Source organism: Leptodactylus fuscus, chromosome 2 (genome assembly GCF_031893055.1).
Source record: "Leptodactylus fuscus isolate aLepFus1 chromosome 2, aLepFus1.hap2, whole genome shotgun sequence".
Classification (NCBI taxonomy): Eukaryota; Metazoa; Chordata; class Amphibia; order Anura; family Leptodactylidae; genus Leptodactylus; species Leptodactylus fuscus.
Window position 1 is genome coordinate 114,632,945 of NC_134266.1, and position 70,974 is coordinate 114,703,918.

Below are 70,974 nucleotides of genomic sequence, written 5' to 3' on the forward strand. Positions count from 1 at the left end.
GCTAATCTTATTTTAAACCCCCATCCCGTTTTAAAATAAAAAAATAAAAACATATATGTAAATCATACCTTAGCATGCACACTGGGCGGTCGTGCACGATCCGACGTCATCTTCTAGCACGCCTTCCTCTTCTTTCGGCGGCGACCTCCGTCCTCCGTCCTGGCTCTTCCCCTGCTTCACTGTCGTCTTTTTCTGGTGGTTCAAATCCGATTGGTTCATATCAGGTGCGTGCACAGTAGCGCTCCCTCCGGAGCTACTAGTGCATGCTCCAGCGCCATTTTTCTCAATGGCAATGCGCACGCGCCAGATTTGAGCCAATTGGATTTGAGCCGCCGGAAAAAAACAATGATAAGCCTGGGAAAAGCCAGGACCACAGGTGAAAATGAGGTGATTTAAGGCGGGTTTTCAATACATAGGCATTTATAATTTCCTTTAGAACTAAAGTGGTCCCTAAAAAATTAGTTTGGAAATCGCTGTTACACTTGTAAGCCTTCTAGCGTCATACAGTCCTATGAAAAAGTTTGGGCACCCCTATTAATCTTAATCATTTTTAGTTCTAAATATTTTGGTGTTTGCAGCAGCCATTTCAGTTTGATATATCTAATAACTGATGGACACAGTAATATTTCAGGATTGAAATGAGGTTTATTGTACTAACAGAAAATGTGCTGTATGCATTAAACCAAAATTTGACCAGTGCAAAAGTATGGGCACCTCAACAGAAAAGTGACATTAATATTTAGTACATCCTCCTTTTGCAAAGATAACAGTCTCTAGTAGCTTCCTGTAGCTTTTAATCAGTTCTTGGATCCTGGATGAAGGTATTTTGGACCATTCCTCTTTACAAAACAATTCAAGTTCAGTTAAGTTTGATGGTCGCCGAGCATGGACAGCCCGCTCTCAAATGATCTAAAAACAAAGATTGTTCAACATAGTTGTTCAGGGGAAGGATACAAAAAGTTGTCTCAGAGATTTAACCTGTCAGTTTCCACTGTGAGGAACATAGTAAGAAAATGGAAGACCACAGGGACAGTTCTTGTTAAGCCCAGAAGTGGCAGGCCATGAAAAATATCAGAAAGGCAGAGAAGAAGGATGGTGAGAACAGTCAAGGACAATCCACAGACCACCTCCAAAGAGCTGCAGCATCATCTTGCTGCAGATGGTGTCACTGTGCATCAGTCAACAATACAGCACACTTTGCACAAGGAGAAACTGTATGGGAGAGTGATGAGAAAGAAGCTGTTTCTGCAAGCACACCACAAACAGAGTCGCCTGAGGTATGCAAAAGCACATTTGGACAAGCCAGCTTCATTTTGAAAGAAGGTCCTGTGGACTGACGAAACAAAGATTAAGATGTTTGGTCATACAAAAAGGTGTTATGCACGGCGTCCAAAAAAAAACAGCATTCCAAGAAAAACACTTGCTACCAACTGTAAAATTTGTTGGAGGTTCCATCATGCTTTGGCGCTGTGTGGCCAATGCCAGCACCGGGATTCTTGTTAAAGTTGAGGGTCGCATGGATTCCACTCAGCATCAGCAGTTTCTTGGGAATAATGTTCAAGAATCAGTGGCGAAGTTGAAGTTACGACGGGGATGGATATTTCAACAAGACAATGATCCAAAACACCACTCCAAATCAACTCAGGCATTCATGCAGAGGAACAATTACAATTTTCTGGACTTTTGCAGTTCAATACAGGAGCCGGCCGGCGGCCATTTTGGGGTAGCCGCTCTTGCAGTTCAATACAGGAGCTGGCCAGCAGCCATTTTGGGGTGGCCTCTCTATGCTCATGTATAGAACTACAAGAGCAAGAGAAACCAGAAGAGGCGGAGTTGCTGCAGAACAAGGAGGCGGCGCAGGAAAGAGCTCTCGGGCAGCAATGGGGACGCGCTCATCGGTGTTTCAGCGCTGGGGCCCGCCCTCATTGCTGCGGAGAGCTCATTTGCATACCGGTTAAAACCGGTATTTCTACGGAACGGCGTGGCGGAGACCACGTCTAAAGGTAGGAGACGAATAGCCTTTCTTAAGGCTATTCCGACGTGTTCATTAGAAAAAAAAGTAGTTTAATGGTAGAATCCCTTTAAAAGCTACAGGAAGCGACTAGAGGCTGTTATCTTTGCAAAAGGAGGATCTACTAAATATTAATGTCACTTTTCTGTTGAGGTGCCCATACTTTTGCACCGGTCAAATTTTGGTATAATGCATATTGCACATTTTCTGTTAGTACAATAAACCTCATTTCAATCCTGAAATATTACTGTGTCCATCAGTTAATAGATATATCAAACTGAAATGGCTGTTGCAAACACCAAAATATTTAGAACTAAAAATGATTAAGATTAATAGGGGTGCCCAAACTTTTTCATAGGACTGTAAATAAAGTAAAGGATGCTTAAAATATGATGCCGATATACAGGGGCGGATCCAGGGCCGGGCGAGCCGGGCCCCGCGGCCCGGCCCTAACAAAATGGTCCCGGTCAGCTCGAAAGTCGGGCAAGTGCCGGGGCCCACAGAGCCTCTGGGGGCCCCCCGGCACTTGCCTGTCACGATTTCAGCTCATCGGAGGTCCGTCCGCCGATGAGCTGGAATACATACACGATCAGTGGCAGAGGCAGCTGCCACAGGGCCCGGCTACCTCTGCTACCCCCGCTCTTATCACAGACAAACTGTTTTAACTGTGCTAAGAGCGGGGGAAAGCTGAAATGACCTTGTGTGACATCATCCGTCACATGACTGGGTGGGCGTGTCTATAGCCCGTACAGTCCTGGAAAGAGAAGGAGAGATCTGCTGCGAGGTAATGAAGGGGAGGGGGAAGGGAGGGGGAAGGGAGGGGGAAAGGAGGGGGAAGGGAGGGGGAAGGGAGGGGGAAAGGAGGGGGAAGGGAGGGGGGAGATGCAGGAAGGAGAGTGTCTGTCTGTGTGTAAGTGTGTGTGAGTGTGTATGTGTGTGAGTGTGTATGTATGTGTGGTAGGAGTAAACATTAACCTAGGGGCAGAGATGGAGAAGAGGACATGAAAATGTGGGTAGAGATGAGGGGTGCATGAAACTGGGGGCAGATGGAGGGAGGGTATGAAATGTCATGTGACATCAGTGTGTTATTAAAGATGGCCAACACCACCAAAGACTGCAGCGGAGCTGGAGACAGGTAAGTAACTTTTTTTTTTATGTCTGTATCTCCCCTCGGTCTCCGATTATTATACTCTGGGGTCTGAAAATACCCCAGAGTATAATAATTGTTCGTGGGTGTTCATTATCGGGCATAATCCCGTGTGCAGGGGCCACAATGGGGTATAATACTGTGTGCAGGAGCCACTATGGGACATAATTGAGCGTGCAGGAATGCGGCGTTTGTGTGTGTGTGTGGGGGAGGTAGTCGGTCGAGATCTTCGGTGTCGGTCAGGAAGGGGGGGGGGGCCATGTCAAAAGTTCGCCACGGGGCCCCGCCATTCCTACGGACGCCGATGAGCTGAATACATAGGCGTTTAAAGCAGGAGGTGTCACAGCTCAGCTCCTGTTTTAACGCTGAGCTCCGGCATTTGTAGTTGCGATGTGATGATGTCACATCGCGCCTACAATATGTGTATGAGGGAGAGAGCTGCGGGGGAATGAGGGAAGGTGAGTGTGTGTGTGAGAACAGTATGACGCTGGGGCAGATGAACGGAGGGAGAACGGCATGATACTGGGGCAGATAGAGGGGGGGAGAACAGCATGACATTGGGGCAGATGAAGGGGGAGAACGGCATGACACTGGGACAGAGACGGGGGGGGACATGAAACTGTGGGCAGATAAAGGGGGAGAATGGCATGAAACTGGGGACAGAGATAGAGGGGGGGGGACATGAAACTAGGGGTAGATGAAGGGTGTATATGAAAATGGGGAGAGATGGAGGGGGGACATATAATTTACGGGTGACTGTAGGAGGATTATACTGTGTGGAATCACATGAAAAATGAATGAGAATGGGCGGAGTCAACATAAAAGTGGGCGGGGCCTAATTTGCTGTGGCGCGCTGCGCGTAGGGCCCCGCCAAAGTCAATTGCCCAGGGCCCCGCAAACCCTGGATCCGCCACTGCCGATATAAAGCAGAGATATGGTAGATAATATTTATTAATGTTTTTGTGTGGTATGACTGAAAAGCAGAGCATTTCACATTTTGAAAAAATTGTGATTTTTTTTCTATTTCTATTTTTTTCAGAAATAAATACAAAAAAACCTATCATTGTTTACCACTAACATGAAGTACAATGTGTCGCAAAAAAGAAAAACAATCTCAAAATCCCTTGTGTATTTTAAAGTGTTTCAAAGTTATTGCCAAATAAAGTGACACATGGTAGTTTTAAAATAAATAAGGCCTGGTACTTAGGGTAAGATCATACAGGTTTTGTGGAACGGAACCTGAGGCCACCTAAAACCGGGTAGCCGCGACTGAAAGCTGGTGCACTGCACCGACGTCCAGCCGCGCACTCTGCTCCGGATTAGGCAGAAAGAATGGGCCGAATCGCGAGGCAGAAGAAACGGCTCCCAGAAAAAAGACCTGAGCAGCTCCCATTTATTTCAATGAAAGCCGTCTTTTTGGTCAGGGTTTTGAGGCGAATACTGCTTTTGCACGTACTTTTGAAAATGCAATTTTTCCCTGCTATGTCTACATGAGATTAAACAAAATTGCATTCACTTTGCTGGCACTGTAAACCCAGAGTCTTTATCTGCTGCAGCCAAATCCACCATTAAATCCACATGTCTTACTGTGGATTTTGCACTTGGCAATGCAAAAGGTTGAGCGCTCAGTCAATACACTTCAGTATAAGAATTACAAATTTTGCAGAAGATTTGTGCCATGTTTGAATTCATGATTACTTTCACACTGTGATATTTTGGACTGTATTTTGCAAGCCAAAGCAAATAAAACAAACATTGGTTCTACCTGAAAGATGTAAGGCCACAGCCAAAAAGCGTGTTTTTTCTGCAGTGTTTTTCACAGAATCTCTACAGAGTTTTCCTGCCTCTCTGTCTCTATTACAGTATAACTATATGGAAATCACTAGTGTTTCTGACGTTGTAATTGACATGCTGCGATTTTCAAAAACGCAGAGGATTGAATTAGCCAAAATCCCATTCACTTTTTAGATATTGTAAAACGTAGCAGTTTTTTCTGTGGCGTTTCTGTTGCAGCCAATTCGCAACATGGGGCCCTGGCCAACTTATGACATAACAACTAGAGATGAGCGAACACTAAAATGTTCGAGGTTCGAAATTCGATTCGAACAGCCGCTCACTGTTCGAGTGTTCGAATGGGTTTCGAACCCCATTATAGTCTATGGGGAACATAAACTCGTTAAGGGGGAAACCCAAATTCGTGTCTGGAGGGTCACCAAGTCCACTATGACACCCCAGGAAATGATACCAACACCCTGGAATGACACTGGGACAGCAGCGGAAGCATGTCTGGGGGCATAAAAGTCACTTTATTTCATGGAAATCCCTGTCAGTTTGCGATTTTCGCAAGCTAACTTTTCCCCATAGAAATGCATTGGCCAGTGCTGATTGGCCAGAGTACGGAACTCGACCAATCAGCGCTGGCTCTGCTGGAGGAGGCGGAGTCTAAGATAGCTCCACACCAGTCTCCATTCAGGTCCGACCTTAGACTCCGCCTCCTCCGGCAGAGCCAGCGCTGATTGGCCGAAGGCTGGCCAATGCATTCCTATGCGAATGCAGACTTAGCAGTGCTGAGTCAGTTTTGCTCAACTACACATCTGATGCACACTCGGCACTGCTACATCAGATGTAGCAATCTGATGTAGCAGAGCCGAGGGTGCACTAGAACCCCTGTGCAAACTCAGTTCACGCTAATAGAATGCATTGGCCAGCGCTGATTGGCCAATGCATTCTATTAGCCCGATGAAGTAGAGCTGAATGTGTGTGCTAAGCACACACATTCAGCACTGCTTCATCAAGCCAATACAATGCATTAGCCAGTGCTGATTGGCCAGAGTACGGAATTCGGCCAATCAGCGCTGGCTCTGCTGGAGGAGGCGGAGTCTAAGATCGCTCCACACCAGTCTCCATTCAGGTCCGACCTTAGACTCCGCCTCCTCCGGCAGAGCCAGCGCTGATTGGCCGAAGGCTGGCCAATGCATTCCTATGCGAATGCAGACTTAGCAGTGCTGAGTCAGTTTTGCTCAACTACACATCTGATGCACACTCGGCACTGCTACATCAGATGTAGCAATCTGATGTAGCAGAGCCGAGGGTGCACTAGAACCCCTGTGCAAACTCAGTTCACGCTAATAGAATGCATTGGCCAGCGCTGATTGGCCAATGCATTCTATTAGCCCGATGAAGTAGAGCTGAATGTGTGTGCTAAGCACACACATTCAGCACTGCTTCATCAAGCCAATACAATGCATTAGCCAGTGCTGATTGGCCAGAGTACGGAATTCGGCCAATCAGCGCTGGCTCTGCTGGAGGAGGCGGAGTCTAAGATCGCTCCACACCAGTCTCCATTCAGGTCCGACCTTAGACTCCGCCTCCTCCGGCAGAGCCAGCGCTGATTGGCCGAAGGCTGGCCAATGCATTCCTATGCGAATGCAGACTTAGCAGTGCTGAGTCAGTTTTGCTCAACTACACATCTGATGCACACTCGGCACTGCTACATCAGATGTAGCAATCTGATGTAGCAGAGCCGAGGGTGCACTAGAACCCCTGTGCAAACTCAGTTCACGCTAATAGAATGCATTGGCCAGCGCTGATTGGCCAATGCATTCTATTAGCCCGATGAAGTAGAGCTGAATGTGTGTGCTAAGCACACACATTCAGCACTGCTTCATCAAGCCAATACAATGCATTAGCCAGTGCTGATTGGCCAGAGTACGGAATTCGGCCAATCAGCGCTGGCCAATGCATTCTATTAGCCCGATGAAGTAGAGCTGAATGTGTGTGCTAAGCACACACATTCAGCACTGCTTCATCAAGCCAATACAATGCATTAGCCAGTGCTGATTGGCCAGAGTACGGAATTCGGCCAATCAGCGCTGGCCAATGCATTCTATTAGCCCGATGAAGTAGAGCTGAATGTGTGTGCTAAGCACACACATTCAGCACTGCTTCATCAAGCCAATACAATGCATTAGCCAGTGCTGATTGGCCAGAGTACGGAATTCGGCCAATCAGCGCTGGCTCTGCCGGAGGAGGCGGAGTCTAAGGTCGGACCTGAATGGAGACTGGTGTGGAGCGATCTTAGACTCCGCCTCCTCCAGCAGAGCCAGCGCTGATTGGTCGAGTTCCGTACTCTGGCCAATCAGCGCTGGCCAATGCATTCTATTAGCCCGATGAAGTAGAGCTGAATGTGTGTGCTTAGCACACACATTCAGCTCTACTTCATCAGGCTAATAGAATACATTGGCCAATCAGCGCTGGCCAATGCATTCTATTAGCTTGATGAAGCAGAGTGTGCACAAGGGTTCAAGCGCACCCTCGGCTCTGATGTAGCAGAGCTGAGGGTGCACAAGGGTTCAAGTGCACCCTCGGCTCTCCTACATCAGAGCCGAGGGTGCGCTTGAACCCTTGTGCAGCCTCGGCTCTGCTACATCAGAGCCGAGGGTGCGCTTGAACCCTTGTGCACACTCTGCTTCATCAAGCTAATAGAATGCATTGGCCAGCACTGATTGGCCAGAGTACGGAATTCGGCCAATCAGCGCTGGCCAATGCATCCCTATGGGAAAAAGTTTATCTCACAAAAATCACAATTACACACCCGATAGAGCCCCAAAAAGTTATTTTTAATAACATTCCCCCCTAAATAAAGGTTATCCCTAGCTATCCCTGCCTGTACAGCTATCCCTGTCTCATAGTCACAAAGTTCACATTCTCATATGACCCGGATTTGAAATCCACTATTCGTCTAAAATGGAGGTCACCTGATTTCGGCAGCCAATGACTTTTTCCAATTTTTTTCAATGCCCCCAGTGTCGTAGTTCCTGTCCCACCTCCCCTGCGCTGTTATTGGTGCAAAAAAGGCGCCAGGGAAGGTGGGAGGGGAATCGAATTTTGGCGCACTTTACCACGTGGTGTTCGATTCGATTCGAACATGGCGAACACCCTGATATCCGATCGAACATGTGTTCGATAGAACACTGTTCGCTCATCTCTAATAACAACGCCTTTTGTCAGTCTACTTTCTACTCTAAGACAATTGTTTTCCAATATTTACTTAGTCTTATGCATTTATCACCTATATGTAGCAATTGCTTAGTATTTATGGGGCATGATTTGTAAAGCCTGTACACAAACACACTGGAAAGCTAATGAATTTAACAAAAATCATCCTTTTAGCTGTCATCAGTATTTGACTCTTTAATGAGAAGAGGGAGGATGAACCCTAATGGCTGCAGGTTATGTACTCCTAGAGCAACTAGTGTACACAATGTAACCAGCACCTCCATACTCTGTTATAGCTATAGGAGGAGACACAAATGGTGAATAGAGATGAGCGAACAGTGTTCTATCGAACACATGTTCGATCGGATATCAGGGTGTTCGCCATGTTCGAATCGAATCGAACACCACGTGGTAAAGTGCGCCAAAATTCGATTCCCCTCCCACCTTCCCTGGCGCCTTTTTTGCACCAATAACAGCGCAGGGGAGGTGGGACAGGAACTACGACACTGGGGGCATTGAAAAAAATTGGAAAAAGTCATTGGCTGCCGAAATCAGGTGACCTCCATTTTAGACGAATAGTGGATTTCAAATCCGGGTCATATGAGAATGTGAACTTTGTGACTATGAGACAGGGATAGCTGTACAGGCAGGGATAGCTAGGGATAACCTTTATTTAGGGGGGAATGTTATTAAAAATAACTTTTTGGGGCTCTATCGGGTGTGTAATTGTGATTTTTGTGAGATAAACTTTTTCCCATAGGGATGCATTGGCCAGCGCTGATTGGCCGAATTCCGTACTCTGGCCAATCAGTGCTGGCCAATGCATTCTATTAGCTTGATGAAGCAGAGTGTGCACAAGGGTTCAAGCGCACCCTCGGCTCTGATGTAGCAGAGCTGAGGGTGCACAAGGGTTCAAGCGCACCCTCGGCTCTGATGTAGGAGAGCCGAGGGTGCACTTGAACCCTTGTGCACCCTCAGCTCTGCTACATCAGAGCCGAGGGTGCGCTTGAACCCTTGTGCACACTCTGCTTCATCAAGCTAATAGAATGCATTGGCCAGCGCTGATTGGCCAATGTATTCTATTAGCCTGATGAAGTAGAGCTGAATGTGTGTGCTAAGCACACACATTCAGCTCTACTTCATCGGGCTAATAGAATGCATTGGCCAGCGCTGATTGGCCAGAGTACGGAACTCGACCAATCAGCGCTGGCTCTGCTGGAGGAGGCGGAGTCTAAGATCGCTCCACACCAGTCTCCATTCAGGTCCGACCTTAGACTCCGCCTCCTCCGGCAGAGCCAGCGCTGATTGGCCGAATTCCGTACTCTGGCCAATCAGCACTGGCTAATGCATTGTATTGGCTTGATGAAGCAGTGCTGAATGTGTGTGCTTAGCACACACATTCAGCTCTACTTCATCGGGCTAATAGAATGCATTGGCCAGCGCTGATTGGCCGAATTCCGTACTCTGGCCAATCAGCACTGGCTAATGCATTGTATTGGCTTGATGAAGCAGTGCTGAATGTGTGTGCTTAGCACACACATTCAGCTCTACTTCATCGGGCTAATAGAATGCATTGGCCAGCGCTGATTGGCCGAATTCCGTACTCTGGCCAATCAGCACTGGCTAATGCATTGTATTGGCTTGATGAAGCAGTGCTGAATGTGTGTGCTTAGCACACACATTCAGCTCTACTTCATCGGGCTAATAGAATGCATTGGCCAATCAGCGCTGGCCAATGCATTCTATTAGCGTGAACTGAGTTTGCACAGGGGTTCTAGTGCACCCTCGGCTCTGCTACATCAGATTGCTACATCTGATGTAGCAGTGCCGAGTGTGCATCAGATGTGTAGTTGAGCAAAACTGACTCAGCACTGCTAAGTCTGCATTCGCATAGGAATGCATTGGCCAGCCTTCGGCCAATCAGCGCTGGCTCTGCCGGAGGAGGCGGAGTCTAAGGTCGGACCTGAATGGAGACTGGTGTGGAGCGATCTTAGACTCCGCCTCCTCCAGCAGAGCCAGCGCTGATTGGCCGAATTCCGTACTCTGGCCAATCAGCACTGGCTAATGCATTGTATTGGCTTGATGAAGCAGTGCTGAATGTGTGTGCTTAGCACACACATTCAGCTCTACTTCATCGGGCTAATAGAATGCATTGGCCAATCAGCGCTGGCCAATGCATTCTATTAGCGTGAACTGAGTTTGCACAGGGGTTCTAGTGCACCCTCGGCTCTGCTACATCAGATTGCTACATCTGATGTAGCAGTGCCGAGTGTGCATCAGATGTGTAGTTGAGCAAAACTGACTCAGCACTGCTAAGTCTGCATTCGCATAGGAATGCATTGGCCAGCCTTCGGCCAATCAGCGCTGGCTCTGCCGGAGGAGGCGGAGTCTAAGGTCGGACCTGAATGGAGACTGGTGTGGAGCGATCTTAGACTCCGCCTCCTCCAGCAGAGCCAGCGCTGATTGGCCGAATTCCGTACTCTGGCCAATCAGCACTGGCTAATGCATTGTATTGGCTTGATGAAGCAGTGCTGAATGTGTGTGCTTAGCACACACATTCAGCTCTACTTCATCGGGCTAATAGAATGCATTGGCCAATCAGCGCTGGCCAATGCATTCTATTAGCGTGAACTGAGTTTGCACAGGGGTTCTAGTGCACCCTCGGCTCTGCTACATCAGATTGCTACATCTGATGTAGCAGTGCCGAGTGTGCATCAGATGTGTAGTTGAGCAAAACTGACTCAGCACTGCTAAGTCTGCATTCGCATAGGAATGCATTGGCCAGCCTTCGGCCAATCAGCGCTGGCTCTGCCGGAGGAGGCGGAGTCTAAGGTCGGACCTGAATGGAGACTGGTGTGGAGCGATCTTAGACTCCGCCTCCTCCAGCAGAGCCAGCGCTGATTGGCCGAATTCCGTACTCTGGCCAATCAGCACTGGCTAATGCATTGTATTGGCTTGATGAAGCAGTGCTGAATGTGTGTGCTTAGCACACACATTCAGCTCTACTTCATCGGGCTAATAGAATGCATTGGCCAATCAGCGCTGGCCAATGCATTCTATTAGCGTGAACTGAGTTTGCACAGGGGTTCTAGTGCACCCTCGGCTCTGCTACATCAGATTGCTACATCTGATGTAGCAGTGCCGAGTGTGCATCAGATGTGTAGTTGAGCAAAACTGACTCAGCACTGCTAAGTCTGCATTCGCATAGGAATGCATTGGCCAGCCTTCGGCCAATCAGCGCTGGCTCTGCCGGAGGAGGCGGAGTCTAAGGTCGGACCTGAATGGAGACTGGTGTGGAGCTATCTTAGACTCCGCCTCCTCCAGCAGAGCCAGCGCTGATTGGTCGAGTTCCGTACTCTGGCCAATCAGCACTGGCCAATGCATTTCTATGGGGAAAAGTTAGCTTGCGAAAATCGCAAACTGACAGGGATTTCCATGAAATAAAGTGACTTTTATGCCCCCAGACATGCTTCCGCTGCTGTCCCAGTGTCATTCCAGGGTGTTGGTATCATTTCCTGGGGTGTCATAGTGGACTTGGTGACCCTCCAGACACGAATTTGGGTTTCCCCCTTAACGAGTTTATGTTCCCCATAGACTATAATGGGGTTCGAAACCCATTCGAACACTCGAACAGTGAGCGGCTGTTCGAATCGAATTTCGAACCTCGAACATTTTAGTGTTCGCTCATCTCTAATGGTGAACACAGCGGAGTGAAGGCATTATGGTGACACAGAAGGTATAAATACAACATTGGGGGCGCCCCCAGTGCTGTTTGAGTGCTGGGGCCCGCCCCCCATACTGCCAGAGAACTCATTTGCATACAGACGAAAACTGGGATTTCTACGGAAAGGCGGCGCGGAGAAGACATCTAAAGGTAGGAGAAGAATAGGCTTTCTTAAGGCTATTCTCATGCATGATCGACAAAAAAAATGTGATTTTAGTGATAGAATCCCTTTAAACATTTAAACAATCAAAAGTTAAAGTGTTACCCAGAATTCATAAGATGAATGTTTTAGCCGTGAAACTCAGTCCATCTATTGGCTGAATTTACCGGCCTGAACCGTATGCCAGGAGAGGGAACCCTGTTATCATGCTGCTAGGAGTCCCTGCCTTCCAGTGCATACTGTCCAGTACATGTCCATTTTTAATGACCGTATTGCATCTGTTCCATTTTTCCCTTTTTTGAGCACCAGCCGTTTTGCATCAGTTGTTAAATGTCAGAGAAAGAAAACTGAAACCTTTTGCTGGTCTTTTTTTTTTTTTAAAGGACATATAATGGATTTAAATACGTTTAACATCAGTTTAAAACGGAATCCACTGATTTCTATAGAATCCCCCATGTCTGTAAAAACAAAGATAGTTTATGCCGTTTTTTATGACAGCCGCAAAAATTTAGATTTTCTGGAACCATTTTTGACATTAAGAAATATTGCAATAAACCTTAATAACAATTTTTGACTCCTTTCAGTGATATCCTGTCACAAATGCTTCCAGAAAATCTTAAATTGTTCCAAAGTTTAGTTGGAAACATTTTTGCAGTGTTAAAGATTTTCTCCAACCATCTTAGTGGTGACACTGTGTTGCCAATTATTACAATCATGAATGCAGGAACTTTCTATGATCTGGAACCCAGCCATGGTTTCTCTATTGCGGACCTGCTATCTTCTCATTCAAGCATTGTCTCTGCAGTGTGTGAATTCTCTATGTGTCAGGGCTGCAGCAACACACTTGGGATTTACTGTCCTACTATCCCAGAGCTGGCACTCACATGTCTAAGGATGCTGAACTCATTTTGATATGCTTATTGGGAAACACTACTAAAGTACCTGAGACGGGGATAGGGGTGGCTGTGGGGCAGCGTTGGGCCATCCTACAACTTTTCTACCTGGCCTGTAAGTTAATAGTAGCCAACTGACGGGATGAACATACTCCCAATATATCTGAATTGAAAGCTAAAGTAAACACTACTCTTCGAATGGAGAAACGAGTTTACCTCAAAAGAGGTGCATACAAGAAATTTGAGGACCTGTGGACCCCATGGATGGATACTCTAGGCCTGGCAAACAGGAGTCTCCATAAGGATAGAGACCAATTACGATCTGGATACCTTATAAGGGACTCGAATGCTCCAGACGCTGGACCTCTTCGATGTAGCTCCACCCTGCCATATTGCACTATTCTTATTTTGATTACTCCTTTTATAACTGTGTCCCTTGGTATTCCAGCATGGGACCTGCTCTCCAGCGCTTTCCCCTGATGTTGGGGAGGCAACCAACCTTATTGGCTCCTGCATAACTTCTGCGCTATCTCTGGTTACAAGTCTACTCCTATTGATCTACAACCACTTTCCATTACTTCATTCCTATTCTTGACGGACAGGAAAGGGACTGTGTGTGTGTGTGGGGTGTGGGGTGGGGGTGGGGGGGTATCGGGATTTGGGGAATGTGGGGTTGCGTTTGTTTTCTTTTTTGTGTTTGAAAAATCTTTAAAATAAAACCTGAAAAAAATAAAAATCTATTAATTAATTAATTATTTTTTTAAAATATAAAGTTACACATCAGTACAAACTACATACAGGTCACCTGACATAACAATGCAATTAATACAGCACAGTTGTATAATCAATGTCCTGATGCTGCAAATTACAATGAATTTGTAGGACACCAAGCCCCATCCATCTACGCTGCACTCCCACTTACTCTGTTAAAACATCGTAAAGGTCGTGTTGCTTCCATTTTACCAATAGGGAACCGCTGGGGTTTACACAACGGTTTTAGAAATCACAGCGTGTTTGCTGCAGTTTTTTTTCCCCCGCAGTGTGTGGACGAGATTCGTTAGAATCTCATCCACTTTGCAGACCACAATAGACCTCACACTAAAAAGTGCAGTGTAGCAACACATTTATTGATCATCAGAATGGCATCAGAATATACAAGCAACAAATTTCAACAACATAGTTGTAGTAGAATGTAGCCTGTAGAGTAAATAGTTTTTGGTCAGTATAGGCCTTCTTCAGACTCTCAGTATTCCTCAGTGGCCCATATGTATAGGAATCTGAATAGATAAACCGTTGGCAGTGGCGTTAATGGTGACAAAATGTACCGGAATGTTGTTGTGGAAGAAGCGCCATGATGCCTTTTTTTCCCGCTGTGATTTTTTGCTGCAGGACGCCCCGAGGGGCTTTAGCCTTAGGCTGGTTGTATGATTAATTTTTTTCTGCCATTTTCCTATGGACTTCTGTATAACTAAAAAAAATACCACATAAAAACACCTGTAGAAGTGCTGGAATTTTTACAATTTGTTTTCACCAGGGTAAAAAAAACTAAGTACAAGTCTTATAAACATATATAATACATACTTGGATATAATACACCAACTGAACAGGAATTTATCTGATCCTTTTTAAGTGTGAGAAAATTGTCAGTATCTCTTACATTTACTCTTGATTCATTGAAGGAGCACAGCTGGCCTGGTGGCTTTAGTGCAGGATCTGGGAACAAGGATTGTCAGAAAGTGACCTGAAATGCTTAGGATCCATAAGGGCCCCATATGAAAAGGTTGTTATAACAAGAGAGTGATGTAGAGCCACTCTACAGCAGCAGCTGTGGACCCCCTGAGCCTTTGTACAAATGGAGTGTGAACTGGTGCTATTATTATGCAGATTGTCCTATTATCACCTCCTTTACAGACAATCCAGTCACTGCCCCTTCCCGCAAAGCAGCCTGACACACTGACATAACCAGAATGAGCTATGCTTCATGAGTTCTGCTGCTTCCAGAGCAACCCACACAGAATAGGAGCTATGGGAAATGAATGCTGCCACTTGTAGGTTGACTTATATAAAAGAGAACCATCAAAATAGGCTGTCCATCTCCAGGCGGGTGACAGAAGGGGCTGAGGGTACAATCCTCCACATGATGTTGACACAGATGTGATAAGTATCAGTAGTATGCACAATTAAATCTGTCCCTCCCAAGATGAGATAGAAAAGAGCATAGTCCAAGGCATTCAGAGATATTAGCAGACCAAGGGCAAAGATCACAATAGTTAACCCTATGGCCCTCTGTGAACCAAGAGGCCTAGTCGACTCCACAGTGCCATCAGAACTGTGCAACAAAACAAGATCCATACTATAGTCTCAAACCTCTTGTTGGCCTGGTCCGAGTCAGGTTCACATCACATCTGGTTTCACGCACAGCATTTTGCTGGAAAATGTCACAATTTTCATTGGATGTGAGTGTTGTTTTTGACAAAAAAAAACAACAAAAAAACGTTACAGTCATATGTTGCTTTTAGTCTGTGGTGTTTTTATTACTTTTTTTGTTGTTCTTTAGTGGAATTTTATCAAAAACCAGCATACTCTGGGTATATGTAACTTTCTATAGAATTATTAAAGACTCCATAAACAAAAGCAGGTTACAAAAGCAATTAAAAAAAAAATGCCACCAAAAATGAATCTTTTATAAAACCATGGTGGACTTTACAAGTGTTTAACGGGGTGGAATGCCTAGTTGGTGGGGTTGAGCAAGTGCCATTCCTTTAAAACTCTTTGGTGCTATCAGAGATAGCCAAGAACTGCACTTGGGCATCTTCGGTGGTCCTGTGACTTTGAATGCTCAGCCACCACAGCATTCGAACGGAGCACATGGCACCTCCTATCTTGTCATTGTGCGGTAACCATATTTAGATTTGTACTCAATTAAAAGTGAAATGTTTCTGCAAATACAAGTAATTAAAGGGATTGTCCCATTTTATACCAATATTGAGAGACAAATGTTATTGTTTGTATACTGAAAAGCTATACAATTTTCCAATATACTCTCTGATTACGTCCAGTGGATAAAAATCAGTCCATGGTCATGTGATTATACAGTCCATGGTCATGTGATGAACACACAGGTCGTTACCAGACAGGGCTCTGATTACTGAGCTGTGACTGTAACGAGCTATGCACCTGTGTGTCGTCACATGACCATGGCCTGCTTATCCACTGGTTATGTCTGTTGGCTGTCACTGATTGGTTGCCAATGGATCCAGAAAATAATGCAGGAACTTTTTATTATTATTATTATTATTATTCATTCATTCATATAACACCATTAATTCCATGGTGCTTTACATTTGATGATTTATATACAGTACACAAAGTATGCAAAACAAATATAATACTAACGGTGACCAACTGGCACAGGGGGTTAGGGGGCCCTGCCTGCAAGGGCTTACAGTTTATGAACTGGGACCTGTCAGAAACCCAGCCATGCTTTCTTTATTGTGGCCAGGTTATCAGACAGGAACAGTGTGCAAAAAGATAATATGGCCACAATAAGAAAATCATGGTTCGGGTTTCAGAGGGTAGAAAGTTCCTGCCTTCATGGTTGTGTACATTGGCAATCGGTCAAGACAACAGACTGTCACCACTAAGATAGTTAGAGAAAATCTTTAAAACTCTGCTAAATTTTGAATTCTTTATATTTGCAATAATGTTTAACTTTTAGCTGTCTACAAATCTAAATATGGTTATGTTCATGGGAATACCCCTGTAGGTAATACTTACTCTGAGCTGCATTCACAATTCTATAGGCTTCAATAATGAAAGTCACAGTTGCCTCTTCATTTCTGTAAAATGGCACCACCTTCTCAAACTGCTTACTGTGTTTTAATAAACAGAGACATTCCGTTTTGCACTTGGATGTGCCAGCAGGGGGGTGCAGAGTCTTACACTACTAAGCAGGAAGGTGTCCATTTTACAGAAATGCAGAGGGGTTGGGAATTGTAGAAAAACAAAACACCAAAAAAGGATTATTTTTACTATTCATTTTGCATTAATTTTGAAATCTTTGGTGTAAACCTGAGCATTGCTTTAATAACCAGAGAATACTGAAACATTTCATTTCTGCGGCCTGTAGAAATGTGAAAGCAGCTAGCGGAAAATTCTGTTAGGCTGTATTCACACAGAGTAACGCCAGGCGTTTTTTGTGTGTTTTTTGCACATAGCGCCGCGTTTACGCCGCGTTAACGCCGCGCTACTTAGCGGTGGCGTTGCCCGGCGTTAACGCGGCGTTAACGCGGCGCTACGCGGCGTAAACGCGGCGCTATGTGCAAAAAACACACAAAAAACGCCTGCCGTTACTCTGTGTGAATACAGCCTAAGGGTGCATTCAGACTACGTAACGCCGGGCGTGTATGAGAGCCGTACACGCTGGCATTACGGCAGACTGCCGAACACTTCCCATTCACTTCAATGGGAGCGCTCGTAAACGCCGCTGTTACGAGCGCTCCCATTGAAGTGAATGGGAAGTGTTCGGCAGTCTGCCGTAATGCCAGCGTGTACGGCTCTCATACACGCCCGGCGTTACGTAGTCTGAATGCACCCTAAGTGGAAAAAAAAAGCTAGCGGTACCCATTGAAGTCAAATCGGAGGCTTTTTTTCAGCGCTGAAAATTCATTGCCAAATAAAGCGCCGTTTTCCTCCTTGTGAATGGACCCTAAAGGCCTCATGAACAATGGGTGCTAATATATGTGTGAAATACAGAAAATGGATTATGAAAGAATACTGTTAGTGTACAGTGCTGTGGAATTTCCATTATTTTCCAGGAATGACCATGTACTGCCATGTTTCAGTAAGGACATTAGCTCAGTAAATGGTATGGTAGGTAGATTTGTGGTGCTAATCATAAAGAAATTACACTATATATATTTACTGTTATTAATTACCTCTTTTGCCCCATAACTGTCCCCAGATGGTGTCCAGCTGCCAGTCTTGGGCCGTGAGAAAGATCACTTAACCCACAAAGTTTCTGCAGGAAGAACTGTGCTCTGTGTCCCTCAAGGTGACATCAGGCTGCAGGAAACAGCTGTCACCAACAGCAGCATGGGAATTTGACCCGTGTGTTTGCTATCTGTACAGAAAACTATGGTAGAGATGATGAATTTTTCTATACAGCAGATTGTTCAGGGTGACTTATGATGTCTGTATCCATTTGTATCACTTCACTGAATGATGACTATTATGGTCCATGTACAAAATAGGGGATGCCCAGTCCCTGTGCTGATGGAGAGGTGGCTGCACCTGTGTCATTATACTCCATTGAATTATATGGAAAAAATGGAAAAACGATGGAGATACGGCTATTTTTGTATCTCCTAAACACTTAAATGAAGAGTGGCCAGACACTATTGTTATCCGTAGAGACCCCAGTGGTTGGACTTAACCAATTTAGACTTTCAGGGCAAATCCTCCAAAGACATACTGATAGGGAATGTAGACTGTGATGGCTGCAGAATATGATGGCGCTATACAAGTAAGCATAAATAAAAATAAATAACAAATAGTAATTTCTTCCAGTAGATAGAAATAGAAAATTTAGGCTTTGTTATCTATTTCCACTGTTATCCAATTTTTGTTCACTGGAGTCTAGCTTTGTTTTCGTCAGACTGCAATGACACCGGAACTGGTGTCTTCTGTTATAAACCATCTGTGCTAAGAAATACTTTGTTATGAAATCCAACATATTAGTTGGTGCACCAGGATAGTATTTGGCTGCAACTTGTTTGACTGTTTTCCTGTTCATTTGAACAATTCTTAACATTCTCCTTTGATGACCTACATCGCCATGTTGTTTACGTCCACAGGATCCCTTTTGGAAGTATGTTTTCGCTTGATCATGCCATTCTTAGCGCACTCCCTGCATGGTTGCTTGAGAAAACCCCACAGAGTTAGAGGTTTATTAAATACTGGAGCTGGTTAGTCTAGCACTGATGACCATGCCTAGTCTGAGGTTTAGTATAGAAGGAAATGGGACGGCACTCCATGTAATTATCTGTATTTGGTTTGTGTTTATTACAGGAAGTCACATCACATAAGGAACTGTATATTTAGTTATATGCAACAGCCACGCACCCTTAGAGTCTGCCTTCCCATAACTGGTTTCATCCATGTGAGCTCCTACACATCAAATCAAATCAGCTTTATTGGCACTTCCGAATAGGTATTCGGCATTGCCAAAGCTAGCAAAGTGTGTGTGTGGGGAGTTGGGGGGAATGGTGGGTATGGGGGGGTGGGGGGGTTGATTTGGGGTATAACAGTCTGTGGAGTCTCATCTTCCTCTTAGTTGGTGGCCGCTATATGGGGAGGTGGGGTGGGTGGTTTGGGGTATAACGGTCCGTGGAGTCTCATCTTCCTCTTGTTTGGTGACAGCTGGACACGTATTGGGCAGCGATCTCCACAGTGGTCTCTTCTTCTCCCAGTAGGATGTAGAATTTCCTCTACTCGTCTGCAGATATGAAGTCTGGGATGTGGGCAGAGAGTCTTTGGAAATAGACGGCCCTCACAGCTGAGTATTTGGTGCAGTGTAGCAGGAAGTGGGTCTCGTCTTCTAGGGCCCCCTGGTCACAGTGCTGGCTCAGTCTGTTCTCCCGTGGCTTGTACGTCTGCCTGTGTCACCCCGTTTCCATCTCCAGGTTGTGGGCGCTCAGTCTGTATCGGCTCAGGGTCTGTCTGTGTTTGGGGTGGCGTATTCTCTCCAGGTAGGTGGCCATGGTGTAGTCTCTTTGCAATGACTAGTACACGGTGAGTTTCTTGGAGTTATTTATTGCGCTTCTCCTTTCCTCGATGTACCACTCTTTGTCTCTCTCAATTACTCCTTTTATAAGAAAAAATATCTTTGTACCGTGTTAGCCAGTGGATATGAAATGAAAGAAAATTTTTTGAGAGAAGTCCTCAGTAGTTGATACCTTTTTTAATGGCTAACATAACAAGTTTTTTGATGACACATCAAGCTTTCGAGACTCTATAGAGGTCTCTTCATCAGAATAGTATAACACATTTTCTGAAGTTAGGCATATATATATATATATATATATATATATACACAGAGGAGTGGGGTGTATATATATATATATATATATATATGCCTAACTTCAGAAATTGTGTTATACTATCCTGATGAAGAGACCTCTATAGAGTCTCGAAAGCTCGATATGTCATCAAAAAACTTTTTATGTTAGCCATTAAAAAAGGTATCAACTACTGAGGACTTCTCTCAAAAATTTCTTTCATTTTACTCCTTTTATTTGAGCCTTGTTCAGGACATGTTGGGGGTTTTGGCTTGGCAGATGGCTGATACTTGGTTGGGGGGGGGGGGGGTATCAGTTTTTCTCGGGGCTCTGTGGCTCAGCCAGGCTTGGTGGTGGTAAGAGCCAGGACTGCTGCCCTGTATGTGAGTCCATAATGATAGCGCCCTCTTCTGCATGGTGAGCCATAGGGGGAGTCTGCCTAGCTCTGCCCGGCATCCCATGTTGGAGGTCATTTGGAGGACATTTTTGACATGAGATCCTACTGTAATCCCACAGCATTTCAATCCCACATACCTGATGAAGGGTTCTACCCAGAAAACTGTACACTTTGATATATCCAATAGTGTAATGTTTCAGGTAGTACTCTTCATCAGGCATCTGGGATTGAAATGCAGTGCTATTGCAGTAGGATGTTACCACATAAATGTGAAGCTCACATAGGGTACGTGGACTTTAGTCTGTTCCCACTGTGATTGAGCACCCATTTGTCAAAGACCAGTCAAGTTCTGTCTGGTACAAACGCTTATAAGCCTAGTTTGAGGTCACTCAGAAAGCAAGATGGCCACTACTCTTAAGTTCTGGAGTGGTTTTATTTTGCCAGGTATATGATAAAATTTTAAAAATGTATTAATAATTTGCTTTCAGGGGCAGCACATACCTGCCTAGAGGCGCATTCCTCCATTTACTAACCCACATAAGTGCCCAAGCATGAGCGGATAATTCTGTCTATGGTGACTGCCACATGTCTCCAGATGACGTTCTCCACAGAATCACCTACGTGGGCAATAACCTCCCATTTTTTTGGACTGTCATCGAGGGACACTTACAGTTCACATTGTGAAGGTTTAAATTTTCTTTGCATTTCTGTATTCTTGAATATGTTTTTTTTTTTAAATATTAACACAAACAGTATCTGAATATAAACCCTTTAAAGTCTAAAATGCACCAAATTATGACACGTTATGTAAGTTGATGTCTTTTCAGCTAAGGAATAGATAGTTAATTTCTGGAACAATATAGTTAAATTCGTCATATTTAATACACATCTATTTTCAAAATGAAAAAGAGGAACATTTAAGGAGCAAAGATGGGAAGAGGGACTTGGGACACTTGGAATATGATATGCATGCTGCAATATGGAACACATAAAAGAATACACACCTCCTAACCATCCCAGATTCTGGGTCCTGTCCCAGTCGGCATGAGGTTTCAACTCATATGCGTCTGAAGGACTGCTCCCTGCTTCCCTATTCTGTCCTTGTCTCTGCTCCAGGAGTAGTAGGCACAATTTTGTGATGTCAAATCGCGCTTGCAGCTCCCTGAATCCTCCGGGAGTCAGGACATAGCTCAGCAGGATGGAGCGAGGTGAACATTAGGGTTTTTTTTATGTTTGTTTGGTACCAGGAGAGGGACACCAGACTGCGGGGGCAGCTGGAGGGTGACATTATACTGTAGGGGTAAGCTGCAGGGAGACATGAAACTGAGGACATCTGGAGGGGGACTTTATACTGTGGGGGTAGATGGAGGGGGCATTAAACTGGGAGCAGCTGAAGGGGTGGCTATAAACATTGGGAATAGCTGGAGGGGGATGATAAGGTGCGAAGATATGGGGGGGGCGGATTAAACTGTGAGGATAGCTGGAGGGGAACATTTGATTTGTAAAGTATTGCGGAATATGTTGGTGCTATATAAATAAAGTTATAATTTTTTTATTACATTAAACTGTGGGAGCAACTGGAGGGAGAATGAGGTTACTGGAGGGGGACATTACACAGTGGACATAGCTGCAGGGAGACATTAATTTGGAGGCATCTGGAGGGAGACATTAAACAGTGGGAGCAAATGGTGGGAGACTTTATACTGTGGAGGCAACTGGTAGGTTACATTAAACTGAGGGCAGTTGGAGGGGGACATTAAAGTCTGGAGGTATCTGAAAAGGGACATTAAACTGTGGGGGTAACTGCAGGGGAACAATAAACTGTGGGCAGCTGGACTTTATACAGTGGTGACACCTGGAGGAAAACATTAAACTATAGAAGCAACTAGAAGGAGATCCCAAACTTTGGGGTTTTCTGGAGGGAAAAATTCAAGAGGTTATCCGGTTTCTAACATTAGATCTGCAGTGGTCCGACACCCATAGATCAGGGATCGTTCACATCTGCGCCCCAGATTTCCGTTATGCAAGTTTCTATTAGCTGCCCAAAACTGGACAGGAGACGGAAAACGGCAGTCAGTTTTCAAACCCATTCATTTGAATGGGTTTGGAAATTGTCCAGCCGTGAGCGCCGGTGAGCGTTTTGTGCGCTCTGGAGCCAAACCGTTTTTTTTAACCGGACACAAAGTTGGACATGCAGGACTTTGTGTCCGGTTAAAAAAAAAAACATTTTTGCCGCGAAGAGCACAAAACGCTCACCGGCGCTCACAGCCCGACAAAGTCTGCCAGGTTTACATCTTCTGTTGGCAGAAGACGGAAACCTGAAAACGTAGATCGAGCGCTGGTGTGAACCCAGCGTCACCAGTATGGAGACAACACAGTTTGTGGTATTGTTTAAATACCGTGAGCCATGCTGCTCACTTGCCATACAAACTGTAGCGGCGAGTGTGGGTACTGCAGTTCTGCTGCATAGATTTCAATGGGACATTCGTATGGTGAGTGAGCAGCTCAGCGCAGGATATTTAAATAAGGGTGAATTCACACTGAGTAAACGCTAGCTTATTCTGAACGTAAAACACGTTCAGAATAAGCGGCGTCTAAAGCAGCTCCATTCATTTCTATGGGAGCGGGGATACGAGCGCTCCCCATAGAAATGAATGGGCTGCTTCTTTCACTCCGTGCAGTCCCATTGAAGTGAATGGGGAGTGCCGGCGTGTACGGCTCAGCATGAGCAGTGCTTGCCGTATACGCCGGCACTCCCCATTCACTTCAATGGGACTGCACGGAGTGAAAGAAGCAGCCCATTCATTTCTATGGGGAGCGCTCGTATCCCCGCTCCCATAGAAATGAATGGAGCTGCTTTAGACGCCACTTATTCTGAACGTGTTTTACGTTCAGAATAAGCTAGCGTTTACTCAGTGTGAATGCACCCTAATACTGGAAACCACTCTGTATCGATGATCGTGGGGGTCCTGGGTGTTGGACCCCACAGATCTAATATTAAAGGCCTATCCTAAGGATAGGCCATCAATACTAGAAAACTGATAACCCCTTTGAACTCTGGCAGTAGCTGGAGGGGGACATTAAACCCAGGGGTTAGCTGGAGGTGACATTAAAATGTGGGGTAGCTGGAGGGGGACATTAAGCTGTTAGGTAGCTGGAGGGGGACATTACACTGTGGGGTAGCTGGAGGGGGACATTAAGCTGTGGGGTAGCTGGAGGGGGACATTACACTGTGGGGTAGCTGGAGGGGGACATTACACTGTGGGGTAGCTGGAGGGGGACATTAAACTGTGGGGTAGCTGGAGGGGGACATTAAACTGTGGGGTAGCTGGAGGGGGACATTACACTGTGGGGTAGCTGGAGGGGGATATTACACTGTGGGGTAGCTGGAGGGGGATATTACACTGTGGGGTAGCTGGAGGGGGATATTACACTGTGGGGTAGCTGGAGGGGGACATTAAGCTGTTAGGTAGCTGGAGGGGGACATTACACTGCGGGGTAGCTGGAGGGGGATATTACACTGCGGGGTAGCTGGAGGGGGATATTACACTGCGGGGTAGCTGGAGGGGGATATTACACTGCGAGGTAGCTGGAGGGGGATATTACACTGCGGGGTAGCTGGAGGGGGACATTACACTGTGGGGTAGCTGGAGGGGGACATTACACTGTGGGGTAGCTGGAGGGGGACATTACACTGTGGGGTAGCTGGAGGGGGATATTACACTGTGGGGTAGCTGAAGGGGGATATTACACTGTGGGGTAGCTGGAGGGGGACATTACACTGTGGGGTAGCTGGAGGGGGACATTACACAGTGGGGTAGCTGGAGGGGGACATTAAGCCGTGGGGTAGCTGGAGGGGGATATTACACTGTGGGGTAGCTGGAGGGGGACATTAAGCTGTGGGGTAGCTGGAGGGGGACATTACACTGTGGGGTAGCTGGAGGGGGACATTACACTGTGGGGTAGCTGGAGGGGGATATTACACTGTGGGGTAGCTGGAGGGGGATATTACACTGTGGGGTAGCTGGAGGGGGGGGGGACATTACACTGTGGGGTAGCTGGAGGGGGATATTACACTGTGGGGTAGCTGGAGGGGGATATTACACTGTGGGGTAGCTGGAGGGGGGGACATTACACTGTGGGGTAGCTGGAGGGGGATATTACACTGTGGGGTAGCTGGAGGGGGACATTAAGCTGTGGGGTAGCTGGAGGGGGACATTAAGCTGTGGGGTAGCTGGAGGGGGATATTACACTGTGGGGTAGCTAGAGGGGGACATTAAGCTGTGGGGTAGCTGGAGGGGGACATTAAGCTGTGGGGTAGCTGGAGGGGGATATTACACTGTGGGGTAGCTGGAGGGGGATATTACACTGTGGGGTAGCTGGAGGGGGATATTACACTGTGGGGTAGCTGGAGGGGGATATTACACTGTGGGGTAGCTGGAGGGGGATATTACACTGTGGGGTAGCTGGAGGGGGACATTAAGCTGTGGGGTAGCTGGAGGGGGATATTACACTGTGGGGTAGCTGGAGGGGGATATTACACTGTGGGGTAGCTGGAGGGGGATATTACACTGTGGGGTAGCTGGAGGGGGATATTACACTGTGGGGTAGCTGGAGGGGGATATTACACTGTGGGGTAGCTGGAGGGGGATATTACACTGTGGGGTAGCTGGAGGGGGACATTAAGCTGTGGGGTAGCTGGAGGGGGATATTACACTGTGGGGTAGCTGGAGGGGGATATTACACTGTGGGGTAGCTGGAGGGGGATATTACACTGTGGGGTAGCTGGAGGGGGATATTACACTGTGGGGTAGCTGGAGGGGGATATTACACTGTGGGGTAGCTGGAGGGGGATATTACACTGTGGGGTACCTGGAGGGGGACATTAAACTGTGGGGTAGCTGGAGATGTGAAGGCTGGGAGGTATGCATAGAAGAATGCTTTATCTGAATTTTCACCTATGTGTTTGCATTATATTAATACAGATCAATGCATACCAGAGGGTACCACAGATTTGTCAGGACATGGAATGAGGTCACAGTTTACTGTTGGAGCCATTTTTATTTTGGGGGGGGGGTCGTCTGACAAGCTGTGAACTTTACCTCCTACACATTACTAGGACACAGTGAGCAGATGCATACGCCTCATACATGTTAATAGTAGGAGCAGGCTGTGTATTTCCTAGCATATGCCCTGAGCTATACGTACAGAGCGGCATTCTCCACTTTCTCACATACTCACTCCTACTCTATAACCCCTCATTGCCCCATATAAAGATCTCTTTGTGGGGTCTGGAGCAGGCGGGGGGCGGGGCCTGAGTGCAGCTGCAGCCGGGCAGGGAGGGGGGGAGCAGGCCAGCAGACAGACTGACGCCGGCCTCAGCATTGTTCACTGTCCCTCCCAGCACCTGGGCTCAGCAGGGAGGGGAGAGCCTGCAAGGGAGAAACCCTGCCAACATTAACCATTTGTGCTGCCTGCATGCAGGAATGCCATTACACAAACACTAATTGTGGCTCATTAGGCTGGAGACCTAGCTCCAGCTGTTGTCATATACAACTACATAAGGGGGTGTAGATGACTACCTATAGAAGAAATACTCTATATACTCACTTATAATAGCTAGCACAGCATTGCAGAAGTCAGGAAAGATTTAATTCATTGAATTGGTTATTCAGGGATTCCCAGAGAGTGCCACCCATCTTTTCTAGAGATCAGAACGCCAAATAAGTATACAATAATTCAGACATCTAAAATATAGTGATAGGCGTTTTAATACCTAGTTCTTGTCATCCTAATACCAAAAACAGAATTTGGCTAAGACCCCACATAGTTAGCTGCAGAAAAAAACACAGAAAAAAAAACTGCAGCATTTTACACGCAGCGGATATGCTGCGATTTTCAAAACCGTCACGGTTTTGATAATCGCAGCAAGTTAATTATACCTACGGAAATGCCGGCGGCTTCCCTGTAGTTATAATTGAAACAGAAAGTCCGCAGAGGAAATCTCTGTGAAAAACGCACAGAGAAAAACTGTGATGCGTTTCCACTGTGTTTTTTCCCGCAGTGCTTGTTTGCTGAGGGCTGCTACATGGGGGCCTTAGCCTAAACTGTATTCCCCTTTCCAGTAAAAGTATATGTATGACAGGATAGGTTTTAGGGGTGTCATTCCCTGTCCCAAGACTCTCACTGTAAATGAAGTATTCATAATTCATATAGTATCAATGGGAGAACATGACATATGATGACGGTAGGACGGAGAGTGAGTCAGGCAGACTACTTCTTCAAGGGAAACCTTTACATTTGTGAGGTTGTCCAAGAAAAAAAATGTTTTTCAAGTGCCATGTGCTGTAATGTAGTACAGTAAAGCAGGCCTGGATACTATACAATATCTAATTGTACAGGGCAATGCCTTCAAGCTATTGACCTTTGAGCCAAATGCATCCAATGAGAAAAGGCTTTATTAGTATCCAACATAGTAAAAGGCCCCCACAGTCTTCACTGCAGGCTATCACAGACCATATGACCATACCATGATGGGATGAAGGAGCTGTTCATGTATAAACAATGAGTTGTGAAGAAGCCTCATCCTCTGCACAGCTGGCCTTTACACTGGTGCCTGTACCACCAAATAAAAGGATTTCACTTTTTACAAATGGTACTGTCCATAGTACACTTAGTATCTCATCTCGCACGAAAGACCTCCAAGGGTAAAGTGCAAGTAGTCCAGTTGCTTAATAGGTACTATTTACACAAGCATTATGAGAGTGTACTTTCATGACTAGCCATATCTTTTGTTTAGCAGGTAAATGATGTTAACTTTCAGGTTGGCTAATACTACATAGTGATGTGCAGTGGTGCAAGACAGTAGCCATTTCAGCCCTTCAGGCTGATAGCATGTAAAGTTGCTCAGACTACAATGTTTTGGTTGGAACCTTTGTGTGTTATATGGTGAATTAGGTTATGTTCCTATTTGTATTAATATTAGGAGACTTTATTGCATTTATACCATTATTGTCTGTCAAAGTGACAGCTGTCATAATGGATGCCTCATCATAGTCCAAATGTAAAGCACCATGGAATTAATGGTGCTATATAAATAAACAACAATAATAATAATAGTCATTAATGCCCATAAGGGTCTGATTGTCTCAAATAAGTCCTATAAAACTCCTTTAGGCTTTGGCCCTATGTAGTGGGCCACAGTAAAAAAAGCGCTGCGGGAAAAACTTGGGTGGCAAAATCCACACGTTTCCTCTGCAAACTTTCTGCTTCAATTATACTTATAGAGAAACCATTGGCATTTCCGTAGGTATAATTGACATGCTACAATTTCCTAAACCATGAAGGTTTTGGAAATTGCAGCATGTACGTAGAGCATATTTGCCCACAATGTGTGGATGAGATTCGCTAGAATCCAGTCCACTTTGCAGGGACTGTGTAAAGCCGGGGCCCCATGGGACGTAAACATCAGAATTTGCCCGCGGTAGAAACGCCGAGGGAAAAATCACGGTGTTTTACAGTCAGGGCAAAGTGGATGGGATTCTAGTAAATCCCATGCCCACTTTGCGGTGAAAACTGTGGTGCGAACACACCACGATTTCAAAATCCGGTGTGGCTTTGGAAATAGCAGCATGTTTAGTTATATCTATGGAAACAAAACACCTGCGGATTCCCATAGGTATAATTGTTATAGAAAGTCCACAGTGGAAACCTCAGCAAACTTTCTGTCTAAAGCGCTGCAGAAAGAACCGCAATGCGTTGCTGCTGTGGTTTTTCCTGCAGCATTTTTTAGCTGCAGGACACCCCATGCGGCCTTACCGCAAAGTGGGCATGGGAATTGTAAGAATCCCATCCACTTTGCAATTACTGTAAAACGCTGTGGGCAAATCATGGCGTTTCTGGCCCATGGGGCCCCGACCTCACAGTACTAGCAAAATGAATGAAATTTCCTTATTCTCGTCCACCCATTACAGAAAAATATCCCATCTTAATTTTAAATGTAGAATAGCAAACATTTTCTCTCTATATATTTAATAGGGGAAGAAAACAAGCTGCCTTTTGCTATCTTGGACCTAGTTCACATCGAATCACCTGCAGCAGAGTTGCTGGCCACTATCCCATAGTGATGTACAGTAGCAGTGTAGTGGATGGGGTTTAAACAAATCCCATCCACACACTACAGAATAAATCTGCAATGCAATTGTTAGTTGTTGCTGGTTTGTTCACATTCACATCCTTTGCTCTATTGAAGAATTACGGCTAAAGGCGACCGCGAAAACCAACAGATATCGGCTGTATTTTTGCTGGACGCTCTGTTCCAGGTATCAGATGGGAAGAGATGTTCTAACCAGCGACCTCCTGCTATTGGTTGATATGGCATGTAGAGAGATGTCCTGATGTGGCCTTCCTTTATCAGCACCATTATAAGCAGATACAACAATATACAATTTATTGACTTATCAGGTTGATAGAACAGGTTTTAGAATATACAAGCCGCCATGTGTTGTAATGACATAAATCTAAGCTCTTGTCAACATTCATCTATTCTAGATTTCTTGTGTTCATAGTATTCTGTCCGTCCCTAAAATCATCCGCCCCATAACCTGCCCATTGTTCCCCTAAGCAGGGGCGGACATATCATTGGTGCAGGGGAAGTTAGGGGGCCACCTAAAGCAGCACTCTACTGTCTATTACATATCATCATGAATAAAGCATTGTTCTAGAGACATAAGGGTGCTGCTCTGTGACATGAGGAGTAACCAGAGCCCCATATACTGATCCTACACCAGCTATGGTCTGTGTCTGCCATTGTCTCAGAGGATGAGATGTCAGCAGGTGCTTGGCAAAGCCTAGAATCGCACATGTCTATAGGTGTGGACAGGTACAGAGACCTCATCATAGAGACAGAAGAGAGGAAAAAAGCCAAAGCAAAATGAAAGCTAATATAAAATGGCGCCTGTATAATAAACTGTCTTTGGCCTTGAACGGGTTAACAGCCATGACGGTTGCTTTCTAAGGTTGCCATGTACAGAGAGGTAAGACACAGCTGTATTGACTTTCTAACACCTTGCTCTGTCCCTATTCCCGCCCTGAGTATATGCAGCTATGCATACAGAGGTGTGTACACTAGCCTGGGAACGGCTCTAGGTGATATGTCGCCTTTAAGCCGCAGCTGTTTGACAGGAGCCACGCCCACCTTTCCCCTTTAGCTGGACGGGCTGTGGTTGCCAGTGGAGACGCGTCCCCAGCTGGAGGGGGACTGGAGGCGTGACGTCACGGCCTGGCGCCAGGCTGTCTGCGAGGGGGATGAGGGGAGGGGGGAGCGCAATGTTCACATACAAACCTGTGTACACACAGGCGGCTATACGGGTACGTGGTGTGTGGCTGTCACTCAACAGAACATACATGTCTAAGGAAGTAGGAGCAGAAGGCATGGCCTGTACATACATATATACACATGTATGTCCTGTATGTGCACTGAGCTCGATGTTATAGACTGGCTGACATTCCACAAGACGGGAATAAATAGCAGCACAGTCACGTTACTCCCCTGTCTGTTTTGCTCATTCAGTTCCCAGCCTCTTCCCTCCCTGGTCACAGGATAATATTCCTGACGCCAGAAAGTCTGGAGGTCAGAAAGGGAGGGGGAGGGGGGCAAGGAAAACGCAGTTTACACTAAAGAGACGGATTAAAGTACAAGGCGATTGTACAACTCGAATCACACACATGGCTGCACACAGTCACTCACTGCTTTCTAAACTCTTACTAATATTCTGCTTTTACTTAGTTCAGATTGTATATAAATATAGGATGTAAATAAATATACTTGTATGTAACTTATACATCCAATTTAATCAGAGCAAATATATATATATATATATATATATATATATATATAGCAACAATTATGTTAAATATAATAGATGTATAGTATAATAAATACATATATAGCAACAATTATGTTAAAAATATACACATACGTTGACACAAAATATTACACATATATATTATACATATACAGTCATGGCCAGAAGTGTTGGAACCCCTGGAATTTTTCCAGCAAATAAAGTATTTCTCCCAGAAAATTATTGCAATTCTACATGTTTTGTTATACACATGTTTATTTCCTTTGTGTATATCAGAATGACAGAAAAAAAAAAACAGAAACAAAATGATATTTCACACAAAACTACAACAATGAGCCAGACAAAATTACTGGTACCATCAACTTAATATTTAGTTATACACCCTTTGGATAAAATACCTGAAATCAATCGCTTCCTATAACCATCAACAAGCTTCTTACACCTCTCAACTGGAATTTTGGACCACTCTTCTTTTTCAAGCTGCCTCAAGTCTCTCATCTTTGAAGACTGCTTTCTCCCAACAGCAGTTTTAAGGTCTCTCCACAGGTGATCAATGGGATTTAGATCCGGACCCATTGCTGGCCATTTCAGAACTCTCCAGTGCTTTGATTTCATCCATTTCTTGGTGCTTTTTGAAGGATGTTTGGGGTTATTGTCTTGCTGGAAGACTTGCTGACATGACTTAGGACGCAAACTCAGATTTCTGACACTGTGCCCTACGTTGCGTCCCAACATATTTTGGTAATGTTCAGATTTTATGATGCCTTGCACACAGACAAGGCACCCAGTGCCAAAGGCGTCAAAACAACCCCAAAACTTCTTTGAACCTCCACCATATTTGACTGTTGCCACTATGTTCTTTTCTTTGTAGGCCTCATTCCATTTTCTGTAAACAGAAGAATGATGTGCAAAAACTCCATCTTGGTCTCATCTGTCAACAAGACGTTTCCCCAGAAGGATTTTTGCTTACTTGCATACATTTTGGCAAACTGCAATCTTTTTAAGATAAGATAATCCTTTAATAGTCCCACCATGGGGAAATTTTATGTTTCTTTGTCAGCAGTGGGGTAATCCTGAGTTTCCTACCATAGTGACCTTTTCTTAGTGTGGTACACACAGATACTCAGAACAGTCATCTTCTCTTCTTTTTATCTGGTTCCAGGTGTGACTTTTATATTGCCCACACCTGTTACTTGCCCCAGGTAAGTGTGAATGAGCATCACAGACTTGAAACAAAATTATTGAGTCACAATTTTGAAAAGGTGACAACTATTTTGTCTGGTTCGTGTTTGGAGTTCTGTATGAAATTATGTCCAATTTGCCTTTTTTTTCCTCTGTTATTTTGTGTGTTCCAATATACAGAAAGGAAATAAACATGTGTATAACACAACATGTGTAATTGCAATAATTTTCTGGGAGAAATACTTTGTTTCCTGGAAAAATTTCAGGGGTGCCAGCACTTACGGCCATGAGTGTAAATCAAGTCTATTAATCCCTTCCCAACCTCCACCTAACTATAGAACAGAGGATATTGGGTCTTTAAAGATGGCAGCCGCTCTGCAGCAGTATTGTACAGTGGAGACCTAGCGCTAATGTGGGCATTGCACTGCGCGGTGGCTCCCAAAAGTAAAAAGCTAACCCCTGAGCACCTTTATCGTTGCAGAGTGGCTCACACATCTATGACTAGCCTCAATAGCTATATAGTGAAAGTCCCATAGACTACAATACGGGGTAGGGGGCTAATGAAATAGAAAAAAAAATGTAAAAGTTTTTCAAAATATAAAAAAACTATAATAATAATAAAAAAAATTCAGATCACTACCCTTTCCCTAAATTTGAAGGGTTGGAAGGCGAGAAGTTAAAAGTAAGTATGAAAAATAAAATAAAAAAAATCGGAAAAAAAATGCCTGCATCAGGAAGGGGTTAAATATACCACTATAGATAAACATAGTCATTTTCTTATGTGTTATGTTTGTTGAAAATATTGCAAATCCAATAGAAATGAGTATAAAAGCCCCCTCCAGAGCCCCCAGCCCTCTCTCTGTGACATTAATGACACTGTCTCCAGTCCCCAGGAATCAGGATAAGCTGTTTGAAAGTGTTCAGCCAGCTGTTATCTCAATATTATGGAGCAGTGGGGTGGAGAGAGGGGGGCTGATTTGCATGGGGAGGAAGGGAGGGGGGCCGTGCCTATATATAGGAAGGGAGTCCATGTGTCTGACAAACACACACTCAAGAACTGGAAGCATCGCACTGTTGACAGCTAGAGCTAAATCCCAAGAGCTTCTGTTCTCTGGAGATCTCTGAAGCATCTGAGCTTTACTCTAAGCACCAAGCAGAAGATCTAGAATCCTCCTAAGAGAAACTAATACCACCACCACCACCATGAAAGCCATCAGCCCCGTGAGATCTATGGCAAGCTGCTACCAGGCTGTGTGCTGCTTGTCTGAACAGAGCCTGAGCATTGCCAGGGCCAGCAGTCACAAAGGATCAGAAGAGCCAATGGGTCTACTCTATGACATGAATGACTGCTACTCCAAGCTTCGTGAGCTGGTTCCTGGGATCCCTCAAGGGAGCAAACTCAGCCAAGTAGAGATCCTACAACATGTCATTGACTACATCTTCGACCTGCAGATAGTGCTGGGTGAAGAGCAAGAACACAACTCCATCCTCTCCTTACAGGTAAATGCTCCTTCTACATGACTACATTAACCTATAGCCTCATCATTAACTAGTATGTATCCTATTGCCTGGGTGTATATAGTATAATGCTAATGATGATATGTGCTTATCTCTTGTTACAGAAATCCGACTTCTCAGAAATGACAACAAAAGGAGATGCCAGCAGCATTTGCCACTGACCATGCCAACTGCCATGGTAAGAATCCGTTTCTTTATGGTGGGTTATACTGTGGGGTTGTAGCTGTCATTGTATAGAGCTCATAATAAGGGCTGGATGGGGTTAATATATTGCATTTATATGGTCTGTATGTAGTGTACTGTATAGTGTGTCTGGCATAAGAATATAGTGAGTAGGTGTATAGTGTGAATGGCATGAGAATATAGTGAGAGTAGGTCTATAGTGTACTGTATAGTGTGAATGGCATGAGAATATAGTGAGTAGGTCTATAGTGTACTGTATAGTGTGAATGGCATGAGAATATAGTGAGTAGGTCTATAGTGTACTGTATAGTGTGAATGGCATGAGAATATACTGAGAGTAGTTCTATAGTGTACTGTATAGTGAGAATGCAGTGAGAGTAGGAAACCGAGGTCTCTTGCCTGTCAGTGAGTAGCTGTGAGATGTTATCAGGCCTAAGGGGAGGCGCTGGCTTCCTCTCAGGCGCCACACTGTCTGCACCCCTCCCTTACTGTGACTCACATTCATATACATGCATATTTCTCTTTCTGCAGGTGTGGGAAATTCATGAGAAGGAAAAAAAAACCTCTTTCTATGAAGCAACAGATTGGAAGATGGAAGAATTTAACTATTGAGGAGCAGCAGTCAAGATGAATTCAATATTTTATCCCACAAAAAGACTGTTCTCACAAACTCCATGATAAGACCAAACTTACAATTCCTCTATCTCCTGATTTATTCCACAGCTAAATGCTGCATCGCTCATAGACCAAATGTCTAAAGTATTATGTGTATTCCTATAGAACCTTCTGTTTTTACATTCCTACTGAATGTGGACCAAAAAGCCATTGTTCCTCCCAGTGTATTGTCATGACCAACTTGAATTTCCATCACTGAAGACAACCTTGATCTGTACCCGTTGCCTTTAAGAGTTGTATATTTTTGTATAATGTATACTTTTTATGCCTTCATCTATTTTGTAAGGACAAAGCAAAAACCTTAATCTGTGGTGTTGACCCCAGAATATCCCTCTCTCTAGTAGAGAATTATGTGTTGGAACTGCACAGTTTCAAAAGTTAGAAAAGAAAACTTTTTATAAAAGTTATTTCTTGTTTGTAAATAATAAACAAAAAATCTTATTTTTAATGATTTGTTTCATTGTGTTGTGTTTGAAGTGAGTGTACACGGTTATATGTATGAACCTATAGTCTCATTTCTGCTATATTTCTATGAATAACTATTTGATCCTGCACATACATCACTGTAATAAGGGAGGCATATGTATTACATAGCAATATTCTAATTTATTTATAGGTCAATAATTTTATAATCCAGTCATGTTGGACATGGATGGTTCATAACAGTATGCCATACCATCCATATTCTTGGTATTGTTCAGCCTCCCTCATTAATAATTCCTTAACTTGCAGGCAGTAGCCTTGTAGCTCCCTCCTGCAACAACCTGGACACCCCGAGTTTATAACATAACAGATGCAGGACGTTATCAACTATACAGAGTCCTGTCCTGCAAGGTCATGCAAAAACCTGGTCATATTAGGTGGTTGAAAATGATGCCATAGGTCAGTTTTTTGGCAGCATGTGAGGACTGTTATCACTAGATGTCCTCCATTTACCCACCAAAGGCAATCTAACCTGGGACTTGCTGTTCTACAACAGATGGAGAAGTAGATAGAAGTACCTGGAGTACAATGAAAGGTGTATTTACAACCATATAATAATAAAACCATATATACTATGCCTAACTATTATCTAATTTATGTTAGCTGTCAATTATTTTATATCCTAAGGCTCAGACCCCATATTATAGAAACACAGCTTTAGTTGTTACAGATTTTACTGCGTTTTTTTTATGCTAAAACCAAGAATGGCTACAAAAGGAATAGGAAATCTATAGGAAGTGCTTAAACTTCTCCCTTCTGCTCAATCCAGATGCAACAAAGTCTACATAAAAAAAAATGCTGCTTTTCCGCAAAGTGGAGCCTTGGCCTAATGTACAGCCATTAAGGATGATGGTGGTCTGATCAATAACACCATGTCCATCACATTGCATGTAAATGGATTCCTGTAAGCCAATTACAGCACATCCATATCTCCTTACCCTGATATATACTGAGTCTAAAGAGCCATGATATAACATTAGTGCCGCTCATCCTATTATCTGCGCTACTAGACGCAGCCTTATATGTATATTAGAAGGAATACAGCAGAGGAGGAATTTGCTGGAACTGTATTATTCTGAACTCCCATAGCATTCCAGGCATTTCTTAGGATTAATCTATTTAGTTTTATATATCCCACATGTTTCTACTCGATATTTAAAGTTTTTGGTTTAAGGCAGTTTTTAGTAGATAACCAACTAAAGAAACTATGTGGTGTGTGGAAAACTACTTTTTACTATATATTAATCATATATATATATATATATATATATATATATATATATATATATATTTATATATGATTAGAGATAATACACTTCATCTTCATGTAGCTAAGGATTGCGGCTGTAAATGGCTGATACCAGAGGAGATCTATAGAACAGAATATGATCAGGAATAGAGAGTCCCTGGAGCTTGCCATGATCAGAGGTGTTATATGCAGAATCCCTAGCTGGATATAGCAATATATGATCTATTTTCGGAATGATCTTATCTATCCATATGCAGTATGATGTAGGCTGCAGATGCAGCACCCAGGGCTCAGTAATGAGGCTGGTGGCTGTGATCCCATTACCAGGCATCTAGCAGTTGTAAGATAATAGGATTCCCCGGCTGTGTGTGTGATGGGGGCGGCGGGGGGCTCAGTGCAGCTGGAATCAGCTGTGATTAGTGCGGGAGGTAGGGGGATGTGTTAGGAATTCTTCACCTGGCATTGTCATTGTTTCAGGACCCGCAGGTGTCTCCTGGCGCCAGCCTGTCTGACTGCTGCCTCTCCCCCCTCTCCCCCTCATCTGTCTCCATTTGCATCTATTCAGTGGCTCGTCCACTCCCTCACTTCCTAAACACAACCTTCCCCCTTCCCTGCTCTGCTGCTGCTGCTGCTATACAGGGCAATGCCTGGTGGACACATGTGCCTGGCATCCTATCTACATGTACAATGGATCCCACACATCCTCTGCACATAGGTGTACTGCTGCCATAAAGTCTTAGTGCTCATTCTAGTCATGCAGATGTTTCCTATACAGCCTTAGACATATACTATATACATATACTGTTCTTGTTTGAGATATATATATATATATATATATATATATATATATATATATATATATACATACATATATATATATAATTTTTTATTTTTTGATTTCACACACTTTTCTTTGTTAACGCTTTGACAAAAAGTTTTCTAATAATTAAAGGATTTTTTTTAATTACATCTGGAGTCCAAACCTTAGCATGGCTGCTGGACATATTGGCCAAAGTATTTGTGTGCCCCCCATTAAGGCTAAGACCCCCATAGCAGAAACTTAGCAGAACAAAAACACAGTTTTATTACAATACCAGCAAAGTGAATGAGATTTCATTAATGTAATCCACACATTATGGAAAAAAGAGCTGCAGAAAAGCGGTCAAAAGCGCTTTTTGAGAACGTTTTCTCTATAGATTGAATAGAGGAAGAAAAAAATGAAAAATGCAGTATCAACGCAATGAAAAGCACTGATGAAAAAAAAAAAAGTTTTTTTTGTCAACAGGTTTTTTTTTCTTCCTACATTGGGTCTTGCTAAAGCCCCATACCACAAGAACGCAGCGTTTTTGCTTCTGTGGAAATGCCATAGCAAAAGACGTATGTGCAAAGTGAATGAGATTTTGGCTAATCCCATCCGCATGTTGCAGAAAAAAAAAAATCAGAAATGTTGCGTTTTTAAAAACTCCCACATTTGTAAACATTGCAGAATGTCAATTATACCCTCAGAAACACATTTTCCCTATAGGTTTACTAAGAGAAAAAAAATTGCAGTTAAAAACTCAACAAAAACGCTATGCGTTTCCACTGCTTTTTTTCCCACAACGTTTTTTTTAACTGTGTTTCACTATGTGGTGCCTAACCCTTGGTTCACATCTGCATTTTGTAATCCAATTGGGGAGTCCGCATGCCCCCCCCCCCCCCCCGAACGGACTACCGAACGCATTTGCTAAGCGGTGTGCAGTGAAAGCACACGGATCCCCATAGACTATAATGGGGTCCGTGTACTTGCCGCCAGATCTCCGCAAGAGTCATGCGGACAGGAAAGTAGTTTGTGAAGTACTTTCTTGTAGCAAGCACACAGACTCCATTATAGTCTATGGGGATCTGTGTGCTTTCACTGCACACCGCTAGCAAATGCGTTCGGTAGTCCGTTCAGGGAGTCCCCATGCGGACTCCCCCGAACGGATTACCGAGATAGATGTGAATGAGGCCTTAGCCTTAAGCTGGCCGTACACATTATATTGTACAATTGCCATTGCTTGTCTGAAATGACCTGTGGTTGGTTGGTCGTATGGCCAACTGACCCACACATATGAACACAACCATGAAACTTCCATCAAGTGTTTGACAGATTTTGGTTCTGACCAACTTCAGTTTACGGTTAACTGTATGTGATGAACTGTCCTATGATTTATGTATGACCAACCAAACAGCAGACCGTCTAAAATCTGCTACTTCAGGAGTCTAAAATCTAATGTGTATGGCTAGTTTAATCCCTTAATGATGCAAGGTGATTTGTACGTTAACGCATGGTGACTTTTTTCATCTTCCAAAATTCATATATATATATTTTTTTCCGTCCACATAGATATCTGAGGGTTTATTCTTTGTGTGATGAGTTAATATAATATAATGTTTTGATTAGCTTGTATTTACATTTTGGGGTGTCCATGTGAAATAACACACAATTCTATTATAGTCTTTTTTGCATTTTGTTTTATGGCGTTCACTCTGCATTATAAATGACATGGTAGCTTTGACCAGCGGATTTATATTTATATTGGTTTTTATTATGTTTTAACCAGAGGCTTAACTAGGGGTTGAGCACAGGCGGGCGAACATGTCCAACACCTTTGCAGGCATTCTGTGAAAAGCGCTGCTTGAAAAAACACGGTTCATTAACTGTTGCGTTTTTTCCTGCAGCGCTTTTTTGCTATGACCCGTAACATGGGGCCTCAGCCATAATAAAGCCCAAGTGCCACTTTAATTAAATGAATTGCACCCTTATATTATACCCCTGATTCCCCCTGACATAAATACTGCGCCCCTAATGACCCCTTATATAAATGACTGCCCCCCATTGTAATGCCCCCTAATAGCCCTTATATAACTGAACCCCCTATCGTCATAATGCCCCCTAATGAATCCTCCCTTATAGTCCCCCCTCATAACAACTCTTATACTATTAAAACCCCAAAACTGCGCTAAAGAAAAAAAAAGTTATACTCACCTACCTATGATCCTTTAGTGAATGGGGCTGCTGCCGCTTCCTCTTCTTCGCCCTACGCGCTTTGCACAGGGTCCATGCACAGGATGTGCGATGCTATGACGTCTGTGCCGTGCTGCATCTCTGTGTCTTGTAAACCGCAGTATTGAAGTGGCTTGCGGTTTACAAGACAGGATGGGTTTTACCTAGATCGGTGTTCAGTGTCTTCAGACACTGATCTAGTTAAAAGCAAGGCATTAGTGGCGGCCCTGGGGTGAGCCCCACAGAGTCAGGGGGCCTGGGGCAGACATGATTTATATGTGGCTGGCTTGATTTTCACCTTTTGCATTGCAAGGGTTGAAAACTGAGCGAATATACAGAAATTATTGACATGCTGCATTTTCAGAACCCACAGCACAGGACATATACTCTGCAGGTTATTTATGCAGTGTGTGAATGGAAGCACTCTCCCAATGGTTGCATTTGGTCAGGTACATGTTCTTGTTGGGACTGATCACTTTCCCAATAATTTCATTATCCAAGATACAGAAAGAAGAACATCACACCAATTCTGGGGTTGCTTCTTAAATTCATTGTTATAGTTATTACAGTACAGTATTTCGAGACATGTTCTGTTCAATGCAGTTTGTCATATATAAGGCAACTTTTCGCGTAACAGCCCTTCATCAGACTGAAAGAAACATATGTACATATCAAAACCAACCACAGTACAATCTTCTCCAAAATATATAAACATGTACCATACATATAATACATATCAACAAAAAAGGAGTGGGAATGGAAGAGAACAGAGAGAGCAGTAAACGTGCAACCAATATCAATAATAGAGTACAGGGGTATAACACCAGAAGGGACAGAAGCCACACAGGCAATGATGAACAGAATTGCAGGCAAGGCTAGGTTCACACTAGCATGGTCTCTATGTTGTTCAGGTGGAGATGGGTGGATGGGCATGGGAACATGGGGAGAACCCGTCTGCTAAAAAAGTGGTTCCTCATGACACCCAAGGACCCAATAGAGACCACCATGGTTTTATACCACGCTGGACATTTCTCTCTGCTGATTTTAGGCAGAATCTGCAACAGAGTTTCCAACGCAAATGTGAAACTAGCCGAAGAATGATAAGACCATCACTATGTAAGCAAAGACATATCACAGCATTAAACACTGCTGACATGTCAAAAATCAGTGTAGAAACAGAAAAGGGGTATCCTGCCACAAACGGCGCTACAATTTAGATGTAAAGAGTTGAGTATTATGCCGTCTAAAACGGAAAGAAAAATTTAGTTTCACTGTGCTACTAAAAACTGCCAGCATCTGAAGTGACCAAAGGGAGTAGCTGAGATCTGTTATTCTAAATGAGATGCATGTTTTCATAGGTGCATGTAATTCATCAGCCTATGTGCATAGATGATGTGACACACATAAAACACAAAACACATTGTAAATGTAATGAATCATGATATGGGAAGGGGCAGGAAATTTATGAGAAGCTTTGCCAATGAATCCGCATTAAGTCTATAAAAGCAGATTCAAGGTACACTTGGGTTCAGTAATAGTACAGAAGGTTTTCAGAAGGTCTGGGTTCATTGAGCTGGGGTATGCTTAGCTCATTTTCCTATTAACCCCTCCCCCAACTACATTATTTTACTGGGGTAACTGCGTTATATTAGGAAGGTTCCCAAAACACAAAAGAATAAAATGATCATGCTTCTTAATTCTGTGCTGCCCCCAAACTAAGCTTCTGTAGAGATCTAAATATGGTAACACTTTCCAACTATTTCCATCGTCATAATAATATTAATGTGACACCTCTTTACAAAGGACATCTTATATTCTTCATAGACAATACGATTTTCAGTTTTATTGTTGTCTTGCCTCTTTGAGACTATGAGAGAGTTGGAAATGTAAAAATCCATACCTACCATGCATAGTAATACGTGTGTATTGTAATACGTACAAGTCATTATATGAGGTAAACATGACACAACAGAAGTGACCTATTATATTAAATGCAATGGTTGGATTCGTCTAGACTGACATATTACACACTGTTCTTGATCCCTGTGCTGCTATAGAAATAACGTGGTTTACAACGAGACGCAACCACTGGTGCCTGGCCATGCACCTCACTAAAATCTACTCCAGCTTGGAGCTAGTGCAAATTTCAGGTATCATTTACACACATACAAACGTACCTTTTCAGAAAGTAGTGAGGGCAGCATAAAAACATTTGCCAAATTCTTGTCCCAAGTGCTACTTAAAAAGTGGTGTAAATAGTTAATGAATTTGCCCCACTATGCCACCAGAAAGTTTTATTGTATTTAGGACTTAGATACTGTATAAAGACAAAAGCTGCTCATACACTGTTACACTAGGTTCATACTAGCATTCGGGGCTCTGTACGTTTTAAAAGTGGATAAACAGAAACCTATAGACTATAATGGGTTCCGCCGGGTTTTCTTCCTGTTTCCACCGGCCTTATGCTGAAAATGGTAGAGAGAAAAGTCCTCTTATGGAGACTCACCTCTTCTAGGTGTGAATCCAGCCTGACCCCTCGTTCACTTCTGCGTTTGGTAATCCATTCGGGGAGTCCGCATGGGGACCCCACGAACGGACTACCAAACGCATTTGCACGAATCATGCAGACAGGAAAGTAGATTGTGAACTAATTTCCTATCCGCATGTTCCCTGTGGAGATCTCGCGGCAAGCACACAGACCCCATTATAGTCTATGGGGATCTGTGTGCTTTTACTGCACTGCGCTTGCAAATGCGTTTGGTATTCCGTTCGGGGGGGGTCCCCATGCGGACTCCTCCGAACGGAATACCAACGCAGGTGTGAATGAGGCCTTAGGAAGTGAACACATGTACACAGAACTAAGCTGAGCATGGATTTGTTCTCTATGACAAGAGGGCAATAAGACACTGCTGGTGGCAGGTTATCCAGGTTATATTGTTTTTTTCCCCGGAAATAGGGTAGGTCTTATTTTTCTGGCTCTGGAGCAAATTAGAATATTTTAAAATGTTTAGGGCTAGGGTTAGTAACCCCAACTCTAACTTCCATTCAAAATTGATAGGGCACTGTCACTTACTGGCACTCTTTCTCTCTAAACACCTTGTGTGGCAGTGGCACTGTGCCCTCTCTATCGCCTCTCCTTTACAATCTCCTTTACGCTAAGGAAGAGGTGCTGTAGTGGAGTGGCTGTGTCTGTGGGCACGAGTAGAGGTGGCACTTGTCGTGTACTCATGTAGGTAGCCAAGCCCATAGCATAGTAGTGGCGACACAGTGTATCTCTATTGGAAATAAAAGGATTAAGCATGTTAAAATTCAGCATTCAGTATGACTGAGGCTATGTTCACACTTGTGTTGGCTCTCCGTCTTTTGGGTCCAAACGACAGAGCCCATCTAATAAAACACTGGTTACCTGTGGACAGCCGCAGGTATACTGTCAGACAATTATAGACTATAATGGGGTTTGCCACATTTCACACTACTTTAACCATATTCATTGGATGTTCTATAATGACATTGGATGTTTCTTCAGGAATATCTATTACCAAACAATGTTGTTGATATTTGCTTTATTAGTACTTGTTACTCCTTCTGTACAACATGTTTCATGTTTCTAATGTTCTTTATTTTCAAAAACCAATAAAAACTGTATTAAAATAAATATAATGGGGTTTGCCGGGTGTCCAGCGGGTTTCTGATGTTTTTATACTGAAACCAGTGAAGAGGAAAGTCTCTCCACTGATTTTTGGTATATTCTGCAGCAGAGCTTCTTATGGAGACTCCAACACGGATGTGAACCTAACCTGACTCTTCTTTTCCCTGACATCTACCATGTGGAGAAATTGAGGACACACCTCTACAACATTCATTTAATGTGTTTGGTCATCTTATAGGATTTTAGTGGCTTTGAAAGGACAGGATAGGTCATTAGTATGCAAGTCCTGGAAAATCCTTTTAAGGCTCATCATACACAAAAGTTAGCTCTCTCCTGACACTCTTATTACACAAGCATCACTCGGCCACGCAATGCATTCAACCAGAATGGAGAGTGAGTGGAGTATGGCAGCAGCTTATCTCCTTAAGGACAAAAGGACTGGACATCTTAAGTTCCAACAGTCCTATACTTATCTCTCACGACATCTTCTGTCAGGTGAGAGTCAGATGACGTTAGATGGTCTATTGCCAAAACTAGTGGGTTCAGTAGACATTAATCCTATTTATATATGTTTTTTTTAAAGCCAAGATAGTACCATCTTTCACCCATGTGCATAAAAAAGTAAGGGATATGCCACATTGAAGAAGTGCACAAAGATGTTGTCCATCACAAGCCCTCTCTTAAAAGAGAAAGGCCAAATCTCCCCAATCTTCAGAGCTAAGAGGGACCTAAGCAGGTTGAGGACTATAGTATCCCAATGCTGAAGTTAAGGGACCCATCTTGCTCCTAGCTTCCATCTGTATTCTCACCTGAGTGTCCAGGGGAAGGTGGGCCAGGGTTTCAGGACCCCTTCCCCCCTAGACCTTGGTAGGGTCCCAAAAGGGGAACAGCATTAATTGATCCAAGTGAGAAACAGTGAAAACACACCTAACTTAAATAAGTGGGAGCGTGCTGTGAGGATATAGCCCAGTCATCCCTTTAAAAGTTACTCATCACAAGGATAGAAGACTGAGCAAAAAAGGGTGAGTGCTCACATGTTGTGAAAGTACCAGGGCAGTATGCTAGCCTTCACCTAGTTCAAACACTGCAGGATCACCTCCCCTGGGGCACTAACTTCAGATTCTCAAGCTCATTCCGCCTTGGTGGAAATCTGGTGACTTGGCCCAGCCACTGTGTGGTTCTGTGCCCTCCATCAATGGCATTGTGTCAGCCCCTACAGCGATTATTAACCACTAATAATAACTAAAAGGCCGAGAGGCAACAGTGATCTTATGTGTTTGACCAGTTTTAGATGATCCTGGTCAGTGCGTCTGAGGGATTACATGGATAGCTTTTATTCACTAAAGGTCCAGTGGATCCTGTAACACAGTCACCTTTGACCAATCAGGTGGGAATGATGTACTCTTCACCATCCAGCACTCTCTATTTAAGACCTGTGATTTGGTGTTTAGGGAGTGATTAAAGATAACCTTCCATGTCCTCAGGCACATGCAGTATTATATACCACTAGAATGTTGATAGTACGCTGAATTCAGCGCACTATTGGCTTTCCCGTTATGTACCCTTGCTGAAGAGCTATTGGTGCCGTTACCGTAGCTCTTCAGTGACAGAAGGGCGTTTCTGACAGTCTATGAGGAACACCCCCCTTCTGACAGTACTGTCCATAGCTCTACACTGTAAGAGGGGGCGTTCCTTACAGCCCAGCCATATGACAGTAATGCAATGAGGGAGATTTTTAAGAGCAACTTCCAAATCTCGGTCACTGTCACCATCCTGGGGTGGTGCAAGAGGAACTGGAGGAGGGTGAGGAAGTGGGCTTGGGTTGTGATGGGTTTTTCTTTGCATCCCAAACAATTTTCTGGGCAGTTGTGACCAAAATTTTGATTGGTCTACCTGACCGTGGCTTGGTTTTTACAGAGCCCCCGAGTTTCCATTTGTTAATCACAGTATGAACACTGCTGACTGGCATTATCTATTCCTTGGATATCTTTTTGTATCCCTTTCCTGTTTTATACAGTTCAACTACCTCTTCCTGTAGATTTGTGGACAACTGTGTCAACTTCTGGGCATGCTATCAGGCCAAAATCACCAGGGTATGTGAGCTTGTGAACAGGGTCATTTTGATGATTTTGGTTGTGATTATGATTTAAAAAGAGAAAAACAGAAGTTTGACAATAAATGGCTTCACCCAACCACTATCCATGAGTGGAGAAAAAGATTTTGTGTTAGCATTCATAGTCTCTGAAAAAAGGCCTAAAAACGAGTGATTATGAAGATAATCTTGTTTCCCTTAGTCCTAACAGCGGCACAATGTGGGGTATTTCTGCCCCTGTGTGCTGGTAGGACAGGCGGATATTTAATTAGCCAATCAAATGCGTGGCAGGCCCTATAAGAGGGCACAAGAACCTCCCCTCTGCGTGTAAATACAAAAGTACCTCCATTACATTTATATACAGTTTTATACATAAGATATGATTCCCAGGGTGGGAAATCTTGTGCCGCTGTTAGGACTAAGGGAAACAAGATTATCTTCATAATCACTCGTTCCCTGTCGTCCTCAACAGCGGCACAATGTGGGGATATAGCAAGCAGGTCCCCAAGATGGGTGGGACAAACCCATGACCGATCTTAAACTGGTCTGGGCAAAGGCAGTGGAATCTGCCACTTGGTCCTTCAGGCGGTAATGCCGAATGAAGGTGGATTCAGATGCCCAAGAGGCAGCTGCATATATTTGGTCCACAGACAAAGCACTTCTTTCCCCGAGAAGTGGACACTGCCCTGGTTGAATGGGCATGAAGGAAAGATGGAGCCGACAGCCCTTGGGCTGGGATATTGTAGCTTTGGCGGCTTTGGCGCCCTTGTTTTTCCCCGTGTAGCTGACCAACAGGTTTTCAGTCCACCTAAAGGGGCGAGTGCGCTGCAAGTAGATCTGCAGGCATCTAACCACATCCAGCTTGTGCCATCTTTCTTCTTCAGCAGAAGAAGGGAACGGAAAAAATACTGGAAGGGAAATCAGTTGGTTCCTGTTTACAGCAGATGGCACCTTGGGACGAAACCCAGGGAGGAACCTAAGCTGTACATGGTCAGAGAAAAAGGTGGTATATGGCTCCTCAGCGGACAAAGCTTGTAGTTCACTAACGCGTTTGGCAGGTGTGACTGCCAATAGCAGCGCCATTTTGCCGGTTAGCGACTTGAGGGAGACCTCTTCCAGAGGTTCAAATGGCTGGCCACATAGGGCGTTCAGGACCGGAATAAGGTCCCATTGGTGGACAGGGGTGTTTACCACCGGTCTCAGCCTAGTTGCCCCTTTAATAAAGGTGCTCACTAAAGGATCCTGAGACAAACGCCTCCCCAGATAGGCGGACAGGGCCGCTACGTGTACCTTGAGTGTGGCCGCAGCAAGACCTCTGTCTAGTCCGTCTTGAAGGAAGTCCAGGATCGCCTCCGTAGGGGGATCGGTGGAGTCCACTTGATGCTGCAGACACCAGGCATTAAAGATGTTACCTATTCGACGGTAGTTCCTGTTAGTCGAATCTGCTCTGGCGCTGGATAGGGTCTTCAAGACGGCTTGTGACAGTCCTCTATTTCTCAATAGGGACTGGTCAACCTCCAGGCTGTCAGGTTGAGTCTCCTCAGATCCTGGCATCTCAGCTCTCCTTGGGTTACCAGGTCTGGGAGTGGGGGAAGCCTCCAATATATGCCCTGACTCATTTGTATGAGCTGAGCAAACCAAGCCCTTTTTGGCCAGAACGGGATTATGGCTATTCCCGAGGCTTGGTCCTGTCTTATTTTTATCAATACCTTCGGTATGATTGGAATTGGAGGGAATATGTAAAACAGCCTGAACCTCCATGGGATGGACAGGGCATCCACCGCCAAGGGATTGTCCTCCTGGTACAGAGAGCAGAAGGTCCCCACCTTGGCGTTGAGTCGGGTAGCCATAAGATCGACCTCCGGGAGACCCCATCTCTGGACGATCTGTTGAAATACGTCTGGATTGAGAGACCATTCTCCTGATACGGTAATACCCTGACTCAGCTGATCCGCTACTATGTTCAGGGAGCCCTTTATGTGAACAGCGGATAACTGGACCAGATTCTTCTCCGCCTAGGCAAATATGAGATTCGTCTCTCTCAGCAAGGTTGGTGACCTGGTGCCCCCTTGTTTGTTTATATAGACTACCACCGTCATATTGTCTGACCGGTTTTTGACAGACTTGCCTTTCAATTCTGGGGCAAAGTGTACTAGGGCCAGGTACACTGCTCTGAGTTCCTTGAGATTGGATGACCCCAGCTCCGGACATCTCCATCATCCTTGTACAGTTTTGTCTTGACAATGGGCTCCCCATCCCCACTGGGATGCATCTGTTGTCAACAGGGTCCACACTGTCGGGACCGTGGACCTTCCGTCTTTCAGGTGTATCCACCATCTGAGGGAAAGACGGGTAGCGGGAGAAAGGCAGATCTTCTTGTGCAATCCCCGTGGAGACCTGTTCCAGGTTCTCAACACTTCCATCTGCAGGGGACGCAAATGCCATAAAGTCCAAGGCACCGCCCTGGCCGAGGATGACATCAGGCCCAGGACTCTCATGGCGGTCCGGATGGTTACCTGCCGAGTGCGCAATAGGAATCGTGCACTGGCTTGGATTCTTTCCTTCCTTGGACTGGAGAGGAAGATCTGCATCGCTTCTGAATCCACTATAAATCCGAGGAATTTTCTTCAGGTGGATGGAACGATTTCGGACTTCTCCCAATTGATAATCCTAACTCCTGTAGGAAGTTGATGGCAAGGTTGAGCTGCTGGAGGAGGGCAGCAGGAGACTGAGCTTTCAGTAGCCAGTCGTCTAGATAAGGGACGATGAAAAGACCCTGAAGTCTGAGGGCCGCGGCGACCGGAGAAATCACCTTGGTGAATACCAGTGGGGCGGATGTGCCGAATGGCAGAGCTGTGAATTGATAGTGCTCCCTGTGGCCGGCCATAGCGACGGCAATCCTGAGGAACTTCCTGTGGAAATGAGCAATGGGGACATGTAGATAGGCGTCCTTCAAATCGAGGTTAACCATCACCTCTCCTGGCTGAAGAAACACAGCCACGGAATTCACGGTTTCCATTCGAAATGACCTCTTCCTGATAAACCGATTGAGGTACCTCAGATCTATTATCATCCTCCAGCCCCCGGTGAACTTGGGGACCAGAAAGACGGGGGAGTAGACTCCCAGACCGAGGTCTGAGGCTGGTACCTTCTCCAGGGCGCCCTTGGTAACATATTCGGCAACCAAGGCTTCTAGACTGGCCTGCTGAGAAGGTGGAAGAGTTTGGGTGGAAACGAACCGATCTGGAGGTGGAAGATGAAAGTCGATGTGATACCCGTGTTGTATGATCTTCAACACCCATGGGTCTTGGATATGGGTGAACCATGCTCTGGAAAAGGAGGAAAGACGTCCTCCCAGGAAGGGGGGCCACAGGGAGCTGCCCCACGTCAAAACTCAGGCTTCCTCTTGGTGTCCTCCTTGGAAGCGCCACGACCAGCTCCCCTAGGGCGATATCTAAAACGCCGTTGTTGGGAAGGGCGTCTATAATTAGAGGAAGAACCTCTGCCTCTAGAGGGAGCACGTCTGCCCCTGGATGCTTGAGGTAGGGACCTTCCCCTACCTTCAGCTAATCCCTCCATAATGGCATCTAAGCTTTGGCCAGACACCCTTCCCGGCTCAAAGGGGAGAGCACAGAGTGCTGCTTTAGACGCAAAATCTGCCCGCCAAGGCTTTAGCCAAAGGGGTCTACGGGCCGCAGTAGACAACGCCATAGATTTGGCGGAGATTTTTAATTGATGGCAGGAGGATTCCGCCAAATAATCTGCAGCCCTATGAACTCTTTTCATAGAGGCCAGAATCTCATCTCTGTCTACGCCCAAGTCTATATCCCGCTCCAAGGCGGCTAAGCGGTTGCGCAAAAAGTCACCAACCATAGAGGAGGCTATGGCCACAGAGGCTTGCGCGGAGGAAGCTGAGTAGACCTTCTTCAGAACGGAGTCCGCCCTACGATCCAGAGGGTCCTGAAGATTTGAACCATCTTCCAAGGGCACCAGGGTTCTGCGGGACAGCTTTGCTACGGCCAAATCCACCTTCGGGGGAGGCCCCCAGGAATCCCACTGGGTAGTGTTAATAGGAAACAAACTCTTGAAGATCCTGGAAAGCGAATGTCCTTTCTCTGGCTGTTTCCACTGCTGCGCCATAAGGTCGGTCAGCGTGGCGTCCGCATGGAAGGCAATATGTCCCCCAGAGGCAGACGTGGAGGCTTCCCCGTCAACATCTCGGCCCACTGTAGACCGGATGGACTTCAGCAGCCTGCCCGTTTGTTCATAATGGAACGCAGTTCTGCTGGAATAACTGAGTCGTCCTCGGAGGAATCATCCTCTGCCACCCGCAGGTGTTACAAGGGGGGGGGGGAGAGACGAGGAACGGAGCTCAGAGCATGGTCTCCTGGTGAGCTGAGACAAGGTGCAATGGATCCCTTTGAGGGAATCATCCTGCAAAACAAAAAGGAGAGTACAAGCAAGGGAAAAACTATTTACCCAAGCGATGCCCAACCTCACCATCTCCTTGACCCATGCCATCATATCTCTGGGAGAGGGCTCCACAGGTGGAGGACCTCTGCACCCGCGACAACGGGCCCACTCATAGCCTGAAAATAGGCAAGTTATAGGACCAGTAGTACCCCGCAGGGCACAACCTTTCAAGCCGCTACCTACCATCAGGGAGCGGTGTGTCGCAATCGAAGCAGGAAAGATGTTTCCTCTTGGAAGAGGTTTTCCTCCTACCATCCCCAGGAGGGGTAGTAGAGGATGACATATCCTACAGAGAGAGATAATAGACCATGCAACACTGTCACCATGACATCATACCAGCTTTTAAAAAAAGGGTAAATCTTACCAGGTCCTGTAGACCGGACAGAGAGGTGACTTGGCGCCCAACGTGCGACCCGAACCCACGACCTTGAGATTAAGAGTCTCATGCTCTACCGACTGAGCTAGCCGGGCTGGCGCTGTGAACAGGATCTGAACCTGTGCGGGGAGACCCCATTGGATTTCGAGTCCAAAACCTTAACCACTCGGCCATCACAGCCGGTTCCCAATAAAGTTTGCAAACTGGAAAAGAGTTCAAGATCAATGAACACCACAATCGCACGCCTTCAGCAGATACTGCAGGAAGGTCTCTGACACCAGGCCAGCCAGCCTCTTAATTCTGGCCGGCTGGAAGTGGGCGGAGCCACAATCAAAGCAGGTGAGGCAACCTGCCCAGACAACTAACCCTGTAATCAGGGGTCTGCAAAGATATACATTCCCCCCCACCAAGAGGCCCTTAACACGGGCACTTACCCCCACATCTCCCCGTCTTTTCCGGCCTTTAATAAGGCCTGAATCTTCCCTGAGTGAGCGGCCGCCAGCGCCAGGCCGTTGCCATGGCGCTATGATACTTCCGGCGAAACCGGAAATGCGCGCTTACAGCGGCCGGCGGGGAACAGGATACACAACAGTGTGGTTCCACCCGCCGGCAGTCCACGCGGCCACCAGAGGCGGCATGCGGAGTCCCCGGACTCTCACCAAAATGTCAGGTAAGTCACAAGGAGCAGGGGAAGCGGAGGAGAGGGGGGGCAGGGGGGATAGAGGGGGGTAGCCACACATGGCTAACAAGCACCTTCTCCCCGCAGGGCACAGAAGGTGACAAGAAGAAAACAACCGCTCAGGAGGTGAGTGATCCTGCTGAGCTTCTCAAAGAGGACACAAGTCCTCCCACCTGTCCTCTGTCCACACAGGACAGAAAAAAACACGCAGAGGGGAGGTTCTTGTGCCCTCTTATAGGGCCTGCCACGCATTTGATTGGCTAATTAAATATCCGCCTGTCCTACCAGCACACAGGGGCAGAAATACCCCACATTGTGCCGCTGTTGAGGACGACAGGGAAACAAAAATTTGCCAGGGTATGTAAACTTTTTAGCACAATTGTGCATGTTACTGTCACTTTGACGTTACTTTGGCTGTGTTTGCCTTAGGGCCCATTCACACAGAGGAAAATGGTGAGGAATTTGGTGTGGAATTTTCCATCCTGAAAAAAAAGCCTCCCATTGATTTCAATGGGTTCTGCTAACTTATTCAAAGCTTTTTCAAAGATAGCAGAACCCATTGAAATCAATGAGAGGCTTTTTTTCCGCAGAGAAAATTCCACACCAAATTTCTCACCGTTTTCCTCCGTGTGAATGGACACTTAAAGAGCTGGAAATTGACTAGATAGAGTTCTAGGAGACCTGACACTGCCATATGCTGTTTTAAGCAAATTTTAATTCTGATTCATGATGAACTTATTCAACACAAAACAAATTTTTGGACAAAACCACTCAAATTTGGAACACATATTGAGAGTTTTCCACTTGGCTATTCTTAACTGTGGTAGATGTAACTGTGTGCACAACGTGCTAATTGATCCCTTTACTGCGTTGAGGTTGCACCTCAGTGTATGTTCCTGTGTTACCAGTCTGTATTAATATAATGCTTTCTTCATAGTGTGAACACATTACAAAGACTCTGGAGAGGAGGAGACTTCAAATACATTTACTTTAGTTACCTAAGGCAAAATCCTTGAGACAAAAGGTGCGAGGGCTGCTAGCTGTATAGAACCTACTGAAGATTGAAGAACAAAACATAAAAAAGTCACAGGTGCACCTCAACAGCAATGGTCCAGACACACACAACTAAAATGACATAAAGGGTGTTAATGGCTTCTCTACCTAGTGTTTCCAGTACAGTTCAATAAGACTAGGTTTACACTTACTTTGTTTTGATGGTGTCTTTTACTTATGCAAATGATTGCATGACTATTGCAATATACTTCTGGTTTTTTTTATTTCTAATTATAATTAAATATTGTCGTCCCCCCCAAACAAATACATTCATTGAGTGTATCACTGTCTAAGCTGTTGTCCAGTAACCTAATAAGACATGATTATCCACATTTTAACAGATAGAAGAATGCAGCATGTACCAGTAGAAAAACAGTCACTTTCCAAAAAAAAAAAAACAACATTGAAAATGATGTCAAACTGAGGCCAAGTGGGCAGCATACATCATACTTACATTATCATGGGCCCTTTACCACTATGGGTCTTGGCATCTACTAGTTTTGCAAGGCACTAACACTTGCCCTGTGTGAATCTAAAGCCTCAAATCATCTCCCAACAGCTAAATGTAATAGCAACTGCTAAAATGTAATAGCAACTGCTATGCTGATTGTTTTGGACCTTTCTGTAGACAGCTCTAAGGCCTCGTTCACATCTGTGTTTGGATTCCGTCCAGGGGAGTCTACATGGGGACCCCCGAACGGTATACCGAATGCAACTGCAAGCGTTGTGCCAGTGAAAGCACACGGACCCCATAGACTATAAAGGGGTCCATGTGCTTGCCGCCAGATCTCCTCAGGGATCATGTGGACAGGAAAGTAGTTTTCCTGCTTGCATGATTCGTGCAGGCAGCGAGTGGCCAGCACACGGACCCCATTATAGTCTATAGAGTCCGTGTGCTTGCAGTTGTGTTTGGTATTCCGTTTGGGGGGTCCCCATGCGGACTCCCCAAATGGAATACCGAATGCAGATGTCAATGAAGGGTAACTGCATGCATCACTTTGTAGGCCTTAGGTTCACAGTACCATGAACGTACATATTCATATATCAGATGATAGGAACAGCCAACATTAACGTTTCCTTTATTCATAGATACAAATGGAAGCTTTTCAGTTTGTACCCATCCTCATTTACTGCAATGTTAAGTATAAAGCAGAAGGTATCTTCCATCTGCTATTGTTTTTTTTATGACGGAAAAAACATAGCAGCATGCAGTGTTATTTTTCCATTAAAAGGCAGATAGAAGGGATCCTCTATTTTTATTTTAACACAGCAATGAATTAGAATGAAAAGATTTCCAATTGTATCTGTCAATAAGAGAAAACTTAGGGTATGTTCACACAGCAGTGGCTTTTTCAGGCGGCTAGCTGCAACAGGATGCCGATGTAATGCATCGGCATCCTGTCATGACACCCTGCTCCTGATTAGGCCTGGATGAATGGGCCTCGAGCCATGGCTGACTCGGCCGCGGAACCCACGTGAAGATAGGGCATGTTGCATTTTTTTTTCCACTAGCTAAAAAAAAATCGCTAGTGAAAAAAACTGCAAGTGACTCCCATTGAAATGAATGGGAGGCACTTTTGCAGGTGGATTTTGAGGCGGATTCTGCGTCAAAATCCGTCTGCAAAAAACTCTGTGTGAACATAGTCTTAAAGCCCCTATTAGGCAAGCAGGTTTAGCTCTTATTACCATGCTGTGGACACCCAAATATAGACTTCTTGCAGTGACATCACCCTATGCATGTCCATTGGCTGTCTTTAACATTGTGTACACTCTCTGTCTTCAACACGAGCAGTGTCCTCTTCACATGTGTTGCACCCTCTTCCAATGAGGTTCCATTCATCGGTCACATGATACAGATGCAACTCAGTCCCATTCAAATGAAGAGGGCTGAGCTACATAGGCCCTAAGCAATGTACGGTTCTATGCTTGGTATGAAGTGAAGAGGCTGCAACACTCAGTTGAATGCAGAAAAAATGCTGCGGACTATGTTGTCGCTATACAAGTAATAAAAATAACTATTTTTACTATAAATAAAAGGTAGTCAGGCCATTGTATAATACAAGTACTTTTACCTCTTGTGTCCCCCTACTTCCTCATAGATTATAAACCTTATGCAGGGATCTCGCTCCATTTGTATGTATTATTACTATACCTGTACCCTCACTTTAAATTACATATAAATAATCCAGAATATTAATAATATGAAAGTTTATTGAGATAATTTCATACAGACTTTACAAACAGTACTTGCTAAAATGGTGCTCACATGATAACTTACTGTTTACCTAGATGTTTTGGAAAAACAATGTACAGAGGTCAAAGGGAACACCAAAAACTTTATGGGCTCAAGATTCCTAACTGGTGCTCGTCTTCTATCCTAGGTTGCCACCTAGTGGGACTTTAGCATTATTACATACAGTATATCCAAATAGTCAAACAGTCAATGGGTTAGTAAACCTGAAATTAGAGCCGCTATGGCAGTGTTTCCCAACCTTTTTAGACTCGGGGACCCCTACCAAATAATTTTTACCACAAGACTAAAAAAACAACCGTTTGATGTGTTTTTTTGGCGCAGTTATTGAATTTACATCTGGAACATAAATTTGTTCCACTTGTTAAAAAACCTCACCAAAAACCACATCAAAAGTGCAAGCATTTTCTCATTGCAGTTTTGATGCAATTGTCACATGAGTACACCCTCAAAGCTACACTAAACTATACTTTCCACTCAACGCAGTGGCACAAACCAAAGTATATGCTCCCCAGTGACTTTCAGACACATAGTAATGCTTTGCAGTGGCCCTCAGACACCTAATACTGCTCCTCAATAGGCCCCAGACACCTAATAATGATCCTCAGTGGCCTCCTGACAAGTAATAATTTCCCCCAGTAACCCCCAGGCAAGTAATAATGTCCCCCATGCAAGTAATAATTTTCCCCAGTGGCCCCCATGCAAGTAATAATTTTCCCCAGTGGCTCCCAAGCAAGTAATAATGTCCGCTAGTAACCCCAAGGCAAGTAATTATGTCCCCCAGTAACCCCAAGGCAAGCAATAATGTCCCCCAGTAATCCTTGGGCAAGTAATAATGTCCCCCAGTAATCCTTTGGCAAGTAATAACGTCCCCCAGTAACCACCAGATAAGTAATAATGTCCCCCAGTAACCACCAGATAAGTAAAAATTTCCCCCTTTATCCGCCAGGTAAGTAATAATGACCCCCAGTAACACTTGGGTAAGTAATAATGTCCTCCAGTAACCCCCAGGCAAGTAATAATGTCCCCCAGTAACCCCCATATAAGTAAAAATTTCCCCCTTTACCCCCCAGGTAAGTAATAATTTCCCTCACACAATTCTTATACTCTAGGGTCTGAAAGGAGAAGACTAAACACAACAGACAGTGTTACTCTCAACCCCGGGCTCCGCTGCCGTCTTCAGGCCTTTTCTGGTCCCAGACTCATAATGAATGACATAAAAAAAACAATCATAGGCCTCAGCATTATTAGAGATGAGCGAACACTAAAATGTCCGAGGTTCGAAATCCGATTCGAACAGCCACTCACTGTTCGACTGTTCGAACGGATTTCAATCCCCATTATAGTCTATGGGGGGAAATGCTCGTTTCAGGGGTAGGCAAAATTCGATAAAATTATACTTACCAAGTCCACGAGTGACGGTCGGGCTGGATCCTCCGTGCAGTCTTCTCCTGGCGCAGCGTCTCCCGTCCCCGTCCCCACAGTCTTCTTCCGGCTGAAATTCACTCTGCCTAGGCATCGGGGCCTAGGCAGAGCCGACTGCACACGCTGGTTCTGCATCAAACCTTAAACTTCGAACAGCTAGTAGTGTTCGATCGAGTACGAGTATTTCGAATACCGTAGTATTCGATCGGACACCTACTCGATTGAACACTACTCGCTCATCTCTAGTCATTATGCGTCATGACTTGTGTGATCCAAGTGCTTCCTGAGGCCGAATCACAGGCCTCAGTGGTCTGGAAAATAAATTGGCTTCACCACTCAAATATTGATCATTTAATGAACACAGAAAGGTCAGATTTTGGCAATAATGTCCAGGCTATGAGTAAGGAGCGTTTTGTCTAGCTCCGAAACGCGTCAGCAGACGTTTGCTTTTTTGTGTCATCATGAGCTTCTGATTTCTGAAATGAAAAAAACTTTTTAATGGACCCTGTGGTGTTCCTAAAAAAATGTTATAATAAAACTTAAGTTTTATACGGGATGGATTGCTGGACAGACATTTTTTTTATATTTTGGAACTGAGTCCGACTGGACATTTTAACCCATTTGAACATCACGGCGCGATCGAAAGGGATCCGCCCTCAATTTAACCCAATCGGCACCCCCCGCGGTGAGGTCGGGGGGTGCCGATATCAGTAAAAGGCAGCCTGGGGTCTGGCCAGGGGGTTTCCACTGTATTGGTACTTTAGGGGCTCTGCAAATGCGACATGGGACCTGAAAGATATTCCAGCAAAATCTGCCCTTTAAAAGCCAAATAGCGCTCTTTCCATTCTGAGCCCCGCCATGTTCCCATACAGCATATTACCACATATGGGGCATTTCTGTGTTTAGGAGAGATTGTGTAACGGACTTTAGGGAGCTTTTTCTCCTTTATCCTCTTGTGAAAATGAAAAATTTGGGGCTAAATTGACAGTTTATTGGAAAAAAAAGTAATTTTTCATTTTCATGTCCCAATGTTAATAAAATCTGTGAAACAGCTGTAGGGTTAAAATGCTCACTCTACCCTTTGATATGTTCTGTGGGGGTGTAGTTTCCAAAATGGGGTCACTTTTAGGGGGTTTCCATGGTATTGGTACTCTAGGGGCTCTGCTAATGCGACAAGGCACCTAAAAATTATTCCAGCAAAATCTGCCATCCGAAAGCCAAATAGCGCTCCTTCCATTCTGAGCCCCGCTATGTACCCATACAGCGACTATGGCCACATATGGGGTATTGCCGTGTTCAGGAGAAATTGTTTAACAAACTGTGGAGGGATTTTACTCCTTTAAGCCCTTGTGAAAATGACATAAATGTGATAAAATGACATTTTAGTAATTTTTCATTTACACATCCAATGTTAGTAAAATCTGTGAAACAACTGTAGGGTCAAAATGCTCACTATCTCCCTTGATGAATTCTGTGAGGGGTGTAGATTCTAAAATGGGGTCACTTTTGGGGGGTTTCCATTGTTTTGGTACTCTAAGGGCACTGCAAATGAGACATGGTGCCTGAAAATTATTCCAGTAAAATCTTCTTTTCAAACACCCAGTGTCGCTCCTTCCCTTCTGTGCACTGCCGTTTGCCCAAAAATCAGTTTACACCCACATGTGGGGTATTTCTGTGCACGGAACAAATTGCATAACAAAATGTGAGATGCATTTTCTCCTTTAACCTTTTGTGAATGTGTTAATTTTAGGTCTAAAGGAATGTATTAGTGAAAAAAAAATGAAATGTCTAAATTTCACCTCCATATTATTTTTATTCTTATGAAATGCTTAAGGGTTAACAAACATCCCAAATGCTGTTTTGAATAATTTGAGGGGTGTAGTTTTAAAAATGGGGTGATTTATGGGGGTTTCTATTATACAGGCCTTTATAATTCCTTTCAAGTCCTTTTTTGATGACGCTGACTTCTCCAAATACAATCCTTCCAACATGATTGCTATGGACGAAACTGCAGTGTTTATGGGCCAATCCTCTCAAACAACAATTGAACAGCGGGGTGCCTCCTCAGTGTACATACCCTCCACTATGTACGAAAGTGCACGTGTTACCTGCATTTTGGCAATTCGTCTAGATGGCACTAAAATCCCAGCTTTAATAATTTCTAAGGGCAAGAAGGAGAAGATTGAACGTGTTTCAGGCATTTTTAATCTTGAGACTGAAAAGGCCTGGGCCACACAAGCAGTAATAAGGAAATGGGTCGATTTAATGTTACAGCTTGTTATGCGAGGGGGCCAGAGAGGCCTGCTAGTCTGGGACGCCGCCAGCACACACTGTGCTAAAGACATGAAGAAATTTCTTCAAGAAAGAAAAATAGATCAAATAATGATTCCTGCAGGAATGACGGCCTATCTCCAGACTCTTGATATTGCTATAAACAAGCCATTCAAGGACCATTTGCGCTTGGAAATTAATGACTACATTGAAAATAGAATGGAGAGAAGTCAGCGTGGAAACTTTGTGAAGCCTAAACTGCAAGAGGTTGTGACTTGGGTGAAGAATTCATGGGAGAAAATCACTGACCGTTGCATTGCAAATGCACTACGACCAGGCTACCTTGACAAGGAGTATTCATTCAAGGACAGTGCAATTGCTAGACATGAGAGATATGGGCCAATGATTCTGGAAGAAATGGCGTCACAACAAATTCAACAGGAAAATAAGGGTTTGGATTGTTATGATGATGTCCTAGAAGATGATGACATGACTGTCATTGAATAAATTTTACTTTCTGTTCATACCGTAAATATTGGTAAATGTGCCATACCGTAGATTGTTGTACACGGAAATAATGGTACCATAATAGTAAGAAATTGTTGATTCTGTTGATACTGATTGTTGATACTGTACAGTATTTAATAAATGTTCATTTTTTTGTTCAGCAATATATGTGAATTCTTCTTCATTGAAAAAAATAAGACACCCCCCGAAAAAAAGACGTAGCACAGCTTTGGGATAAAAAAAATAATATAAGACACTGTCTTATTTTTCGGGGAAACGGGGTAAGACTGCATTCTTTGTTATTCCTGATTACTTCAACAATAAATTGCATAAATGATTGTCGAAATGCATGGATGCCGTCCTTCAAGCTCATGGAAGTCACACAAAATATTAACCGGTTAAGGACCAGGCCCAGAAGTACGTTAAGGGCCAGGCCTCTTTTTTCAAAACTGACATGTGTCACTTTAAATGGTAATAACTTTGAGACGCTTTAACTTATACAAGTGATTTTGAGACTGTTTTTTCGTAGCACATTATACTTCATGTTAGTCGTAAACACTAATCAATATTTTTGTATTTATTTATGAAAAAACTAGGAAATTTGATGGAAATTTGGAAAAAATTGCAATTTTCAAAATGTGAAATTCTCTGCTTTTCAGGCAGATAGTCATACCATCCAAATACATGAATAAATATTATCCCCCATATCTTTCATATTTATTTTGGACGTTACAAGGCTTACAAGTGTAACAGCGATTTTCCAGATTTACAAGAAAATTCCTCAAACTAATTTTTGGGGACCACTTCAGGAATTATAATTAGAAATTACTAGAAATTACAAGCCGCCACCGGAAGAAGACACGGTGAAGATCTTGCTGCAGAAGAAGATGGAGGTGGTGCTGGAGAGTTCTTTGGCAGCATTGGAGGCGCTCCCAGTGCTGTATGAGTGCTGGAGCATGCCCCCAGTGCTGTGAAAGAACTCATTTACATACTGAGAAAAAAAATGGGATTTTAGGCAAACGGCAGCGTGGAGAAGACAACGAAAGGTAGGAGACGAATAGCCTTATATTCCGACGTGTTTGTTAGAAAAAAAAGTGATTGAATGATAGGATCTCTTTAACAAACATCAAAAACTGTGCCAATTTTTCTTTCTCTAAAAGTCGCCATATTCTGACAGCTGTAACTTTTTTATACTTGCGTGTACGGGGATGTATAGGACATCTTTCTTTGCGGGGCCGGGTGTACTTTTTAGTTCTACCATTTTGGGGAATTGCTTTTGCTTTGATCATTTTTTATTCACATTTTTATCAGAGGCAAATCAGTGAAAAAATGGCAGTTTGGCACTTTTCACTTTTTTTCCCGCTACGGCATTTACCGTAGAGGAAAAATATTTTTATAGATTTGTAGAGCAGATGTTTTTGGACACAGGGATACCTAATGTGTATGTATTTCACAGTATTTAACTACTTTTATATATATATTTTTTAATAAATATATATATATATATATATATATATATATATATATATATATATATATATATATATATTACTTACATTTTTTTCCTGCATTTATTAGATCAAAGTATAAGACTGGGATGTGCGGGCCATGTCTTTCTCTTTTTGCATATGTATGGTAAGTCTCTTCCTTCACCACTTTTTTTGTTTTGCCTTTGTACTCCCCCCATTTTGCCCAGTTCTTTTTAATTAGCAGGAGACTGCAATAGGGACCCACCTAGTAGCTCTCAGGTAAGGAGAATTTTTGATGGTGTGGTGCTGTATGGTGTCTGCTGCTTCTTTGGTGCTGTGCCCATGGCATGGCCCGGAGCCTGGGGGCTTGGTCTGGTGGCAGGGGTGTTGCCGGACCACTGGGTCACTGTGGGCGGTGTGTTGCGGTTGCGGCGGTCACTGTGCGACGCCGCACCCAGTAGAGTAGGGACCCACTATAAAGAGGTCGCCATGAAGTGGCTAGTGGCTTTATACACCTTGATCAATATATCTACTAAGAACCTCATGTTCAGTATTGTAGAATTTGCTGAGAAGCACTAGATCATTGTATAAGATTGGGATGTGCGGGCCATCTCTTTCTCTTTTTGCATATGTATAATACCAACATAGTGTGTCTGGTGTAATTTCCTTACTGCTGGCACTCAGCCTAATTAATTAGGACGACAACAGTTACCCAGGATTATTGGTCAATTAGTCATAAACACAGCTTTGACCTTATCAATACCTTAAGGTAGAACTGTCACCAAGTACAAAATGCTAAATGACATATATCATATAATAGCTGCTGTGACCAAAAACAATTTGGTATTTATTCATTTTTTTAAATTTGCCCCCCTGTTCAAAAGATATGACCCTGGACGTTTACTGTATATGTAAGTAGTTCTGATTCTTTAAGTGGGTGTAGTGGCGTAACAATCATGGTCATAGGGCGTGACTGCGACTTGGCCTCGGCCTGGACCACCATGATAGCAGTTGAGAAAATTATGGTTTCCTGACCACTAAACATATTGTTGATGGAAAGGGGCCCGGCGTTTCCAATGGATGCCTGCTCAGGGGAGGTAATTAAATATAAAAAATACTTATACTCACCTCTCCTGGGCTTCTGAAAATCCACAGTACCTCTCCAGGGCTCTTTTGGTCTGTGACTGAGGTCACATAGGGCGCACTGGCGTAATGACAAAGAAGATCCTGAAGAGAGCTAGATGGAGCGAGAATACCCATGAGAGGTGAGGCAAGGTCAGTATAAGTGTTTGTTATTTATAATCACTTCCCCTGGACCTCTACTTATTATACTCTAAGGTCTGAGGAGACCCCAGAGTATAATAATAGCATCGGCTCTAGGGGTCTCTTGGGAACATTTTATGCTTTGTGCGGCCACTGTGGAGCATATTATACTGTGTGGGGCCACGGTGGAGCATATAATACTGTGTGGGGGCCTCTGTGAAGCATATAATACTGTGTGGGGGCTACTGTGGAGCATATTATACTATGTAGGGGCCAATGTAGAGCATATTATACTGTGTGGGGACAACTGTGGAACATATTATACTGTATGGGGGCCACTATGGCACATATTATACTGTGGTTGTCACTTTGGAGCATATTATACTGTGTAGGGGCCACTGTGAAGAGCATATTATACTGTGTGGGGGTGACTGTTGAGCATTTCACTCTGTATAGGGTCACTGTGGAGCATTTTAAAGTGTGAGGGGGTCACTAACGAACACATTATACTGAATGAGGGCCAAGGCCACTGTGGAGCTTATTATACTATGTGGATGCCACTGTGGACCACATTATACTCTGTGTGGGCCACTGGGGAGCATATTATACTGTGTGAGTCACTGTGGAGTATATTATATTGTGTGGGGACCACTGTGGAGCATATTATGCTCTGAAGGTTGTGAATATATGATCACAAAAACATTGTTATCCTTAAAACTAAATGCAGTATAACTATTTATGTTTCAAACTGAATATGATATTATGTGACAAGATGACACCAGCAATATCTGGATATAGCTATAATATGCCTTTTTGTCCCAGGCTGAAACTAAAATCATATCCATGCTGACATCTTGTAATCCATTGTTGTCTCCTTTTGGCTGGAGACAATGGGAGCCAATATTGACCAAGTCAATGAATAGACAATTCAGGAGGACATCTCTAAGTGGAAAAACCAGTTAGGCTGTCAAAGCATGAACAGATAAAATTCAATTAACCCCCAGCCCTCACACATCTAGTGGCTGGGGGTGGATGGAGTTCACAGCTAAGCCAGAACTGTATACTAGGCTATATGTATATACTGTAATGCACGCATGGGATTGTGAAGATTGAGGCTGCAAAGACATTCCTATGTGTTATGAGCTTTTGACTGTGTACCAGACATCATGATAAGATGGTCTCTATACTGTGCTCAGGTGTAGGCCTGAACATGTGGACACAAGGATATTATACAGGGTTTCCCATGAGAGCATGGAAGGACCTGGCACACCCACAGAAAGTGACATCACTAGAAGCAACATCACAGGAAGCTACATCACAGGAGGCGGATACCTTGACCAACCAATCAGAGTTTGCTGTTGTTTACTTCCTGTATTTGGATATAAAAACCACGTTCTGTAATAAAGGTCTCTTTTTTTCTGTGCACTGCTCAGACTAAGACAGAGATTCTTATACCAAACATTTCTTGTGTGGTGTGGAATTTCATCGCTGGCAACTTAGTCTTTGAATTTGGCCAGCTATAGTCACTCACAGTTTAGTTACTGAACAGGTGACCACAAAGGCCCTGTTTCTGACAATACTGATTATGCTAGGTTCACACCTGCGTTTGGTACTCCGTTCTGTGGTTTCCATCTTCTGCATGCAAGGAGACGGAAACCACAGACCGGGTCCGGCCGTGAGCGGCGTTGAGCGTTTTATGCTCTCCGCCGCTAAACATATTTTTTTAATCCGGACACAGATTACTGCATGTCCGACTCTGTGTCCGGATTATAAAACCCGGTTTCGCGGCGGAGAGCATAAAACGCTCACCGACGCTCACGGCCGGACAGCTTTCTCACCCATTCAAATGAATGGGTGAGGAAGAGTCCTGCAGGTTTCCGTCTCCTGCTCTGTTTTATGCAGGAAACGGAAACCTGCAGAACGGAGACCGGGGCGCAGATGTGAATGAGCCCTTAGAGGTAAGTCTCCCTGCTCCGGCAGGAGGCAGTTGTAGCTCCAGGCCTCTTGGTGCCTTTTGGTCCAGAGGTCAGGGGGAGTAGGGAGCCCATTCTCTTTGGAGATGGGCTCTTGCAATAGATACACCCCGTACACATTTTTTTTTTAGTGGCACTCTCACTTTTTTTGTGCACTGGGTGTAATGTTGGCACAGTTTTAGAGTCTTCTAAAAAAAAAAAAAAAAAATAGCTTGAATTGCAAAAAGTGGACAGTAGAAGATTGGAAATGGATGTTTGGGAATTGCAAATGGGTCTGTAAGAAACAAGGGAAAATTGAGAAATTAAGGGAACTGTCAAGTTTAGTGGAGGAAGCCTGATGATATGGGGTTATTTCGCAGCTAAAGGTGTATGATCCAGGATTTATGATGGCCTCAATGCTGAGCTGAATGTGAGTATCCTACAAGATGAGTTTCTTTGTACACTCACTTGCTATGGGTATAAAAAGGAGAACATAATATTCCAGCAGGACAATGACTCAAAGCATGCATCGAGTTGATTTGCGAAGAAATGGTTCATTGATAATGAATGAAAGGTTCTGAATTTGTCACCAATGTCCACAAACCTCAATTCAATCAAACACTTGTGGGTAGAATTTAAGAAAAAAATATATTAGTATCCAAATGAGTCGACCAGTATGTTTCAACATTGGGAATGTGTATAAGAGATCTAGGATCTCTAAACAAGGTGCAGGAGATGGGTGTGGTGGAAATTCATTTACAGGGGATAGGTAATAATAGAGCAGTGTTCAGACAGAGAAACAAAAAACTCTAAGCAAGGAATCAAACTGACACCCGAATAGACAGAGGCGATACATGAAAAATTTAGTTTCTAAGTCCAGATGGAAGGAACAAACCAACAGAGATAATAATAAAAGAGGTGTAGTTATGATTGAATTCGGATTGTTTCAGGAACATGTCTGGTATCAACAGTCTTACACAGAACATTAGTCTGTATGTTGACCAGATGCTACTCTCCTTTGTTTTAGAACTAGAACATCATAGACATTATGTGAACCTGGCACTCGGTTGGATAGTTGGATAGCCTCGATATCACGGCTTTCTACTGCTCCAATGCCCACTCGGGGGTTGTGGAATTGTGGAGACATCTAACTTGCCAGTTACAATACATTTATTATTACTTTGCTTGAATTTGTTTTCGAGCACAACTTATTCCTCTTTGATCAGCAATTTTTCCACCAGCTCAGGGAAGTGGTGATAGGTAGCCCTAGAACAACCAGGTATGCCAACCTTTAGGGTCCATTCACACAGAGTAAACGTGCACTCATTTTGGCAAAATACACGTGTAAAGAATACACATGTAAAAATAAGACTCCCATTGACTTCAATGACATTTTTTACATGTGTTAAAAAATGCGCCAAAAAACACAATGCGTTTTTTGATGCATTTTTTTTTACACGTGTAAAAAAAATTATCATTTAAGTCAATGGGAGTCTTATTTTTACACGTGTATTCTTTACACATGTATTTTGCCAAAATGAGCGTGCGTTTACTCCGTGTGAATGGACCCTTACTTCGGCTGGTGGGAAAAATATGTCATCTTTGCAGATGAACCAGAGTCACGCCGAAACAACTATGTGACTTCCATACATTGATGACATACTGATTTTGTGGAATTAAAAAGAACGAGATTTGTGGAATTAGTGGCGATCCTTAGCAACATCGACCTTGGTCTATTTTTCACCTATGAGATATAAGAAACCTCCATTTCCCTCTTGGACCTGACCATGACTAAATTGGCCAACAGACAGTTAAGAACTACAATGTTTAGAAAGAAGATGGCAACAACCTCCTCACATGGGACAGTTCGCACCCTGCACTCATGCACAATGGTATAACAAAAGGTCAATGCCTGTGGGCCTATTGTCACTGTTCCAGTTCTACTGATTTCACAATGGCCACAAATGATTTATGATCACAGTTCAGTGAAAGAGGCTAGCCTGATGGAATTGTCAAAGAGGCCTATTGTCACTCCACTATCACTGAACGCCATTCTCTGATGGTGCCCAGAACAAAAACTCAGAATGCATTAGGAGCATAGGGATCTATGATTCAGTACACCAGCAGGTCCAGAATATTCTTCGAACATTTTGGGGAATTCTTTGAACAGGCTTTAATGTGGGTGTTCTGGTGGGTGAGACTCTCTCCATTTCCTATAGAAGGGGCTCTCACCTCAGGGATTGCCTCATTCATAGCCACTTGGCACTACACATTGGTTCCTGAACTTGGTTGGAGAGAACTCATTACATGGGTACCTTTGAATGCGACTAATGCAGAGTATGCAGTTATTTTTATTTGAACAAGACTTACCATTTTCAGCACACTGAATTTAGGTATCCTCAATAAGCAAAGGCAAATTTGCGGACCAAGTGAGTTATTTACCTTTTGACATGTGTTTGTGGGATACAGTATATTGGTAAAACCATCCGAAGATCATGCAGACATGTTTTAGAACAAATAGCTGATATAAGCAAGGGAGAATTTATACATGTGTAGTACAGAATGTTATCAATATTCATGATGGTCATACATCTTCCATCAAATTTCAGGCTCTTGAGGTTGTCCCACCTTTGGTTAGGGAAGGAGATCTTGAAAAAAAGTCCTTCAAAAATAAACTAGGTGGCTCACTCTTCTTCATACCACTAAACCACCAGGCCTAAACAAACAATTATCTTTTAAGGCCTTTCTATGAGTCTCTGTTTTATCATCCATTCATTCAGGAATATTTATGCTCTAAACCCCCTATAGATGCAGTCACGCTAAGTCATTGTTAAAGATCTCTATTCTCTCAGATTGGGTCTCAAATAGAGATGAGCGAACAGTGTTCTATCGAACACATGTTCGATCGGATATCAGGGTGTTCGCCATGTTCGAATCGAATCGAACACCGCGTGGTAAAGTGCGCCAAAATTCGATTCCCCTCCCACCTTCCCTGGCGCCTTTTTTGCACCAATAACAGCGCAGGGGAGGTGGGACAGGAACTACGACACCGGGGGCATTGAAAAAAATTGGAAAAAGTCATTGGCTGCCGAAATCAGGTGACCTCCATTTTAGACGAATAGTGGATTTCAAATCCGGGTCATATGAGAATGTGAACTTTGTGACTATGAGACAGGGATAGCTGTACAGGCAGGGATAGCTAGGGATAACCTTTATTTAGGGGGGAATGTTATTAAAAATAACTTTTTGGGGCTCTATCGGGTGTGTAATTATGATTTTTGTGAGATAAACTTTTTCCCATAGGGATGCATTGGCCAGCGCTGATTGGCCGAATTCCGTACTCTGGCCAATCAGCGCTGGCCAATGCACTCTATTAGCTTGATGAAGCAGAGTGTGCACAAGGGTTCAAGCGCACCCTCGGCTCTGATGTAGCAGAGCCGAGGCTGCACAAGGGTTCAAGCGCACCCTCGGCTCTGATGTAGGAGAGCCGAGGGTGCACTTGAACCCTTGTGCACCCTCGGCTCTGCTACATCAGAGCCGAGGGTGCGCTTGAACCCTTGTGCACACTCTGCTTCATCAAGCTAATAGAATGCATTGGCCAGCGCTGATTGGCCGAATTCCGTACTCTGGCCAATCAGCGCTGGCCAATGCACTCTATTAGCTTGATGAAGCAGAGTGTGCACAAGGGTTCAAGCGCACCCTCGGCTCTGATGTAGCAGAGCCGAGGCTGCACAAGGGTTCAAGCGCACCCTCGGCTCTGATGTAGGAGAGCCGAGGGTGCACTTGAACCCTTGTGCACCCTCGGCTCTGCTACATCAGAGCCGAGGGTGCGCTTGAACCCTTGTGCACACTCTGCTTCATCAAGCTAATAGAATGCATTGGCCAGCGCTGATTGGCCAATGCATTCTATTAGCCTGATGAAGTAGAGCTGAATGTGTGTGCTAAGCACACACATTCAGCTCTACTTCATCGGGCTAATAGAATGCATTGGCCAGCGCTGATTGGCCAGAGTACGGAATTCGGCCAATCAGCGCTGGCTCTGCTGGAGGAGGCGGAGTCTAAGATCGCTCCACACCAGTCTCCATTCAGGTCCGACCTTAGACTCCGCCTCCTCCAGCAGAGCCAGCGCTGATTGGCCGAATTCCGTACTCTGGCCAATCAGCACTGGCTAATGCATTGTATTGGCGTGATGAAGCAGTGCTGAATGTGTGTGCTTAGCACACACATTCAGCTCTACTTCATCGGGCTGAGATTGCACAGGGGTTCTAGTGCACCCTCGGCTCTGCTACATCAGATTGCTACATCTGATGTAGCAGTGCCGAGTGTGCATCAGATGTGTAGTTGAGCAAAACTGACTCAGCACTGCTAAGTCTCTGCATTCGCATAGGAATGCATAGGCCAGCCTTCGGCCAATCAGCGCTGGCTCTGCGGGAGGAGGCGGAGTCTAAGGTCGGACCTGAATGGAGACTGGTGTGGAGCGATCTTAGACTCCGCCTCCTCCAGCAGAGCCAGCGCTGATTGGTCGAGTTCCGTACTCTGGCCAATCAGCACTGGCCAATGCATTTCTATGGGGAAAAGTTAGCTTGCGAAAATCGCAAACTGACAGGGATTTCCATGAAATAAAGTGACTTTTATGCCCCCAGACATGCTTCCCCTGCTGTCCCAGTGTCATTCCAGGGTGTTGGTATCATTTCCTGGGGTGTCATAGTGGACTTGGTGACCCTCCAGACACGAATTTGGGTTTCCCCCTTAACGAGTTTATGTTCCCCATAGACTATAATGGGGTTCGAAACCCATTCGAACACTCGAACAGTGAGCGGCTGTTCGAATCGAATTTCGAACCTCGAACATTTTAGTGTTCGCTCATCTCTAGTCTCAAACGCCTGTTAAGTCTCTTTCTACCGCACTTGTGTTACTCTTTAACTCTTATTTTATCTGGGCAATGTGGCATCTTTAAAGCCGTTGGCCACCATTAAACTGAAAAAATCACAGTGCCCCAGGCAACTCAGAAGGATGGTTATAGGACAAATATGCTGTAAAAATGAAATTTATCTTACCTGTTCCCCATTAAAATGAGATTTAGCAGTGTAAGCTCAGCCAGGTTGTGTGTGCGGGACATCAACAAACTGAAAGTGAACCTCTATCTACATGGGATGTGATCCCACAGCTTCATTCACCTCAACACCTCCGGCTAGCAGAATGCACCGCTCACAATGGCTGTCACTGTCACAACACAGGGCTGAATCCTAGGGGATCCTGCTCAACTAATAGCCGCTGATGGCCGCTATGATTCGTCCAATTTGAACGGAGAGCCAAAACACCTTCAAATGGACTAATCAGTAAAATGCCAACAGACACCATCGATTGCAATAGGGTTGTGACTAAATCCTATACTCCATTAAGACCTGGTCCTTATCACTTATAGTAAATACCGGATTCAGTGTGATCTATTTCCCATTACTGGTCAGGACTAGAGATGAGCGAACAGTGAAATATTCGATATTCGATATTCGTTTCGAGTAGAGCCTCAATATTTGACTACTCGTTCAAATATCGAATCCCATTATAGTCTATAGGAAAAAAAATGCTCATTTCAGGGGAAACCACTATTCAACTAAAGGAGAGTCACCAAGTCCACGAGTAGCAGGAAGAGAGTGTTTAGGAGGAGCGAAGTGCAGTTAAAGCACACGGACCCCATTATAGTCTATGGGGTCCGTGCGCTTTAACTGCAAGGTGCTTGCAGTTGCGCTGATAAAAAGTAAGCTCCTTCGTAATAGCAAGCTGCCAGCTCTCCCGACTAGCAAAGATGAGCCTGCGGCAAATCAACGCTGGTTCTGCAGCAGGCTCATCCTTGCTAGTCAGGAGAGCTGGCAGCTTGCTGTTACAAGGGAACTGACTTTTTCTCATAGGAATGCATTGACCAGCATTGATTGGCCAGTGTACAGAATTCGGCCAATCAACGCCGGTTCTGCTGGAGGCTCGTCTGTGAGTAGGTGGAGTCTAAGATCGGACCACAATGGAGACTGCTGTGGTCCGATCTTAGACTCCGCCTCCTCACAGACGGGCCTCCAGCAGAACCAGTGTTGATTGGCCGAATGCTGTACACTGGCCAATCAATGCTGGTCAATGCATTCCTATGAGAAAAAGTCAGTTGCCTTGTAACAGCAAGCTGCCAGCTCTCCTGACTAGCAAGGACGAGCCTGCTGCAGAACCAGCGTTGATTTGCCGAATGCTATACACTGTATAGCATTCGGCCAATCAACGCTGGTTCTGAATGGAATATTTACTGCGAATAGCTAGTAGTATTCGATCAAGTACGAATATTTCGAATACTGTAGTATTCGATCGAATACCTACTCGATCGAATACTACTCGCTCTAGTCAGGATCTTTTTGCCCCTAGTGGTCGGGTTCTGAGCTGAAGTAGTATTTAGCCAGCTCACAGTGAAATGGCTAAATCTCTTACTCCAGAAGGAACAGGTCCTCACCAGTCCAAATTCCAGAGAAAAGTCCAAGTTCTCATGACCCCCTTGCAAGATACCGACAGGGGAGGGGATAACTTGTTGCAGATAGCCTCTGTAAGTCTACCCCTGCACTGCTAGCAAATATTTCACCAATAGCCATATATTCCTGTGCACCCCCAAACAAGCATTCTATATCTCTCTAGTGCACCCCCATAGTGTTAATAAGCACTCCACAGCTCAGAACACCCCAAACAAGTTTCACACAGCTTCCCATGTGTCTTTTAAGGCCGAAGCCCAACGTGGTGATAACATCATGGCAAAAACTGCAGCGTATTCCAGTCCCTGCAAAGTGGATAGCAAATCCCATACGCGCATTGCAGAAAAATACCTGCAGTGGAAATTTTGTTTTCCAAAACAGTTGTGTTTTCGGAAATTGCAACATGTCAATTATACCTATGGAAACACCAGCGGTTTCCCTATAGGTATAATGGAAGCAGAACCTCCGCAGAGGAAAACTCTGCAAACTTTGTGTGAAAAGCGCTGTGGTAAATCACTATGTGCTTACACAGTGGTTTTTCCTGCAAGGCTTTTTGGTTGTGTCCAGCTACTTGGGACCTTAGCTTAAAGCACATTATCAATCGCCCATGCACCACCTATGGAGGAGTTTCTTTGCGTCTCTCATGCAAACCTAACACAGATATGAAAAATTCCTTCATTCCTCATGAGCATCTTGTGCATCGCCAACCCCCTCCCCCTTCCTGAATTTACCTTCAGTGCATGGAGCACACACAAGTACCCCCCACCTCTCCATGTGCCTCCCCATCCTGCACCTCACATCTCTCCCCCCAAAGAACACCATGCACCCCACATCTCTCCCCCCACAGTACACCCTGCACCCCACATATCTCTCCCCACATCTCTCCACCCCCACACTATACCATATGTAAAGGCCACCATAACAAGCCAAGCTTCAGGCAAACAAAACGTACATAGGGTTTATCAGGGAAAAAATGCCTGAGGCCTGATATTAATGTGACCTTTTTTTTACTGATCCATTTATTGGACATATTAGCTTCAGTTAGTACCCGTTAGTGTCTGTTTTGTAATGTCCTTTTTTTTTTGCTATTTATTTGTTTCTGCTTTCTGAGCATGTCCAATTAAAATCAGACAGTAATAACAGACAGTATAACGGACACCCGTACGTTACTGTCCGTTAGTCTTTGACATTAATGTTAGTTATACTTTTTGTTTGTATGTATGACGCTAGGTTCACACTAGTGTTCTCCTGTCCGTTCTGAGCTTTCCGTCTTCTGCATGCCAGAAGTTGGAAAGCTCAGACCGGGTCCAGCCGTGAGCGGCGGTGAGCGTTTTATGCTCTCCGCCGCGTAACCGGATTTTTTTATCCGGACACAGAGTACTGCATGTCCGACTCTGTGTCCGGATTATAAAACCCGGTTTCGCGGTGGAGAGCCTAAAACGCTCACCGCCGCTCACGGCCGGACAGCTTTCTCACCCATTCAAATGAATGGGTGAGAGAGACTCCTGCAGGTTTCCGTCTCCTGCCTCTGTTTTAGGCAGGAAACGGAAACCTGAACTACGGAGACCCGAACGCTGATGTGAACGAGCCCTAATACATATAATATTTAATAAAAATTACAGTTTAAAAAAAAGAAAAAGACTTTAATGTTAAAAAATAACAGACACTTGCCATCCATCCTAAGTCCATTATTTTGAAGGAACACAAAAGTCCGGCATCCCGCATTATTGTGTCCGTGAAATAAAACACTGCGGGTTGTAACCTTTTGCAGCACGGTGCCATCTCCTATCACTCTCCTGCCTCACCCAGCAGGGATACTGAATTAGAATTGCGCACAATATGGTGTGGCGCCCCAGTCTTTATTGAAAGTGACAGCATGGAGGGGGCTCTGTCTGTCATTTATGACATTACATGTTTGTGCATAGTCAGCTGAAGAATTGTACGCGTGTATGGACAGACTTCGATCTTTGCGCAGACACACACACAAACACATTTGGACTTCCAGCTACATATAGTTGCTGCTGATGGCTTAAAATGGGGTATCCTATTGGAATTTACATTTAAAGGTGAAGTCTTAATCTCAGACATACCACTGCTTTTTTCCCACTTTCTTCCCCATTCTTTTCCTTTTTTGTTTTCTTGTCAATGTAGTGAATGCCATGGTGGTTATCATATAGGGAGATCATATCTGTTGGGTTACAATATACTACACTAGTGAAAATACACTTATTGACCAAAAAAAGCTCTCCAAGAAGTTGTTAGAATTGAATGAAATGTTATACGTGTAAATTCAACAATAATATGTGTAACTGACATAACTAGGAAAGACCAGACCCAATAGCAGATTTATGACTGGTATATGAACCGCCTTACTGACCCAAACACAGTATATTGCCCCTTTATTGACCTCCACACAAGTATATGGCCTCCTTTATTCTCTTC

General features: G+C 44.4%; 1 protein-coding gene and 1 non-coding gene across 2 annotated transcripts; one reads left to right on the forward strand and one right to left on the reverse strand.

Moving 5' to 3' along the window:
• The first annotated feature begins 32,487 nt into the window (after nucleotides 1–32,487).
• ID3 (inhibitor of DNA binding 3) lies at nucleotides 32,488–34,217 on the forward strand. The gene is made up of 3 exons (XM_075264444.1): nucleotides 32,488–32,936; nucleotides 33,059–33,132; nucleotides 33,669–34,217. Exons 1-2 carry the CDS (start codon nucleotides 32,640–32,642, stop codon nucleotides 33,113–33,115), a joined length of 354 nt encoding a protein of 117 aa, XP_075120545.1. The 5' UTR covers nucleotides 32,488–32,639; the 3' UTR covers nucleotides 33,116–33,132; nucleotides 33,669–34,217.
• A 15,043-nt stretch (nucleotides 34,218–49,260) lies between these two features.
• On the reverse strand, nucleotides 49,261–49,342 carry TRNAS-CGA (transfer RNA serine (anticodon CGA)). The gene has a single exon. It is a non-coding gene; the product is annotated as a tRNA-Ser (tRNA).
• Nucleotides 49,343–70,974: the final 21,632 nt, after the last annotated feature.

Bases quoted from the DNA above. Each gene is read 5' to 3' on its own strand.
- ID3 (XM_075264444.1), top strand. From the start codon at position 32,640: ATGAAAGCCATCAGCCCCGTGAGATCTATGGCAAGCTGCTACCAGGCT. The intron at 32,937-33,058 runs GTAAATGCTCCT...CTCTTGTTACAG, and splicing joins ACTCCATCCTCTCCTTACAG to AAATCCGACTTCTCAGAAAT.